Source organism: Papaver somniferum, chromosome 3 (genome assembly GCF_003573695.1).
Source record: "Papaver somniferum cultivar HN1 chromosome 3, ASM357369v1, whole genome shotgun sequence".
Classification (NCBI taxonomy): Eukaryota; Viridiplantae; Streptophyta; class Magnoliopsida; order Ranunculales; family Papaveraceae; genus Papaver; species Papaver somniferum.
In genome coordinates, this window is record NC_039360.1 from 1969007 (window position 1) to 2041095 (window position 72089).

Below are 72089 nucleotides of genomic sequence, written 5' to 3' on the forward strand. Positions count from 1 at the left end.
CGCGTATAATAAACCATATGTATTATTATTCACCACAATCATAACAAAAACCTTAGTCCCACCATGTGATGCTACCCTCCATTTCTAATCATGCCTAGCTTTCTCAATATTAAGATTTCCGTTTAACACGGATTGCAATAATAGTGGACAAGATATTGTATATGGTGGGTAGCTCCCTGATTCCTAATTCAGGGAACTGATAATCCTTTTGAACTGATAGGTCCTGCAAGACTGAGACTCACTCACGCGAATGCATGTGTATCAGTTCTGATGATGTTTTTAATTTCGTGTATTAAGAATTAATATTATAATGTGTATCCATACAAAAAGCTAGTTGTACCCTAGTTAGTAAGTTCGCGAATGATTCGCGAATTTTTCGTATCACGAATTTTACCGTCTTATTCGCGTACGTTTGCAATTCCGAACCCAAGTCGCGTATTATGTGGCATTCCCGGATTATTCGCGATCCGTTCACGAATTTTACGTGTTCCGAATGATACGTCCGCTTATTTCGCCATAAATTCTTTAGCTTTTACTTTTCAAAGACTCCACTTTTTGGGCTTTACTGCCTTCCGAGCATACACGACCGAATATTAGACGTGTTGTAAATTTTATGAAACAAAAACGACTGAAGAGATTTGAAGGTGAAGGTGAGAGAGATCTCAAACTCACTAACCAAGCATCTAAACCACCATATGACGTCCTCTTGGATAACTAATGTTGTATATATTATTGATATCATCATATTAAGTTTATTTTTTCTTTAAATAACTCACACATATGCATAAAAATTGGTCCATGACCTTATAAATACAAATTATTTGTTATATATAGATACCGAATTTTCAGAGCCGAACTCACATTTATAAATCGAATTATACACGTACGTATGCCGTTCCGAATTACTGACGAATCACGTCCCGTTGACCGAATTTTGGACCGAATCTGGATTTTACAAAACCGTATAATACTCGTACGTTTGCCGTTCCGTACGTTTACCGAATCCCGAATTGCTAACTAGGAGTTGTACCCTACGACTAAATCATCAAATGACAAAATATACCGGAATGATAGAAAGCAACATCATTGCTGATAGTCACTTGCTCACCGTTGCCAACATGATGTACAGTTAATCATTTATTTAATTATCTAGTTAGTCCACATTATTCCTGACATAGTTTCTCAATCTAGGTGTCATGTAAAGGTAAGCATCAATCATGACCCCTAGAATAACTTTACTTTCTTCTTAAATATATCACATTACTCTGGGCATTCAAAATTCGGGTTTGTTCTCTGTTGTTAAAATTGGATACATTTGTTGTAAAGATAACACTGTTGTTCTTTGTAAATGATGATGGCACTCATTTTACAACATTTCGTCTTTTTAAGGTGATTTGGGTCTTACATAGCACAACACTATGTATTGTCATTTCCGGCTGTTTTTTCTTGTGAATCCATCGACGACATCATGGCCAAATAGCTTTATGACTTGTTTTCCACGTCAAAAAATATACACCAAAACAGAATTTGTATGACTTGCAATATACGCCAAACACAACTAGTGTCTTCTCAAATAAATTACTGTGCATGTATATTGGACGATTACAATGTGATTAAGAACCCCCTGTGAAGTAAAAGAACAAGAACAGAATGAAAAGGGAAATCGAAATGTTTAGAACATTTTCATACGATAGACGACCTAAGTAATTAGCTTAGCTGTCAAGTTTGTGCGGGATGGAAGAAGAAATGGAGACGGAGTAGAAAAAAGGCATTAGACAAGTCATCCATTCCCAAAACCGTAGGATGTAAGGTAATTTTTTGAGCAAAACTCAATACCGTAAGATGTAAGATAATTTTTTGTCAAAAAAGGTAAAAAGAAAACCACTCCGTAATCTGAATAACGCATTATCGGTCTGTTTCTTTTCTCCGTCTCTCAGAAAAGAAGAAGATTCCAAAACCCTAACTCAAAAAAGAGGAAGAAGCAGAAGAGAGAACAAGTAGAAGGAGACGCAGTTAAAATAGATGATGATTTTCAGATATCTCTTCCGGATAAACTCATTCTGGAATTTCTATCAAGACTACCAGTCAAATCTCTGACGAAAGTAAGCTGCACCAGTAAGTATTTATACAATACCATCAACCTTCAAAACCAACAATTTACAAAATCCCACTTTATTAATTATTCCCAAAAAAAATCCCATCCTTGTGTTTTATACTCCCTCTTTTCTAAATAATAGGTTTGTTTAAGTATAAATTTGCATAAAAACCTGCCTATTTTTTAGAAACGGAGGGAGTACTAATTATGGTACTGGTAAAAACAACCATGTTGCTCAAAAGCTTGTTTCATACTAGAGATATTCTAGATGACAATAATGATAATTACGATATCGATTTGAGTCAAATACTGATACAGAAAGGGAGATGGGAACCATACTACAAAAGAGCTACTACGGATAATCCCTCCTCATGGTGTAGGAGGAGGAGGTTATAAGCTCATTTCTTCTGGGTATGGGTTTCATTCTATTAACAATGAGTTTAAACTGGTAATCATCGTTTTCATGTTTGAAACTAATTCTCCTAAGTGTTTGCTTTTTACTTTTGGGATCAAATCTTCTTGCACAGAAGTCAGGTCTCCAGATTCCGGATTATTACAAACATCTACTTCAGCCACATTTGCTTCCTATGGAGGAGCCGCAGCAGGAGGAGGAGGTGTGTTTTGGTGGACCACTGATCCGCACGTAATTCTCTTGTTTGAGCTCCATGAAGACAAGCCCGAATCCCAGTTGAACGCACGGCGGATACTCGAATGTTTGAGTATATAGGATTCTTAGTTGTTGCCATTCTTGAAATGAAATCTCCACCACTGGTGGGAATTAATACAACTACTTTGGAAAAGACTGTTGATCTTTCGTGCTGCTTTAACTTCGATGATGGTTGAAAGCTTCAAGAATATATGGTATGTGCAACAACCGAGAACAGTTAGGGGATTTTTCTATCAAAATTTTTTAATAAACCGAGATTTTCAAACTCCTTTAAAACCACTGCTCACATCACCTTTAATGGAATCCCGTGTTTCCTCCAAGGGGTGGGACCCACCAATTTTCTGTGTCCAGCGATTTTCATGTAGTTTATATTCTCGGTTCTTATAGGATCACCCTTTTTTTATTCGGATTAAGCTACAAAAACGCTTTACTGCCTTTGAATACCTGGCAGATATGAGAGCTGCCATCAGTGCTGGTCAGCAAGCCCTTTGAGGTATGTTTTAGTAATATAACAATAACAAGTGGTGATTTGTCTTAAGTGATGATAATCTGACTAAAGATGATAATCTGACTAAAGATGATATCATTGGTATCTAGTACTCTGAGAATTCTTCGGGTCATGCAACATTCCATGTGCAAAAAAACAAAACAAAGTTGGAGATGCAGGGTATCGCATGCAAAGCGAGCGCTCTGCCATTTGAGCTACATCCCCAATGTGAAGCTTTCTCAAAAGTCTGATTGTATATATCAGTCAATCGCAAATCCAATACAGGTAGTTTTTACAGAAAAGGTGATATGATTTTAATTTATGCCGATTCAAAATGCCTATTTAGGAAAGGGAGACCTATAAATATAATGCTAATATTCAACGGTTGAAATTTTAATTTACTGTGATGGCACAATAAGTTTAATACTTCCAACAAAAAAAGAACCATTTTTTGGACTACTCAAAAATGGTGGGGGACTTCTCTCCACTTTTTGGAGTGGATATTAGAAGTAAAAATGAGTCACCTCTTATCTAAGTTTTTATTTAATACCAAATTTACCCTCGATAATTAAATTAATTAGTGTAATGATTGATTACTGTTAGTACAATGATTAATTAGTGAGGTTAGGTTAATTAGTTGGTATTTTTAAAAGAATAATTTTGTGTGAAGAAGAGGGTTTTGGTTTTTTTTTTTTCTTTTGGTTTTTTTATAAGATGGTTGATTTTGAAACGAGGGTTTTGGGTACTTAGGTATACTTCAAATAGTTAATATTGCTCGAATTGGCAAAATCTTTCGGAAAAATGAAAAATTTATAAACTGATTTCGACCATGGAAATAGAGTTCGGTTAGGACATCTGAAGAACATGTAGCTGAACTCATCTGCAAGTGTAGTTCGGTTAATGGTTCTGAAAACACAGGTAGCCGAACTTAGCTTTAATGGAGTTTTTGCTTTCAGAGAAAAGTTCGGCTAGGAAAAAAATTTGCGACGTAACCGAACCAAATGTTCGGCTGGGAAGAAAAAAAATTTACGTTACCGAACTCAATATATAGGTTTTCAGAGAAAAGTTCGGTTAAGAGAAAAAAATTGCGACGTAACGGAACCAAATGTTTGGCTGGGAAGAAAAATTGACGTTACCGAATTCAATATATTTGTAAACAAGAGTTGTTCAGATTTTAGGGCCCCAACAACATATTTCGATGTAGCCATTTTTCTTCACCTGAACAACCTTGTTTACAAGGAAAAATAGAGTTCGGTTAAGAGAATTTTTTTTGCGAGCATACCGAAAAAATTATTTCAACAGTTCGGTTACCCAGTGAAATTATCGACAAAACCGAACTCATTCTTTCAAAGGAAAAATATAGTTCGGTTACGAGAAATTTTTTTGCGAGCATACCGGACTGTTCTTATTTTGTAAGTTCGATAAACAGATATTGGCCTAAGAGTTGCGAGCACACCGAACTGTTCTTATTTTGGAAGTTCGGTTACCAGTTCTAGGGTTATAAAAAAAATATGCTAACCGAAATATCTATTGTAACTGCTATTTTCAATGGGTTTTGATGATTTCTAATCGATTTGTTCAACAAATAACGAATTGAAAAGAATGGGTATGTTATAATTTTGATGATTACTTCTCATTTTTTCAACTAAAAACGAAGGACAAGTAATGGGTTTGTTATAATTTTGATTTTGATTTTGTTTCGCTAATGATTTAAATTAAGTTATATATAGAGGTGGCTGCGGTGGTGGTTCTAGGTGGGTGGTGGTGGTAGGTGGTGGTGAGCGGCGGTGGTGATGGGAGGAGGTGGTTATATACATATAGGTGGTGTTGATGGGAGGAGGTAAATATATATATATGTGAAGGGTAGGTTAGTCATTTCCACACTTTAGGACACCCCTTATAAGTTTAGGGTGGACATTTTATCACAAAGTAGTCCCTCACTTTTTTTGAGTAGTCTCCAAAAAATGTTTAACGGGTGTTGCCAGCTAAGCCCAACGCTAATTTTTCATTGTTGGGCCTGATAAGTGAAAAGTTCGCCGAGTCTCATCCATCATCAGTAGTACTATATGGTGATTCCGGTTAACAGATGAATCTATTCAGTAATAATATCACACGATGTCCCTGCAGATACAAGTGCGCGTACCAGTAAGCTGCGCGCGCAACAAATGGATCAAAATTGTAACAAGTAAAATAAAAATGGAATATATACACTTATAGGCCTGTTTTCAAATCTAGTCTTTTTTTTTTATTTCTCACAAATCTAAGCTAATCAAACCATCAATTTATTGTCAATTACTCGTGCAACAATATTTCATTGATGTGGTTAGATTACTAAAATGTCCTTCCGTACGTGTGTCAGTCACACGTGTGTGGATCCGAAAGCCAAATCTAGAACGCTGAAATCTCGATGACTATTAAACGGCCAGGATAGACGTACATTGTAGTTGTCGACACACGTGTCCTGCGCGGGAGAATGCATCTATCAGAAGAGAGAGATCGAGATTTCATTATCTTCCTTCTTCTTCTCTCCTGTTCTTTAGAGAGGGTTTTATTTTCAAATCAAGAGGGTTTCTATGGAATTTTGATTACCATGGATGAGGATTACAGTGAAGAGATGGGTTCTGTGAATCGAGATATCCGAGAAGAACAAATGGGATCTACTGCTATGATTGATAGAGAATTCGAGAGTTATTACAAATCAGAGGAGATGGGTTGGTGGTTGATGCTTAATGGAAATGGGTAATGTGCTGGTAGTTAGGTCAAGAAATTGGAGATTAAGGTTTGGTGAAATTGAATTCACAGAGAGGAGATGATTAACTGAAATTGAAGTTGAGGTTCGATTTGAAATGGTTTTAGGTTCACAAACGAGATGGTGTTGTTGTTGAGCAAAGAAGAAAGAGGAGAAGTTTCTGCTGCTGCAGGTGAAATTGGTGGAAGAAGGAGATGGATCTGGTGGCAGTGATGAGTATCTGAAACTGGTAGTGAGATGAGATTTGAGGTTGATGTTTCTAAGCAGAGAAGTGGTGTGACTGTGCATATGAGAAGAATTGGAGGCCCTTGTAACTACTTTGTCCAGGTTTCCGATCGGACCCAATTGCTTTCTCCTATCAGGTACTTATGAATTTCTCCCCAGACATTCTTAATAATTATAGTTTAACAAGAAGCAATTAGTTTTTAGCTTTGTTTACAGTGAATAGAGAAATTGAAGAAGAAATGTGAAGCCTCTAAATGACTACATGCATAAAACGAGAATAGCTGCATAGATGAACCTATCTTATATCCATTAGTATGACCTAGTGAGCTGTGTAAGGTCCAGCATGCTGGAAATGTTTCTGAGATAGTTAGAGGCATATGTTCGTGTAGTATTTTGATGCTGATGGACTATATGATTTTCTGCAGGGTAATGATGTCTCATTGAAGAAGGCACTTACTGCTGTTCAGATATGGTCATGGCTATGTAGCTTTAATCATTTACGCGTCTTGGTGTCCTTTCTCTAGAAGTACTAGGACAACTTTTTCTGCCTTGTCTTCCTTGTATCCCTCCATCCAGCATCTTGAATTGAAGAACTGAGATTGTTGCAATTGCTAAACTGCAATAGACTAAGACAGTGGTCACTAGTTAAGCAATGGCTAGGTGCAGCTGAGGAATCAAGGTTGTTGCAGGTGCAGTGGTAGTATAATTGCGGATTGAAGTTGAGAACAAATGCAAGATTTGTTGTATGTGCTGGTCCTGCAAGCAAGGAAGTAATGGAATGTATGAGTTGAGTGTTAGAACTGAGATTTGAGTTGTGGTCAGCTGAGACATGGTTTTGAAGCTGAGTTTACAAAGTAAGGGAATGTGCAAAATGGTTTGTGTGGAACTGCAGGTGGTCATTGCAGTAGAAGATGTTTGTGGTTGATCTTGGTGGTGATTTAAGACAGGAAAATTGGTGGTTATATGCCTTGGTCTGGGGTTGTTCTTGCCATGGATGTGCATAATGGTTTGAGTATGGGTTTGCGAAGAAGTTGAATTCAAAAGATGAGCTCAGGGAAAGATTGATGTTGGAGGAAATTCAAGGGTTTGAGTATTCTGTGATGCAGTGGGAGTTGGCTGAGAAAGGAGGAAATTGTGGACAGAATTGCAGGCATGAATTGTTGTGGTGATGTTATTGATATCAAACAGGTGTTGGTGGTGGTTGCAAACAGTTCTCATGGCTATGATCAGTGAAGATTGAGCTGTGCCACAGTTGCTGATGTGGATCTGGAATTGGTGACGTGTACAAAGTCCGCCTGGCATACCCGAGTCCACATGTACAGAGTCAACCCGTCTAGTTGGGTTCAAATTAGCAATTCAAAGGACTAATAAGTCTTTTTATTTCCGCTTAACGGTGCTAACTTTCCATCCATTAATTTTGGTCAAATAAGGCCTAATTTTGTAAACCATAAAAAAACAGGCCTAGATTTATAAAACACCCAATGAAAATTTACATTTGTGCTTCAGGCAATCACCAAAGTTTCTTTCAACTGTCCCTTCTCCTCTTCTACAATTTTCTGCTTCCCTGTTGTTGCAAGTTGTTGTTGGGGTTTTGTTCCATGAAGATTCCGGAACTTACCGGAACGTAACTTGGGTGTTTCCCAAGTTATGCGGTTTCCTAGTTTAGGATTTCCTAATTAAGGTGTGAGTCTATTTTTAGGAGCTCTAAGATTTGGGGGCAAGGATTTGTCTACTATATAAGACGGATTATATTGTGAGCAGAAATCCATTCTCTAGTAGAATCCTCTCTCAATAATGGGAGTGATTGAGTCACAACCGTTGTGTCCTACGATGGTTGGTGATGGTGTAAAATCAATGTGAGAAGAGAGACTTGTAGTGAGAATGGGTATGGGAGAAATCTAGGGTTTTTAGGGTTCGTATGGGAGAAGCTAGAATTTATGATGTTCTTCATGTTCTTGTCTAAAGTCGAAGCAACCATGGCGGTGGAGGTTTATGGAAGAAGAAGAACAAAGGAAGAGGTAAACTCTTTGTAATATGTCTTCTTGTTTCTAACGTTTAGCGCTAGTGGGTTATATAACTAGTTGATTATATGATGCGTGACGATGTAATAACTTGTTATGATAATGAAAATTCTCGGGGTGGTTATGGTCGTGGATGTAGCCTACATAGGTGAACCACATAATCTTTGTTTCGTGTGTGATTGTCTATTATTGTATAGATTTGTAAAAAGCCCAATGAAATTTACATTTGTGCTTCAGGCAATCAACAAATTTTCTTTCAACTGTCCCTTCTCCTCTTCTACAATTTTCTGCTTCCCTGTTGTTGCAATTTGTTTTTGGGGTTTTGTTCCGTGAAGATTCCGGAACTTACCGGAACGTAACTTGGGTGTTTCCCAAGTTATGTGGTTTCCTAATTTAGGATTTTCTAATTAAGGTGTGAGTCTATTTTTAGGAGTTCTAAGACTTGGGGAGCAAGGATTTGTCTACTATATAAGACGGCTTATATTGTGAGTAGAAATCCATTCTCTAGTAGAATCCTCTCTCAATAATGGGAGTGATTGAGTCACAACCGTTGTGTCCTACGATGGTTGGTGATGGGGTAAAATCAATGTGAGAAGAGAGACTTGTAGTGAGAATGGGTATGGGAGAAATATAGGGTTTATAGGGTTCGTATGGGAGAAGCTAGAATTCATGATGTTCTTCATGTTCTTGTCTAAAGTCGAAGCAACCATGGCGGTGGAGGTTTATGGAAGAAGAAGAACAAAGGAAGACGTAAACTCTTCGTACTATGTCTTGTTGTTTCTAACGTTTAGCGCTAGTGGGTTATATAACTAGTTGATTATATGATGCATGACGATGTAATAACTTGTTATGATAATGAAAATTCTCGGGATGGTTATGGTCGTGGATGTAGCCTACATAGGTGAACCACGTAATCTTTGTGTCGTGTGTGATTGTCTATTATCGTATTGATTATATATTCATGCTAGTATTATCTGATCATGCTAATCTAACGATGTAAGTAAAAGGAGTCGAGCTAGTTATCTAAAGAAAAGGGGTAGGCCGACGAAGGTACCAGCATCGATTTTCGATTTTGTCTGTTTTGTAAGTTCAATTTCCTTTTCTTTCAACATAAAATTGAATCTATAATCTAAAATTTCCAATTGTGGTGATGTTTTTTGTTTCGTGATTAAGCTATGGGTGGTGATGTTTTTGAGAACTTTTATTCGTTAAGATTAAGCTTTAATTTCGCTTCTACACCTAGTTTACTGTTTTAGACGCTGCAAGAAGATATAATTTGTACTCATTTTATTTTTTATTAAAATTAAACTTTAATTTTGTTTTTAATTAAACAAGTTGGATAGCCTGTAAACCCGAAAATTTTACCCGTTACGGGCGCGTGTTGAAGAAATGACCACCCGTGAAGAATATTGACCCGCAGATTTTGGCCCGTGTTAACCCGAACCCGTGTAATCCGTAACAAGCCAGCCCCGGCCCGCCCGTTTGCCAGCTCTACTCCAAATACAAATAGAAAGCAGAGCCAACAATTTTAAACATACAGAAACTCTTCAAAATCTTTCTGCATCAGGAAGAAACAAACAAAAGATAATGATCATTAAATTCTGAGTAGTAACTACTAATATTTGGGTCAGTTTTCATTGTTTAACATCTAATAACCACTCAAAGAAAAAGAAAATGTATCAGTACCATTTGCCCTCCAAATATATCAATCAATCACACCTACATTCTTAATCATATAAATTTCTCAAATCTTTCAAAAGCGATACACATATTGTACAAAATACATTCACGGGTTTAAAAATTAACAGAGAAAAATTGGGAAAACAATTAAATTGCATAATCGCGCTTTAGAGATAAGAATGAAAAATCTGTAAAAATTGAAACATTTAAAGAACCCCCAAACCATGTTCTTCCATAAATTGAAGAACCATAATTTCAAACACTACCTCAATAAAATCGACTTCAAATCTCTAAAAAGTAAACCTTGAATGATCGATTTATACGTCTTTACCTTCTTATCCTCAATTAAGGGTTTTATGCAATGGATTTTTAGGGTTTTTAATGTAGTTCCAATTTGTAACCATAATAAAAACCGTAAAAAGCCATCATAAATCTCTAACTGAAAATAACGTGGTCATTGCTCATCTTCAAATCCAATACAATCACCAAGCTGCTGGTGCAAACTGATTCAAAATCAAAGAAAACAGAACAAAATAAAAAAACATCTCACGACATGATTTCATAAGATGAAGATGATGATGATCCTAATGGCAATACTATGGACGATTTTGAGAGAAAGAATTAGAACGAGAAAGAGAGAGAGAGTGGTGAAGAGCAGGAGCCGAGGAGCCGCACGGTTTTGGTAAAGTGGTGAGGAGAAGAAAGGACATAGATGGGAAAGGTAAGGGTCCTAGTGAATCGAACGGTCAAGTATTAGTGAGAACCATCTAGAGACGTTCATTAATTATGGGCAGTTATGTAATTGTGCCCATCAAAATATACCGTCGTATGAGAAATTTACGCATTCAGCGAGATTTTACCAGTATGGTGGGTGGTTCCTGACGATTTTACTAACGGTTTGGGCATTATATTAATTTTGAAAAAAAAAGGATTACTTTCTTAATTGGCTTTCCTCAAATGAGTATTTTCTTAATATTCCCTTCTTTAAACCGACCCATATCCGTGAAGACAGATTTATAATCAAAGGACAAAAAACATATTATTTACATCGAAAGAGCCAATTACATTGTTTTAACTGTTATCGAACTAATACTTAAACTATTTTTTTTTATTTCCAATGAAATGAGGCATGAAATGGAGCACGAAATCAGGGATGCTGATATACCTTTGCCCCAGAGTTAGACATGGCTAGGCTATGAATGACGTCGCCTTTAGTGTCGTAGATGCAAAGAAACTTGGCGAGTGAACTAGGTGAAGCTTCTAGAGCTTCTATTTACGGCTACCTTGTTACGACTTCACTCCAATCACTAGCCCTGCCTTCGGCACCCCCTCATTGCATTTCTTACATTAAATTAAAACAACTTATTTTTGCTAAAATTCGGTAAAATGCGACGAATTATATATTGATGGGCCTGCAATTGAAGTTTCATTAATTTTTCCAATTGTTTGTTAGAGACACTGTCCGAATGACCATGCTTGAATCATGTAAAATGGAAATCATTCATTTGGAATGCTAGATAGTAAAAAATATCGTGAACAAAACAGATAACACATGAACATAATTTTATAATAAATAGAGGTGGATTTCAGTGTTCTGTAATCAGTATTCGCTTGCGTTCATTATTTTTGAGATATCGGAGAAAATTAAATCGATTTTTATTCGATATTGTATTTTATTCTGTCATGAATATATATTCGCTTGCCTTTACTATTCTTATCACGTGAGAGAAAATTGAATTAATTGAATTACATTCTGTCGGGATTCGTCCGGAAGGATCACAGGTTTGTAATAAAAGGGAAGGCTGCATGTTTTTTTGTTGGGAGTGGAGGTAAGTTAAAAGAGGCAGCCCTTTTAGGTCCGTAAATTTTTTACTATTTCTGGTCGTTGGCTGCCATTTCATATATAATAAAGTGACCACACCGTAAAAAAAAATCCTTTGGGCCGGACGAACTTAACAAAGGAGATCCAGATCCAGACCCATTTGACGAGCAAGAAATAAGTACTCGTATCTTCAGAATTGGAGCTGGTAAAACCAAACCCTGAATCCTCTTCTTTTTTGTATCAAATCAAACCCTAACCCTGTAAAGAGAAAACGAACGTGGAGGTGGAGATTTCTGATTAATCAGGCAAATCAATTATTTAAATGGCGAGAATCATCAAGAAAGCTGCATCTTCGCTAACCCCGGTACTACTAGCGTATCCGAGGACCGCTCATAGATCTTCTTCCATCTTCATCACCCCTCAATTGAAGAACAGCAGGAATACAATTAGCCGAAGTAGTAGTTTAATTTATAGACAAGATGTATTATTTCGGACTACAACTCGTCACTTCTCTTCTTCTATCGGTAAGAAGAGACCGCCTGAATCTGATAAAATCATATCTGCCGGTGAGGAAGCTGAAAAAGATCTTCTTAAAAAGGTACGTTTATTTTCATGAAATTCTATCTATCGAATTACATTATTGATATACTGTGGTCGTCAAATTGAAAGATTTTCCATTCTTTAGCCGGAAAGAGTGTGTCATTAACTGAATCAGATTTTATTTTATTTTTGACCTGCTGGAAGATCTAAGAATAGAAATCTTAGATCAAAAACGACCTCTGGGTAGTTGTCATATTGTCCTTAAACACTGATATAAAAAATGTCAGCTATAATCTGTGTAGCACAGACACTTCGATTTCGATATAGATACTTCTTATTTATTCACAATTAATTTGGGTTTAGCAACAATTTATTGTTAGGAAACTGCACAGTTAGATTGATCTTGATCATCCTTTGTCTTTTTCTTTGTCTTTTGCCTTTTTCGACCGATGGTGGTTGTCCTTGGTCCTTACACAAACAACTGCATCTTCTTTTTATAATATATAGGTTTTAGTAGGTAATATTGTTGATTTCATAACGTGTCTACATCCTGCTTTCTGGCCGACAATATGTCGCCTAGCCCTAGCTATTTCACTAGTTAAGGATCTTAGAAATACAACGCCACAAACTGCTCTGCAATAGTAGATATGCTGTATCAAGATTTTTATGATGACCGTGATGAAATGCGCTGTTTTTATATGTTTTGGTAGGTGGTGGAGACACCAATTGAATTCCCCTTTAAAATTGAAGATAAGCCAGGGGAGCAAACTGTAATATTGACTAGAGAATACATGGGTAATTATATCAAAGTATTTGTTCACATGCCTGATTTCTCTACTGATGTTAACAAGGAGGAAAACAGTGATGAATCAGATAACCAGAATGACCAAGACAAGGATAGTGTTAATGATCCGCAGTCCAGCATACGCTTAGTTGTAACTAATACGAATTACCTCGGGACTACTTTGGTGTATGGAGTCATTGCTTATCCAGATGGGTTTTCCATAGACAGTTTCTGTATCAAGTATGCATATGCTCCAGATGAAGAAAATATATATTACAAAGGACTTGATTATGCGTAAGTAGTTACTAGAATCGATTTCTATCAGTTGTTTCATTCCCTATATCTTGTAACATTGGTTTCTTATCGCGCACCTTTTTTTATGAAGGAAATTGGATAATGACTTGCAGAAAGAATATCAAAGACGTTTAAAGATCATAGGGATCACACCCGGCACCACTAACTTCTTACACGAGTACATGGCTAACAGAGACATGTACTCTTCAGATTCATCCAATTCTCCTCCTCCTACTACTACTACTACTACTACTACTATTGATCAGATTACTCCTGAATCCCTCTTAACAACGTTTTTGAATGATGAAGGGATTCCTGCGAACCCTGCAATTGGTAATATTGTTTAATGTTTCAATTTGTTGGACGAGCATATGTTTTGATTCTGTTTTGATTCTTACTGAATTTATTACGGTTTACACAGAACAATATCGACAAAGAGGACATCCACTTGTCAGGTATTATTATCAACTCATGGTAATCATCTTTTTTATTGATCATCACACATAAAAGCATCTCCAATGCTAGGGTCAAAAGAGTGTTACATGGTATGTGGTATAAGCTAGAAATATTAAAACACTAGTATAAAAAGAAAAACCTTTGTGGAGGTCTAATTTTATCTAATTTTTCATGTCATTAATATGTAGTATAAGCAAACTTAAAATAGAATTTGGCAAAAATGCATCTTCAAAGGTAACGCCAAGCACTATAGCTTAATTGTATGGTAGCCTGTTTCGCGTAGCTATAGCTTAATTATAGCGAAAGACATACTATGAACCATCGCTTAGCTTTAATGTGGCGAATTCGTTTTGCTTCGCTAAAGAGTGGAACAGATCTATTCCTCGTTTAAGCTAAGCAATGAGTCACAGAAACGGAGTTTCCGTTTAGAAAAATATGTATGGTCCTGGATGGATAATGCCTAAATGTTCGGGATTTCCTTATTTATCCGAAATATCGGATGTAAAAATCAGTATATGGAACCTGACTACCCGAGTTATCGTATTTACTTTTTGGACGAAAACTGAGTTTCTGTCTCAATAGGCTAAGCCAAGCCCCTCTCCTATAGTGAGGTGCAATGTCACTCTGATTTCTATATTTAAGCTACAGCCAAGCGAAATGTCCGACCATAGTGCTTTGCCTAAGGATGTATTTCCAAAATAATTTAGTCCAGATCATAGTCATGAAGGAAATCTTGATATTACTTTCTACTTAAATTTGTAGTAGAAATGTTTTATTTGCAACTCCCAAATATAGGATGTGCTGGGGAGTACTTTCTTGAAGTGAAAAAATCTTATCATTCCATGTTTTAAAAAAAGTACAAATTTAAATGATGCTCATTGCTCATGCTCTAATTGTTTATTGTTATTCATTAGTGTTTTTTTTGGTTTTTATTAACGGCAGTGCTGAGGAGATCCGCAATAGCGGAAAGCATCCCAAGGACTTCATTTGGATTCCGTATCCATATCATCGGTATTATTTACTACCTTGTTTTTATTGTGTTGTTTGTGTTTGTTATGTGAGTACAATCATTTTTCTAATTATGTGCACCCCTTGGACTTGTTAATTGTTATCCATGTGTGTTTAATTAATAAGAATGGGTATTGCTAGCTTGTGCATATAAGACGCAATGAATTCACAGCCCTATACCACATCACTATAAATGTGGGATTGGTTCTCATAGTTGTGTAGGAATAAAGACGAAAGCATAAAATGATATAGTTTATGACATTACAGTTGAAACTCCATTAATTAATACCCGATTATTTTATAACCTTTTCTGATCCCAACTAGGCTTACAAAAGCTAAATTGTAATTCCTTAAATTAATAATCTCGTTTAATTAATAATTTTTTCTGGTCCCAAAGGCATTGATTTATAGGTTTCAATTGTATTAAGATTTATTGCCGAGTCAAACTGTGCCTCATAAGAGTTAGTCTGAAGGTTTTGTGAATCATCCATAAGAGTGAGCCAGAAAATGTTGCAAACTTATGGTAGTTATTTTTATCAGTATTGCTGTTGTTGTTCTGAAGCAATTAAATTATGTTGTGCTTGTGCCAACAGTAGTGAGAAGCTATTGTGGATTGAAGTTCCTAGCAAAGGTCACTATGCTACTGAAAGGTACCATTATTATCACCATCGCTTTTTGTTCTTTTTATATCCTAGTTGGTCAGAGGACAAACTATCATACTTAAGGTTAGAAGTTCGAGTTTCTGCGCTGACCGTCTCCATAGAACAACCACATGCTATTTCAAAAAAAAAAAAAAAACATGCCAAACTAATAACTCCAACACATATACTCCCTCTATAACTCCACATGTGTAGTTTTTCTGCACCAAGATAAAGGAGGAGGGTTCGTGATTGGTCTGACAAGCCAACGGTAAAAACACCGCCATTTCCACATAAAAATAGCTCGTGATAGGCGTGGCGAGCCAACATAGACCGTAGACCAATAGAGGGTGAGAGCAGTACCAAGATAGATGAATGAGGTTTTCATGTACCTGGTTGAATACCAACTATTTCTATAGGAAAGAGCAAGAGCAGTACCAAGATGGGCGACTGCTTGGAAGTCGTCGTGTTTTCTTTCTAGCCTACCCCAACTTGTTTTGGACTAGAAGAAGAAAAAAACATACTCCCTCAGTCCCATAAAAATGTCGTCTTTTCCCTTTTTCGTTTATGCAAAAATGAAGGGGAAAAAAAGACTCAATTTTTATGGGATGGGTAGAGTATTACAGTCGTTCTCATGATATTATTTTGTGATTAGTTGTTCATTAATAAGAACTCAAGTTAACTAGTTTGGTCTTTGCTTATAATGGCAGTGAAATTGAAGAATACTGTATTGAAGCTTTCGGCGGGGAAGATTTCCTTGATGGGGAAGCTTACGAAGCGAATCCTTATAGATGTTTGCCTCGCAAAGCATTGGGGGACCCCCCTGTTATATCCGAAGAGATGGATAAGATATTGTATCCTGATTTGAAACATGCAAATGATCCTAAAAAAGGTTGTAATGTTGCCCTACGACCATACTTTGATGAGATGAATAAGATAAAGTATCATCCTGATCGAGATCCTGATGTTGTTATATTTGCATGTGATATAAATCGCGAAGTATATTAAGCATATTGTACATAAATTTGAGATTGGATCATCGTTTCTGCTCTTTTATTTTGTTCAAGATCTTGTTTCACTCTTATTTTATGTGTTTTACTGGAAGTTGGGTAAAAAAATATTAAACTATTAAGCAGCTGAAGAGATTGTCAAATTCATCTTCAATCCACCAGCTTGCTTAAGAGTCTCCCAAGTATCATGTTCAACACACCGGTCCGGTGATCATTTTATTCACTAGAGATGAAAGCAAATGGAATTTGTATATATTATCGGTTTTGATTGGGCTGTCTCCTTTTCTTCCTTTTGAGAGGTCAGGCCTAGCCCCATCTTTCTGTTTTATTTTCTCTAGTAAATAGCTTACTAGTATTATTCGGATTTGTAACATTTAAATTCGGTTAATTCGTGGTTCAATGGTAGTTAATGAACCCACAATTGGGGATATCAAAACTAATTAGGGGATATAGTTACATGACAAAATATGGATCCAAATATCAAATCAGGGTCACCCCTTATCTAATTAATTTTCTAATTCTTAATCTACCCCTCACTAATCAGGTTTAGTGGTTAATTAAAATTAGTAAAATGTCAAGTATTTGGGGGATATATTAGTGTGTATTTTTATTTGAATTTGTGTGAGTGAGGTGAGAGTAGGAGGGAAAAAAAATTTGGGGTGGAAATTATTCTTTTGAAAATGGAAGATGATTTTGAAGAGAGAATTGCAGTTGCTGAATCTTTAGCTCAACTACAACAACAATCATATCTTCAATCTTCGGTTAATGATAACAACTCACAATTGGAATTATATGATGAACCAACATCCTTGGATCATGATTTTCGTGAGCATGAAGTGTTTTTTGAAGAACCAATCCGAGAAAGTAAACAAGTTCAACATACAAGCATCCCCAACACACAGGTAATGCTGCAAAGTGGTCAAAAATTTGAATTTTTTATTGAAACCGCCATTTTTTCTCTGAAAAAGCTTGGTGCCGGCATAAGTATGAATACCACGCCGCCATCACAATAACCGGCACGGTATTCATATTATTTCTAAGCCGGCAGTAGATATCCCCCAGTTTTCAACAGTTGTCGGCGTGGTCTTCAACCAAAAAAACCATGTCGGCACGCAGTTAACTTTTTACCTACCACCGAATATTCCATGGAATATTCAAACCGGCATGGTTCTCTCCTAACTTACCATGCCGGTACTACAAGAAAAACATCCAGGAGTTACATAATTTTGAACTTAAATACCGACGTGGTTTATAAATTATCGAGCACGCCGGTACAGTATACCGGCGTAGTTTTTAAATTCTGGAAAAAGCCGGCACTAAATACCGGATTGAAACCTTACATATCGAGAATTCCGTCACTTGTTTCCGGCTTTGTGTGTTTTCGCGGAACCGACGTCGAGCATGCCGTAAATAGTACCCGGCATAGTAATTTAATTTTTTATTTAACTAATTAAATTTTCTTTTCATTTATTCCTTAGATTGTGACATACATGGATCCAATAAATTCCAAACCGCTTGGTCCGGATACGTCCGAATACTATAAAATGTCTCTGGTATGTTACCAAACAATACTTCTCACCTAGTTTTTAGAACTTTATGTGGGGATTGCTTGTAATGAACCTTATGATCTTCCATTGTTGTCCTTTTGTAGGGAATAAAATCTCCACAGGAAGCAATTGCTTGGGCTAAAGAGACTGCTCTTAAGAATATGTGTGTGTTGGTGAGGAATACCCAAGGTTCAAAAAGCCGTTTTGAGATGGTCTGCGAGAGAACTAGGAAATACAAGGAGAAGAATAGCCACAAGAGAAAGGACTATGTATATCCAAAGAACACTAACAGGGTATACAAGACTCTTACGAGGAAGGATAATTGCCCCTTAAAGCTTATATTCTATTTAAGAGAAAAAGAAAAGGAATGGGATTGTACGGTGTGGTTTGGCCGTCATAACCACCGGGATCCTAAAGATTTTGTTGGACACTCCCTGGTTGCGAAGCTAAAACCTTATGAATTTGAGGATGTAAAGATAATGACCAAAGCATGTATCAAACCAAGAGTGATTCTCAGAGGCTTCAAGGAAAAGGATGATCATAACGTTTCTTCTCTAAGTACAATTTATAGCGCACAAGCAACCATTAGAAGGTGATTAATGATTTTTTGTGGGTTGTAGTAATGAGGTTCAAACTCTCGGACTTGTGAAGATTAAATTTTTAGATTTGATACAAGTATATATACAAAAATATTAACAATGGGTGTGAGAGGTAACCAAGACATTAGATTCCACTATTATGCAAAACTGAATGATAAATATTTCAAAACTCTATTCAATTCTTAAGTCCTCTTTTATCTTTAATTCACTATCAATCATACAGATTCTCAAACATTATTTGTAAACCTTAAGCATAGATTATCAAGAGATTAAACCAAGCATAACCTATCAAACTGAATAACAAATAATTAAGACAATCATTCAAACAATTTAAAACTCTGCAAAAGCAGCGATTAGGTGAATTATATAATTAAATGAAATAATTACCCTTTTATGTTGCGTGAATAGCTTCCTCCATTGCCTTGGCTACGAGGGAATTAGCTCATCATAGTATAAATGCTCTCAAAATAATTTATTATGGCTCAAAAATGGTTTACAAATGATGAGAAGAATAGAAAATGGTGTAAACAGCTAATGTGCGACCCACAGGAAGCGTCACACAAGAACGATACATATGAAATGATGTAGTCTTTGGGAAACTACGACCCACACTCCACTGTCCCTGTCACTGTTGAAGAACGACAGTCTCTTACAGTCTATTGTTCTTCGTGTTCATCTTCATGCAGCAGCAGAAACAGAGTTTTGTTAAACTCTGATTTCGTCTTCTCTAGCTCTCCCTAGCTCCCAAAACTCTCGACACCTTTCCCAAACTGTTTTGCCTTGTATTTATAGTGAATTGGAGCCAAAAATCCGACCATTGATTGCATATATTCTCCATTTAATCCAAATATTCTCGGCTACCAATAATAACGAAAATTTCCATTTTTAATCCCATGTACGCGTTAACTTTGATCCTGTACGCTCCCAAATGTCTTCTCCACGCCTCAACACTCTTCCAACGCTAGTAGGACTCTTCCATGTACACAAGAACTCCATTTTTGCTCGTGTTACAGTGCACGTGCCCTTTTTTGGGCTCAAGGATCATCACGCGTTTTCCAGCCACTTCTGATCGAACCCACTGCCCATAATGTGTTCCTCATGCCATATCACATCTTCCTACCAAGTTTGAGCGATTGAATCTCCCTAAAACACCTTCATTTTGTTGATTGAAACTCTAACAGTTGAGAACTTCATTTCCCGCCAAAAAAAAGTTTTTGAATTTAAAGAGATGAAGTGCCCCTAATCGTCTGTGGAGTGTAAATAGCAAATGCCCAACTGAGGTCCCCGGCAACGGCGCCATTTTGTTGTAGTCTTAAAAGTGGTTGTAAAAGTTCGTTGCTCGGACTTGTAAAGATTTAAAAATAAAAATATATACACAATATTTGTCACAATGGGCGAGAGGTACTGGGACTAATGATTCGGCCAATTTTCATAACATAGGGCTCAATGATTTATTCTCAACAATAATCGCTCAAAACATAAATTATATGGACTCTTATTTTGCCAAAGTAGATTTTCAAAACATTGATTGTAAGTCCTAAGCATGATGTATCAAAACACCTAAGCCAAGCATACATCATCAAATTAAATAACAACCAATTAATTCAAATCATATTTCAATTTTAAATTAATGCAAAAGTCTTAAAAAGAATTAATGAAATTACCCCAAGTATGAAGTTTGGCCTCCTCTGTCGTCCCAGTGTTGGGTTTTAGCTCATCATAGTAAAAATGCTCTCAAAATAATTATTTATTGCTCAAAAAGTGGTTTACAAATGATGAAAAGGTGTAAAACAATTGAACAGAAAAATCGCAACAGAAATAATTGTTGCAAAGGCGTTGTTCAGCTGTTACAAGAAGAACGATAAATGATAACTGCTGTTGTACGACGAACTACGACCCACGAGTGTGCGTCTTAGACACTGTTGATAAATGACTGCTGCTGCGAGTCCGTTCTTCGTGTTCTTCATCTTCATCAATGGCAGCAGCAGCAGCAGAGAGAAATCATGGTTCTCGATTCTGCAGCGTTCCTTCTCTCCTCCCAACTCTCGACAACCTCTCTACTCAACCCAAGGGATCCTTTTATACCAAACAGGCGCGTTTAATCTCGCCATAACTCGAGATTATCTTCATTATTGCCGCTGTCCAAAAATAGGGAATAATTGCCAAAAATAGAAGATTCTTACGTACTCTTGCTTCCTGCACACTCCCAATTGCCTTCTCCACGCCTCAGCACTCGTCCAATGCTAGTAGAACTCCTCCATGCACGCTAAAACTCCAAATTTGCTTGCTTACAGTGCGTGTTGCTCTGTTTTGGGCTCGAGAATCAAATAGATATTTCCAGCCAATTCCGATCAAATTCGACACCCAAACTATCTTCCTTAGGCTAAATCACATCTTTCTGCCAAAATTCAGCCATTGAATCGACCTACCACTACTTCATTTCTTCGATCGAAAATTCTCCTGTGATGTGAACATTTTTCCCGCCAAAATCGATATTCAAATGAAAAGGAGGGGTGTCCCCTATCCTGAACTGGGGTGCGAATAGCAGCTTCCTTGGGGTGACCTGGGGGTGCCCCTTAGTAATTAGGTTACCCCTTATCCAAAAGCGAGAGTCCGAATAACACTTGTCCTCCGGGTGACAAAATCAACTTTTCGAGCCGATTTTTCCAAAAATGTTTATTTCCTAAAAATACATAAAAACACAATATTAGTACAAAAATCGAGTGCCAACAATATATAGTATTGAGATCAAATTAGACACAAAAATGTGTCTATCAGTTGCCCCTTAACCAAAACGAGAGTCTGAATAACAAATGTCCTCCGGGGATGCCCCGCATAATTTTTCGAGCAGATCTTTCCAAAAATGTTTATTTCCTAAAAATACATAAAAACACAATATTAGTACAAAAATAGAGTTCCAACAATACGGACACTGAGGACAAGTTAGACACAAAAATGTGTCTATCAAATACCCCCAAACTTATTATTTACTAGTCCTCGAGCAAATCTAATCTAAAATAAAATGACTACACTTAGCACGTGCAGTAAGCCGTTAAACCACTAGGTGGCCCTAGTGGCGGAGTGTTGTCTCCGGAGGGTTTACCAGAGGTGTACCCACAAAACCTTTACTCCAGATCCTAGCTATCTACAACGAACCTTGGAAGGCACTAAAGAATCTCTTTGGTTGGCTTACAATCACTGACTACAGGAGGAAGTACCCTGATGCGAAATTCCAATTGTTGTACACGAGTTTACACTCAAGCATACTAAAATTCATATAAAGTGACAGAGCTCTACTCAGATAGTTGCACTATGGGCATCATATTCGGAGTCAAACTAATCATATGGATAGAAAAAAGGAGATGGAAATAGAAAAATGTAGATGGTTTTGATGTTAACCAAATGATCGATGTTTCACATATCTGTCTGAAGGCCACTGCCAGAATGAACCTATCCTAATGGACTGCGATACCGGTCTGACTAATATCAACACAACTGGCATATACAAGGGAACCAGTAGTCGATAACTTAAATGTAGATCAACAAACTGGCAAATACAAGGGAACCAGTAGTTGACTACACAGAACAATAACCTTTTTTTTTAACTTAACGGCATGAATAGATCTTTTTGATTCAAGCGCATGCTTCTTGTCAGCATATTACACGATAGTTCCCACGGGTCCTGCATTCCACGCTTGCTTAGGCGACGGAAACAGGGAGCACACACGCATATTGTTATCCAAGTGTTAATACTTATTCTGATTGGTCTAACTGGTCCGTTCTTTTTTTTTTTTTAGTAACTCAGTCACTCTAATTCACCCTAGCAGTGGTAACAACTTGAATCGTGTGCCCCACCTAATCACTTAGAGAAACATAATTTAAAATGAAAAAAAAAATAAAAAATGAAAAGGACTCAACGAGATATGGTGCAACTATCATGTTATTTCTAACACCTGAGCTTTGTGCTTTTATGAATAGACTCTATAAATGTTTCCACCTAATTAGATTGGTTCCTCAACTCCTACAACCAAGATGCTTCCATCCACTTAGATTAGTTAGTGCCATCCTGAATACGTATAAATTTCTAGGCTCTGGAGTTTATTAATTATGCAAGTAAAAAGTTTCTCCCATACCCCCAAACTTAAATCTAACATTGTCCTAAATGTTCTAAAGATAAAATTAAAAGCATGAACAAGGAGAAACTGTTACCACTTGAAGCAAAAGAGATAAGGAAGGATACTACCGTGTCGCGAGAATATTGGGTTACCTCCCAAGAAGTGCTAAGTTTAAAGTCTTCAGCCAGACATCGGAAGGAATTAGTCACCTCATAGAATCATATAGTAGTAGCCGGAATAACTGTGGGTCATCTGGATCAAAAAGTGTTACCCACAAGAAGAGGAAACTTCAACAGACCAAAAAGATGCCGAACATACCCTTGTTTAAGACCACTACATCTAGTTGTGGCTCAGGTTCAGGTTCTATAACTGGGTCTAGATAACAGGTTTTCATCGGTTGGATTTCCTCAAAGCTAAGATCCGGTTCAGGTATTAGAGTCTGGAAAAACTCAACTAAGAACTTATAAGCACATAAAAACAACCTGAATAACTGGGGATCCTCTAAGTCAGACAGATTTGACTCATACAGCTGACCACAATGAAAGAGGTGGTCTTCCTTAAGAAAATGTGTCGACCCTAATATCCTACAGTGATTAGGTTTAGTCTCAAAACTTAATAACCGACACATATTAAAATCAAAAGTTCCCACAATTGGTTGAAAAGTTTTTGGTGGGAAAACAAAGTCAATCTTGGTATCATAGCCTGGGTTAACCACATCAACCAGAGGATGAGTTTCTAACAGCTGAGCTTCTTTATGGACATCATTAGGTTCGGAAAAACGTGTATGAAGATAATCTTGTAAGATGGTTGAGGCACAAATGTCAAGTCCTACAGGAGGGTACTTTCTAAGAGTTAAAGCACACGGAGAATGATAATCACCCCCAAACTTAGAGTTTTTTGTGTCTCTAGAAAGACTAGTCACAACTTCCCTAATTTCTAGGTCATCAGATTCCTGGAAATGGTCAATAGATTCTTCTAAGTTGGGTTCATCCTCACTCATTTCTACGAGTTTATCATCTTCTAAGACTAGTGTTTCTAAATCGCTAGATTCTAAAACAGTATTCTCAGGGTAAACTCTTTCCTCTAAACCATCATCACAATCATATAAAGGATTATCAGAGAAAGGCTCATAAACTAAGGTTTTAATCATAGTTACCTCCTCCGATTCACTGATAGGCACATCAAATAATGAATTATCCAACATACTGCAGGCTAAAGGATCATGAACTACATCGTCTAAAACGGTGGTATCTCTAGTCAAATCCACATCCTTTTGAATAGGTGAATAATTATTAAAATTATTTGGATTTGTATTAGAAACAACACTATCATTATAAATCTCAATCGGAGTAACAAATTCCTGATCACTATGCCTACATATTTCATGTTCTTCATCAATACTATCCTCATCATAATCATCACTATAATAACATGAAAATGATCGAACCTTATCAAAACAAGTAGTGTTACCAATTCTAACCTCGTCCTCTAAATTAGGCAAATATTCACTATTGATATCAAGGGTAGAATTAGAAACCCTATTTTGGAAATTTAGATTATTTCGAGCAGCATTAGCCAACTGTTCATTTTCTTCCTCTAGACGTGCCTGAATTTCACTGAGCATAACACTTATACGTTCACCACTCTCGTTTATCATCTCAGAATACCGTGTACACTCTTCTTTTGAACTATTTATTGCAACTAAACGTTTATACGTCCTTTCAATCCGTTGTTGGGTCTCTTCTAGAGATGGAACAGGTTCAGAAATATCATAATCAGGACTAGTTTCCAAAAAACGAGTAACCAGTACTACAGTGTTCCTGATTTTCTTGCTCGTAAGACCAATTCGCGTGTGGATAGTAATTGGGCTCACCATGGTATGAACCATAACCTTGAAAAGGTTGGCGTTCCCAACTACTATTCCCACCATGGTCATAAAAAGGATGATGTTCAAATTCAGGTCGATACTCATTGTATTGGCTTCTATCATACCAGTTCGACATTCTTAATTGCAAGGGAATTCTACACAACCACAAACAAGGCCGACTCGACTCTACCAAAACAAACCTAAAGATTTCTAGCAAACAAAAAGCATGATGGCTTCACTTAGATTGTTTTCTAGACCAGCTCCTATTCCTTCGAAAAGAAATTCGTTACAATTTGAGCACACCCCTATGGAATCAATCCGAGCTAATGTAAGTTGAATCGAGGCGAGGGAAGCTTAGTATAGCTTTGATACCCAAGGCCTCACCGCATTAGAAGGCGGCGCAGTCACGCATTCAACTCACAGAAACCATCATGAACTTTGAAGTGTGCTTAAAGAGCAACCAATATTTTTCGAACGAGTTTCCTATTAAGCTCGTTACCCTATCGGTCTCGTTCTATTCCAAATTTTAAAGCTTGGGTTCGCGTTAGGTTTCGTTTTTCTAAGGCGGGCAAGAAGCGAGCGGTGATGAAATCCGAACCCTTATCTTGTATTGGCCAGGCCTTACCCTTTACTAGGAATTTAAAAACAGTCCAAATTCGTCCTCAATCAATGAATCACCTTAAGGAATACATTAAACCCGCTGACAGGAGATTCGCGAGTGTTTCGATGGACTTACCTCTCAGACCAGACGGGGGATGAACCGTTGAAGTCGACTCGGGCCACGACTCATATGTCATGTACGAACCCGAGGGGCCGAGAGGATATAGTAATCGTCGTCCTTCCCTGCACACAGTTTATATAATTTTTTTTTTAATAATACCCTTCCGTAGGGTTAAAAAAGAATAAAGTCCAATTGTCCAGAATAAAGTCCAAATAAAAAGTCCAAAAATTATGAAAAATAAAGCCTATTTACAAATCCTAAAAAAAAATTATGTCTTTTTCTTTCTCTTCTCTTTTAGCTTTTAGCTTTAAGCTTTTTGTTCCCAAGTCCTTAGTATTCCACTTCGAACCTGTAAATCAAAGACACAAAAAGAAACGTAAAAAGGAACAAATAATAGTAAAAAAAAAACCTAAAAATTCTAGCTAAGCAGAAATCCGCGTCGGCGGCGCCAAAATGATTAATGATTTTTTGTGGGTTGTAGTAATGAGGTTCCAACTCTCGGACTTGTGAAAGTTAAATTTTTAGATTTGATAAAAATATATATACAAAAATATTAACAATGGGTGCGAGAGGTAACCAAGACACTAGATTCCACTATTATGCAAAATTGAATGATAAATATTTCAAAACTCTATTCAATTCTTAAGTCCTCTTTTATCTTTAATTCACTATCAATCATACAGATTCTCAAACATTATTTGTAAACCTTAAACATAGATTATCAAGAGATTAAACCAAGCATAACCTATCAAACTGAATAACAAATAATTAAGACAATCATTCAAACAATTTAAAACTCAGCAAAAGCAGCGATTAGGTGAATTATATAATTAAATGAAATAATTACCCTTTTATGTTGCGTGAATAGCTTCCTCCATTGCCTTGGCTACGAGGGAATTAGCTCATCATAGTATAAATGCTCTCAAAATAATTTATTATGGCTCAAAAATGGTTTACAAATGATGAGAAGAAGAGAAAATGGTGTAAACAGCTAATGTGCGACCCACAGGAAGGGTCACACAAGAACGATACATATGAAATGATGTAGTCTTTGGGAAACTACGACCCACACTCCACTGTCCCTGTCACTGTTGAAGAACGACAGTCTCTTACAGTCTATTGTTCTTCGTGTTCATCTTCATGCATCAGCAGAAACAGAGTTTTTTTAAACTCTGATTCCGTCTTCTCTAGCTCTCCCTATCCCCAAAACTCTCGACACCTTTCCCAAACTGTTTTTCCTTGTATTTATAGTGAATTGGAGCCAAAAATCCGACCATTGATTGCATATATTCTCCATTTAATCCAAATATTCTCGGCTGCCAATAATAACGGAAATTTCCATTTTTAATCCCATGTACGCGTTAACTTTGATCCTGCATGCTCCCAAATGTCACTCCACGCCTCAACACTCTTCCAACGCTAGTAGGACTCTTCCATGCACACAAGAACTCCGTTTTTGCTCGTGTTACAGTGCACGTGCTCTGTTTTGGGCTCAAGGATCATCACGCGTTTTCCAGCCACTTCTGATCGAACCCACTGCCCATAATGTGTTCCTCATGCTATATCACATCTTCCTACCAAGTTTGAGCGATTGAATCTCCCTAAAACACCTTCATTTTGTTGATTGAAACTCTAACAGTTGAGAACTTCATTTCCCGCCAATTTTTTTTTTTTAATTTAAAGAGATGAAGTGCCCCTAATCGTCTGTGGAGTGTAAATAGAAAATGCCCAACTGAGGTGCCCCTTAGTAATTGGGTTGCCCCTTAACCAAAATGAGAGTCCGAATAACAAATGTCCTCCGGGGATGCCTCGCATAATTTTTCGAGCAGATCTTTCCAAAAATGTTTATTTCCTAAAAATACATAAAAACACAATATTAGTACAAAAATAGAGTTCCAACAATACGGACATTGAGGACAAATTAGATACAAAAATGTGTCTATCAAAAGGGTGGAATGGGAAGGGAGGACCGTTATACAAGAATTTGAGAAGATAGTTTGGGATCACAACTACACGCGTATCATTAAAAGAGGACCGGACAACAAATCCATTCAAATATTCATTGCGCATCCTTTGTTTTCAAAATTGGCTCATACATGTGGTGGTGTTCTTATGATGGATTGTACCTACAAGACAAATAAATACAATATGTCGTTGTTCAACATCGTGGTGCAAACATCAGACAAGGTATCATTTACATTGGCTTGGTGTTTAATGGAAAGCGAGAGGGATTACAATTATCATTGGGCATTACGACAATTGAAATTATTGTTCCCGGGAAATCAATTTTCGAGGGTCATCATAACCGATCAAGATGACGCACTAATGAATGTTATATCCGATGTATTTTCGGACGCACAAAATTTCCTATGTACGTATCACATACGTCAAAATATGACAAAACATTGTCATGCTTTGTTTGAACCCTCTAAGGCGGATATTAAGAAGAGAATGGTTGCTCAACTAGAGGAAGACGTTCGCAAGAAGAAACTATAGCCCGAAGAAGAAGAAGATGAAAGAGGAAAGATTAAAGAGCGAGTGGACAAAGAACACGATGAAAATCATAAAAAGTGGTTGAAATTTCTAAAGGATTGGGAGAATGTTTATTGGTCTCTTACCGAGGATATATATGAAAAGAGATTGAACATGTTTATTGCAAAGTATAACGAAGTGTATCCAGTGCCGTCTCATATTGTCGGGATAAATTGTTGGATAAGTTCAAGAAAAATTTTTGCGTGCATGGACATATCAGTATAGACACCATTGGAACGAAGCAACTAATATAGCGGAGTCCGCTCATGGGAGATTTAAAGATCTCGTCCAGTCCGGCCAAGGAAACGTGGTTACGGTCACCGAGGCATTTGAACAATACTTTAAGGTTGATATCGATAGGATCAAGAAGGTTTTTGAGAAAACTCAATGGAAAGGATGACATCACATTTTCGATATGGTAAATTTCTTCAAAGAATAGAATTCAACGTCTCGCAATGAGAAATTAAACATATGATTAAACAAATGAAAATGGAGATAAAGTACGGCAAACCGGGTGATGTGTGTATTTGTCCCGACATGTCTTCGTTGGGCATTCCTTGTCGTCATATGCTTATGAAGTATGAAGAAGTGATACCTATTGAGGTTATTGATCAGTTTTGGAAGAAACTATCTTTCGACCCCCTCATACGGAAGCTCCCGGACAATCACCATGGAATACAAAGGAGGCAAAGGAATTGTATGAAGCTTACTCACGTGGAAACTCGGCTAGCCGAACTAAGGCTAATTACACGCCCATGGATATCACATAGTGAAGAGTCAAGAATGGGAGATCCTCCTGGTAGACCGCTAACTAAAACGACTAGGAGAAAACAAAGGAAAGAATTGAAATCAATGAGTCAACGTGAATGTGAAGACGAGGCAAGTAAAAAACGTGACCCAACCGGATGTGAGCTTTCGGAAGCAAGGTTCGCGGAAGCGCCGGTTCCGAAGAAAAGGGGTAGGCCTAGGAAGAAACCGCCATCAAGTCAACAAGAAAGGGGGAATTACGTATCCACACCACAAGTCGATGAAGTGCCGGTTCCAAAGAAAAGGGGTAGGGTGAAGAAGTTACCGCTATCAAGTCAAGAAAAAATGACGAATTCTGTATCAACACCACAAGCCGATGAAGTGTCGTTTGCAAAGAAAAGGGGTAGGCCAACGAAGGTACCAGCATCGATTTTCGATTTTGTCTGTTTTGTAAATTCAGTTTCCTTTTCTTTCAACATAAAATTGAATCTGTAATCTAAAATTTCTAATTGTGGTGATGTTTTTTGTTTCGTGATTAAGCTATGGGTGGTGATGTTTTTGAGAACTTTTATTCGTTAAGATTAAGCTTTAATTTCGCTTCTACATCTAGTTTACTGTTTTAGACGCTGCAAGAAGATATAATTTGTACTGATTTTATTTTTTATTAAAATTAAACTTTAATTTTGTTTTTAATTAAACAAGCTGGATAACCCGTAAACCCGAAAGTTTTATCCGTTACGGACCCGTGTTGAAGAAATGACCACCCGTGAAGAATATCGACCCGCAGATTTTGGCCCGTGTTAATCTGAACCCGTGTAATCCGTAACAAGGCATCCCAGGCCCGTCCGTTTGCTAGCTCTACTCCAAATACAAATAGAAAGCAGAGCCAAAAATTCTAAACATTCAAAAACTCTGCAAAATATTTCTACATCAGGAAGAAACAAATAAAAGATAATGATCATTAAATTCTGAATACTAACCACTAATATTTGGGTCAGTTTTCATTGTTTAACATCTAATAATCACTCAAAGAAAATGAAAATGTATCAATACAATTTGCCCTCCAAATATATCAATTAATCACACCTACATTCTTAATCATATAAATTTCTCAAATCTTTCAAAAGCGATACACATATTGTACAAAATACATTCACGGGTTTAAAAATTAACAGAGAAAAATTGGGAAAACAATTAAATTGCATAATTGCGCTTTAGAGATAAGAATGAAAAATTTGTAACAATTGAAACATTTAAAAAAAAACCCAAACCATGTTCTTCCATAAATTGAAGAACCATAATTTCAAACACTACCTCAATAAAATCGACTTCAAATCTCTAAAAAATAAACCTTGAATGATCGATTTATACGTCTTCACCTTCTTATCCTCAATTAAGGGTTTTATGCAATGGATTTTTAGGGTTTTTAATGTAGTTCCAATTTGTAACCATAATAAAAACCGTAAAAAGCCATCATAAATCTCTAACTGAAAATAACGTGGTCATTGCTCATCTTCAAACCCAATACAATCACCAAGCTGCTGGTGCAAACTGATCAAAATCAAAGAAAACAAAACAAAATAAAAAACATCTCACGACATGATTTCATAAGATGGAAATGATGATGATCCCAATGGCGATACTATGGACGATTTTGAGAGAAAGAATTAGAACGAGAAAGAGAGAGAGAGTGGTGAAGAGCAGGAGCCGAGGAGCCGTCGGTTTTGGTGAAGTGGTGAGGAGAAGAAATGACATAGATGGGAAAGGTAAGGGTCCTAGTGAATCGAACGGTCAAGTATTAGTGAGAACCATCTAGAGACGTTCATTAATTATGGGAAGATATGTAATTGTGCCCATCAAAATATACCGTCGTATGAGAAATTGACGCATTCAGCGAGATTTTACCAGTATGGTGGGTGGGTCCTGACGATTTTACTAACGGTTTGGGCATTATATTAATTTTGAAAAAAAAAGATTACTTTCTTAATTGGCTTTCCTCAAATGAGTATTTTCTTAATATTCCCTTCTTTAAACCGACCCATATCCGTGAAGACAGATTTATAATCAAAGGACAAAAAACATATTATTTACAACGCAAGAGCCAATTACATTGTTTTAACTGTTATCGAAATAATACTCAAACTAATTTTTTTTATTTCCAATGAAATGAGGCATGAAATGGAGCACGAAATCAGGGATGCCGATATACCTTTGCCCCAGATTTAGACATGGCTAGGCTATGAATGACGTCGCCTTTAGTGTCGTAGATGCAAAGAAACTTGGCGAGTGAACTAGGTGAAGCTTCTAGAGCTTCTATTTACGGCTACCTTGTTACGACTTCACTCCAATCACTAGCCCTGCCTTCGCCACCCCCTCATTGCATTTCTTATATTAAATTAAAACAACTCATTTTTACTAAAATCCGGTAAAATGCGACGAATTATATATTGATGGGCCTGCAATTGAAGTTTCATTAATTTTTCCAATTGTTTGTTAGAGACACTGTCCGAATGACCATGCTTGAATCATGTAAAATGGAAATCATTCATTTGGAATGCTAGATAGTAAAAAAAATCGTGAACAAAACAGATAACACACGAACATAATTTTATAATAAATAGAGGTGGATTTCAGTGTTCTGTAATGAGTATTCGCTTGCTTTCGCTATTTTTGAGATATCGGAGAAAATTAAATCGATTTTTATTCGATATTGTATTTTATTCTGTCATGAATATATATTCGCTTGCCTTTACTATTCTTATCACGTGAGAGAAAATTGAATTAATTTTCGCTCAATATTGAATTACATTCTGTCGGGGATTCGTCCGGAAGGATCACAGGTTTGTAATAAAAGGGAAGGCTGCATGTTTTTTGTTGGGAGTGGAGGTAAGTTAAAAGAGGGAGCCCTTTTAGGTCCGTAAATTTTTTACTGCTTTAATATATGTAGGATTGGAAAGGTAGTTTAGGTTTCTAGAAATTTCGCACAATTTGTCCCGCACGTGTACAGGACCTGGGCTTTAAAAATTTGGTCCATTTTCATGTTTTCTCTTAATCATTTGGGCCGGACGAACTTAACAAAGGAGATCCAGATCCAGACCCATTTGACGAGCAAGAAATAAATACTCGTATCTTCAGAATTGGAGCTGGTAAAACCAAACCCTGAATCCTCTTCTTTTTTGTATCAAATCAATCCCTAACCCTGTAAAGAGAAAACGAACGTGGAGGTGGAGATTTCTGATTAATCAGGCAAATCAATTATTTAAATGGCGAGAATCATCAAGAAAGCTGCATCTTCGCTAACCCCGGTACTACTAGCGTATCCGAGGACCGCTCATAGATCTTCTTCCATCTTCATCACCCCTCAATTGAAGAACAGCAGGAATACAATTAGCCGAAGTAGTAGTTTAATTTATAGACAAGATGTATTATTTCGGACTACAACTCGTCACTTCTCTTCTTCTATCGGTAAGAAGAGACCGCCTGAATCTGATAAAATCATATCTGCCGGTGAGGAAGCTGAAAAAGATCTTCTTAAAAAGGTACGTTTATTTTCATGAAATTCTATCTATCGAATTACATTATTGATGTACTGTGGTCGTCAAATTGAAAGATTTTCCATTCTTTAGCCGGAAAGAGTGTGTCATTAACTGAATCAGATTTTCCATTCTTAGATCAAAAACGCCCTCTGGGTAGTTGTCATATTGTCCTTAAACACTGATATAAAAAATGTCAGCTACAATGTAGCACAGACACTTCGATTTCGATATAGATACTTATTTATTCACAATTAATTTGGGTTTAGCAACAATTTATTGTTAGGAAACTGCACAGTTAGATTGATCTTGATCATCCTTTGTCTTTTTCTTTGTCTTTTGCCTTTTTCGACCGATGGTGGTTGTCCTTGGTCCTTACACAAACAACTGCATCTTCTTTTTATAATATATAGGTTTTAGTAGGAAATATTGTTGATTTCATAACGTGTCTACATCCTGCTTTCTGGCCGACAATATGTCGCCTAGCCCTAGCTATTTCACTAGTTAAGGATATTAGAAAGACAACACCACAAACTGCTTTGCAATAGTAGATATGCTGTATCAAGATTTTTATGATGACCGTGATGAAATGCGCTGTTTTTATATGTTTTGGTAGGTGGTGGAGTGATGCAGCATCTTGATACCTTTCCTAATTTTGGTCTTTTTAGATTTCCTTTTTCTTTTATAATTCCTTTTCTTAGATGTTTGATTTTTAGGAAAGATAGGTTCATATAAATAAGGGATTGTAAGATAGTTTTATTCATTCAGTTTTAAGAAATAATACACTAGAGTTTTCTCTAAAGCCTTGCATTGATTTGATTCTGTCATCAATTCAAGAGCCTTGCATCGAATTTGATTGAACTCTTCGATTCAAGAAGTCAGGTCTCTAGAAATTTAACCTAAATTTCTAGATTGAGCTGAATCACCGTTGATACGCTGCGCCAGGTTGGTATCAGAGACAGGCTACGTTCTTTGTCTGTCACTACAATGGTGAGACCTCGTCGAACACCAGTTCGTACTGCAGCAGAAATCAATCGTGACGCCATTACTGAGCTACAAGCCCAGATGGCTTCCATCACAACTGCCCTCCAAACCCTTCTGGTTCAACAACCAGCACCAGCCGTACGCGAGCATGTTGCTCACGTTAACAGTACCAGAGACGATGTTGATGACGAAGAAAACCCGTTTGCAGACGACGTTAATCCCTTTGCTCCTCTACACACCAACCGTACTCTAGCACCAGATAACGTACCAAACGCAGCAGCTCATATTCATTGGGAATCGGGTTTCAAAACCGAGATACCAGAGTTTCATGGAAATTCTTCAGCTGAAGAACTGCTCGATTGGATAGTCACGGTAGAAGAAATCCTAGAATTCAAACGAGTTCCAATGGATCAATGTGTTCCTGTCTTAACAATGCGTTTTCGTGGCAGAGCAGCTGCCTGGTGGACACAATTGAAGACAACTCGTGCACGTCTTGGAAAACCAAAGATTATGTCATGGGATAAACTTTCATCAAAACTTAAGAAAACATTCTTGCCTTACAATTATGACCAGCTAATGTTTCAGCGTCTCCATACCATCCGTCAGGGAAATCGATCTGTGGCTGACTACTCTACTGAATTTTTTTTACTTCTCAATCGAGTTGATATACAAGACTCTGAGCGTCAACTGGTGGCACGGTTTACAGCAGGATTACGACAACAGATCCAACACACAATCAATCTCTTCCATCCATCAACACTGTCAGAAGCACATCAGCAAGCTTTGACTATTGAGGCGCAAACTAAATTATCCTTCTCATCATGGTCTACTGTTAGTTCTTCTCGACCAAATCAGACTCCGACTGCGACAGATGACGCTATATCTGTCAAAGCAGACACACCCATTGTTCCAGCTCTTGACACTCGACAAACTCGACCAAACTCAATTCGTTGCTTTTCTTGTGGAGATTTAGGTCATCGACAGTCTTCCTGCCCCACTAGAAACAGAAGAGGCCTCCTCCTTGACACTGCTGGTAATGACGTTGAAGTAATTTACGATGAGGAAACTACAGAGCCACAGGATGAAGTAGAGGTTCTTAAAGCAGATAGCGGACCAGCATTAATGTTGCGACGTGTGTGTTTAGCTCCGCGTGGAACAGATATCAACCCTCAACGACATAATCTTTTTCACTCAAAGTGTACTATTGGAGGCAAGGTGTGTAACTTCATAATTGATTCTGTTAGTAGTGAAAACGTCATTGCTGAGGAGGTTGTAACCAAACTTCAATTATCAACAGAACTACATCCTAACCCCTACAAGTTGGCATGGTTGGATCGGAATACTGATGTACTCATAACTCGACGAGCATTGATTTCTTTTTCGGTGGGAGATTCGTATAAGGATCAAATTCATTGTGATATTGCTCCAATGGATGCTTGCCATCTACTTTTAGGACGTCCTTGGTTATCTGATCTTCGAGTACAACATGATGGCTATCGTAATACCTACAGTTTTCGTTACAATAATCGCAATTTCACTCTACAACCGTCTTTGCCCGAGAAACAACATACACCATCAGCTCCAGTCCTTTTCTTGCAGCAAAAAGCTTTTGAAGAAACACTTCGCGAAGAAAGATATGTTCTAATATTGATCAATTCGGTTGTCAGAAAGTCTTTGCCGTCACCTCCAGAACATTTTCAAAGACTATTGGAAGAGTTTCAGGATGTTTTTCCTAATGAGTTACCACCCGGCCTTCCTCCACTCAGAGATATTCAACACCATATTGATCTAATTCCAGATGCTGTTCTTCCTAATAGAGCTCATTATCGTATGAGTCCGAGTGAGCATGAAGAACTTAGACGACAGGTTGAGGAACTTGTATTGAAGGGATATTTACGTGAAAGCTTGAGTCCGTGTGCAGTCCCAGCTTTGCTTATACCAAAGAAGGATGGATCTTGGAGGATGTGTGTCGACAGCCGTGCTATAAATAAAATTACAGTACGCTATAGATTTCCCATTCCCCGTCTCGACGATCTATTAGATCAAATTGGAGCTGCAACGATTTTCTCTAAACTGGATCTTCGAAGTGGTTATCATCAGATACGGATCCGCCCAGGAGATGAATGGAAGACGGCTTTTAAAACTCGCGAAGGACTTTTTGAATGGCTTGTCATGCCCTTTGGCTTGTCCAATGCACCAAGCACTTTCATGCGTGTTATGAATCAATCTCTTCGGCCCTTCATAGGTAAGTTTGTAGTTGTTTATTTTGATGATATTCTCATATTTAGTAAGTCCTTCACTGAACATCTTGCACACTTAAGAGAAGTACTTCTTGTTCTCCGTCGAGATCGACTATTTGCCACACAAAAAAAGTGTGAGTTTGGCTCTCCTGAGGTTCACTTCCTTGGATACATCGTCTCAGCACAAGGTCTAGCCGTCGATCCGAGCAAGGTAGAAGCAATAAAATCTTGGCCTACTCCTACTACTTTATCTGAAACTCGAAGTTTTCATGGTCTAGCATCTTTTTATCGAAGATTTGTGCCGCAATTTAGCAGTTTGATGGCACCTATCACTGATTGTATTCGTCATGATAGTGTCTTCACTTGGACTGCCGAAGCAACTACAGCTTTTGAGATCATTAAGACGAAATTGTTATCAGCACCTATTCTAGCTCTTCCAGATTTTACTCAAGTTTTTGAACTTCATAGTGATGCTTCTAAGTTGGGCATTGGTGCTGTCTTGAGCCAACGCAACAAACCTATTGCCTTCTTCAGTGAAAAACTGGCTGGAGCTCGTCTACGTTATAGTACTTACGATGTGGAATTTTATGCAGTGGTTCAAGCAATCAAACACTGGAGACATTATCTTTTCCATAAAGAATTTGTTCTTTACACAGATCATGATGCTTTAAAACACCTGAACAGTCAAGATAAAATCTCAGCTCGTCACGCATCATGGATATCTTACTTGCAACAATTTACGTTTGTTATCAAACACACGTCAGGTGTTTCTAATCGAGTTGCTGATGCCCTGAGTCGTCGCCATTCTTTGCTGAGCGTTCTTCATGTATCAGTTCCGGGATTTTCCACCTTTGCTGATTTGTATGAGTCTGATGACTTCTTTGGTCGAGTTCTTCTTGACGTACAGAATGGTCTTTCTCGAGATTTCACTATGCACGATGGCTTTCTTTTTCGAGACAGTCGTCTTTGCATTCCAGACTGCAGCCTCCGTCTTAAACTTGTTGCTGAAACACATAATGAAGGACACATTGGTCGCGACCGGACGTTGTATTTACTTTCTCAGTCTTATTTTTGGCCTGCATTGAGACGTGATGTTGAGCGTTTTGTCGAACGTTGCACAGTGTGTCAGACATCAAAAGGTCATTCCACGAATGCCGGTCTATACCTTCCTCTCCCTATTCCAACACAACCATGGACGGACATCAGTATGGACTTTGTGATGGGTCTTCCTCGTACACAAAAGGGTTTCGATTCAATCTTTGTCATTGTTGATCGTTTCTCCAAGATGGTGCACTTCATTCCATGTAAAAAGACTTCAGATGCAGTCCAAGTCGCAACACTTTTTTTCGAGAGGTTTACAGACTCCATGGATTGCCAACTTCCATCGTTTCTGATCGGGATTCTCGATTCTTAGGACATTTTTGGAGGTCTTTATGGAAATTACTAGGAACCAGCCTTGACATGAGTTCCGCTTATCATCCTCAAACGGACGGTCAAACAGAAGTGACCAATAGATCTTTGGGGAATTTGCTTCGCTGCCTTGTGGGAGATTCTATTAAAACTTGGGACTCAAAGCTTCCTCAAGCAGAGTTTGCTCATAATCATTCACTTAATAGAAGTTCAGGGTTCAGTCCATTTCAGGTCGTTTATGGTCTTCTCCCTCGTGGTCCTTTGGATTTATCTACTCTTCCAGACCGTACACGTCTTCATGGTGTAGCTGATGATTTTGTAGACAACATTCATACGATTCATACGAAGGTTATTACCAATCTCGAGTCATCCTCCTCAAAGTACAAAGCTGCGTCTGATTCTCGTCGCCGTCGTGTTCTCTTCGAAGTAGGTGATCAAGTTTGGGTATTTCTCACTAAAGATCGAATGCCGGCTCATGCTTATAATAAACTCAAGGCAAAGAAAATAGGTCCTGTCACAGTTGTGGAACGAATTAATGACAATGCTTATCGCCTACAACTTCCAGCAAACATCAACACTTCGGATGTCTTCAATGTTCGTTATTTATCACGTTTTGTTCCACCAGACCCAGTTCCAGATTCGTGGTCGAATCCTTCTTCCCCGGCGGGACCTGATGCAGCATCTTGATACCTTTCCTAATTTTGGTCTTTTTAGATTTCCTTTTTCTTTTATAATTCCTTTTCTTAGATGTTTGATTTTTAGGAAAGATAGGTTCATATAAATAAGGGATTGTAAGATAGTTTTATTCATTCAGTTTTAAGAAATAATACACTAGAGTTTTCTCTAAAGCCTTGCATTGATTTGATTCTGTCATCAATTCAAGAGCCTTGCATCGAATTTGATTGAACTCTTCGATTCAAGAAGTCAGGTCTCTAGAAATTTAACCTAAATTTCTAGATTGAGCTGAATCACCGTTGATACGCTGCGCCATGGAGACACCAAGTGAATTCCCCTTTAAAATTGAAGATAAGCCAGGGGAGCAAACTGTAATATTGACTAGAGAATACATGGGTAATTATATCAAAGTTATTGTTCACATGCCTGATTTCTCTACTGATGTTAACAAGGAGGAAAACAGTGATGAATCAGATAACCAGAATGACCAAGACAAGGATAGTGTTAATGATCCGCAGTCCAGCATACGCTTAGTTGTAACTAATACGAATTCCTCGGGACTACTTTGGTGTATGGAGTCATTGCTTATCCAGATGGGTTTTCCATAGACAGTTTCTGTATCAAGTATGCATATGCTCCAGATGAAGAAAATATATATTACAAAGGACTTGATTATGCGTAAGTAGTTACTAGAATCGATTTCTATCAGTTGTTTCATTCCCTATATCTTGTAACATTGGTTTCTTATCGCGCACCTTTTTTTATGAAGGAAATTGGATAATGACTTGCAGAAAGAATATCAAAGACGTTTAAAGATCATAGGGATCACACCCAGCACCACTAACTTCTTACACGAGTACATGGCTAACAGAGACATGTACTCTTCAGATTCATCCAATTCTCCTCCTCCTCCTACTACTACTACTACTACTATTGATCAGATTACTCCTGAATCCCTCTTAACAACGTTTTTGAATGATGAAGGGATTCCTGCGGACCCTGCAATTGGTAATATTGTTTAATGTTTCAATTTGTTGGACGAGCATATGTTTTGATTCTGTTTTGATTCTTACTGAATTTATTACGGTTTACACAGAACAATATCGACGAAGAGGACATCCACTTGTCAGGTATTATTATCAACTCATGGTAATCATCTTTTTTATTGATCATCACACATAAAAGCATCTCCAATGCTAGGGTCAAAAGAGTGTTACATGGTATGTGGTATAAGCTAGAAATATTAAAACACTAGTATAAAAAGAAAAACCTTTGTGGAGGTCTAATTTTATCTAATTTTTCATGTCATTAACATGTAGTATAAGCAAACTTAAAATAGAATTTGGCAAAAATGCATCTTCAAAGGTAACGCCAAGCACTATAGCTTAATTGTATAGTAGCCTGTTTCGCGTAGCTATAGCTTAATTATAGCGAAAGACATACTATGAACCATCGATTAGCTTTAGTGTGGCGAATTCGTTTTGCTTCGCTAAAGAGTGGAACAGATCTATTCCTCATTTAAGCTAAGCAATGAGTCACAGAAACGGAGTTTCCGTTTAGAAAAATATGTATGGTCTTGGATGGATAATGCCTAAATGTTCGGGATTTCCTTATTTATCCGAAATATCGGATGTAAAAATCAGTATATGGAACCTGACTACCCGAGTTATCGTATTTACTTTTTGGACGAAAACTGAGTTTCTGTCTCAATAGGCTAGGCCAAGCCCCTCTCCTGTAGTGAGGTGCAATGTCACTCTGATTTCTATATTTAAGCTACAGCCAAGCGAAATGTCCGACCATAGTGCTTTGCCTAAGGATGTATTTCCAAAATAATTTAGTCCAGATCATAGTCATGAAGGAAATCTTGATATTACTTTCTACTTAAATTTGTAGTAGAAATGTTTTATTTGCAACTCTCAAATATAGGATGTGCTGGGGAGTACTTTCTTGAGGTGAAAAAATCTTATCATTCCATGTTTTAAAAAAAGTACAAATTTAAATGATGCTCATTGCTCATGCTCTAATTGTTTATTGTTATTCATTAGTGTTTTTTTTTGGTTTTTATTAACGGCAGTGCTGAGGAGATCCGCAATAGCGGAAAGCATCCCAAGGACTTCATTTGGATTCCGTATCCATATCATCGGTATTATTTACTACCTTGTTTTTATTGTGTTGTTTGTGTTTGTTATGTGAGTACAATCATTTTTCTAATTATGTGCACCCCTTGGACTTGTTAATTGTTATCCGTGTGTGTTTAATTAATAAGAATGGGTATTGCTAGCTTGTGCATATAAGACGCAATGAATTCACAGCCCTATACCACATCACCATAAATGTGGGATTGGTTCTCATAGTTGTGTAGGAATAAAGACGAAAGCATAAAATGATATAGTTTATGACATTACAGTTGAAACTCCATTAATTAATACCCGATTATTTTATAACCTTTTCTGATCCCAACTAGGCTTACAAAAGCTAAATTCTAATTCGTTAAATTAATAATCTCGTTTCATTAATAATTTTTTCTGGTCCCAAAGGCATTGATTTATAGAGTTTCAATTGTATTAAGATTTATTGCCGAGTCAAACTGTGCCTCATAAGAGTTAGTCTGAAGGTTTTGTGAATTATCCATAAGAGTGAGCCGGAAAATGTTGCAAACTTATGGTAGTTATTTTTATCAGTATTGTTGTTGTTGTTCTGAAGCAATTAAATTATCTTGTGCTTGTGCCAACAGTAGTGAGAAGCTATTGTGGATTGAAGTTCCTAGCAAGGGTCACTATGCTACTGAAAGGTACCATTATTATCACCATCGCTTTTTGTTCTTTTTATATCCTAGTTGGTCAGAGGACAAACTATCATACTTAAGGTTAGAAGTTCGAGTTTCTGCGCTGACCGTCTCCATAGAACAACCACATGCTATTTCAAAAAAAAAAAAAAACATGCCAAACTAATAACTCCAACACATATACTCCCTCTATAACTCCACATGTGTAGTTTTTCTGCACCAAGATAAAGGAGGAGGGTTCGTGATTGGTCTGACAAGCCAACGGTAAAAAACACCGCCATTTCCACATAAAAATAGCTCGTGATAGGCGTGGCGAGCCAACATAGACCGTAGACCAATAGAGGGTGAGAGCAGTACCAAGATAGATGAATGAGGTTTTCATGTACCTGGTTGAATACCAACTATTTCTATAGGAAAGAGCAAGAGAAGTACCAAGATGGGCGACTGCTTGGAAGTCGTCGTGTTTTCTTTCTAGCCTACCCCAACTTGTTTTGGACTAGAAGAAGAAAAAAACATACTCCCTCATTCCCATAAAAATGTCGTCTTTTCCCTTTTTCGTTTATGCAAAAATGAAGGGGGAAAAAAAGACTCAATTTTTATGGGATGGATAGAGTATTACAGTCGTTCTCATGAGATTATTTTGTGATTAGTTGTTCATTAATAAGAACTCAAGTTAACTAGTTTGGTCTTTACTTATAATGGCAGTGAAATTGAAGAATACTGTATTGAAGATTTCGGCGGGGAAGATTTCCTTGATGGGGAAGCTTACGAAGCGAATCCTTATAGATGTTTGCCTCGCAAAGCATTGGGGGACCCCCCTGTTATATCCGAAGAGATGGATAAGATATTGTATCCTGATTTGAAACATGCAAATGATCCTGAAAAAGGTTGTAATGTTCCCCTACGACAATACTTTGATGAGATGAATAAGATAAAGTATCATCCTGATCGAGATCCTGATGTTGTTATATTTGCATGTGATATAAATCGCGAAGTATATTAAGCATATTGTACATAAATTTGAGATTGGATCATCGTTTCTGCTCTTTTATTTTGTTCAAGATCTTGTTTCACTCTTATTTTATTTGTTTTACTGGAAGTTGGGTAAAAAAATATTAAACTATTAAGCAGCTGAAGAGATTGTCAAATTCGTCTTCAATCCACCAGCTTGCTTAAGAGTCTCCCAAGTATCATGTTCAACACACCGGTCCGGTGATCATTTTATTCACTATAGATGAAAGCAAATGGAATTTGTATATATTATCGGTTTTGATTTGGCTCTCATTTTCTTCCTTTTGAGAGGTCAGGCCTAGCCCCATCTTTCTGTTTTATTTTCTCTAGTAAATAGCTTATTCGGATTTGTAACATTTAAATTCGGTTAATTGGTGATTCAACGGTAGTTACTAATATGAGTTCAGCATTGAAAATTGGGTACATATTAAATTGTAAAAAAAATACCTTATGTTACAAGTTTTGGGTAATATCATTATTTTATAATATAAATGAATATATATTTTTTAGATTCGATACATTTTCATCCAAGGAATTACCAATAGGTACTATTATAAGTGATACTAGTTAGTGGCAGGTCCACCCACTAAAGCCCAGTAACTAGAGGTCCATAATAAAAAGAAAACACAAAAATGGACCCAATTTTTTAATCCCAGGTCCTGTACACGTGCGGGACAATTCATGTGAAATTTTCAAATACCTAAACTACCCTTCCAATCCTACATATATTTAAGCAGCTTATTTCAAAGTTTCTAAAAAAAAAATTCTAGCGAATTCACATCCGATTTCTGCTCCCTTTCTTCTTCTCGCTTTCGGACTAGGGTTTCTGAAGATTTCTTTAGTGATTTTAACAGGTATGTTGCTTAATCTTTTCTATTTTCTTCTTTCTGCTACAGTTTCGTGGAGATCGGTTGTGTTCTTTTTGTTTTTTATGAATCTTGTTCGTATTTATTCAGTTATTTGGTTAGATTGTTAAGTTTTTAGCTTATTTTAGCTTTCGATTTGATTATATTTCTGTTTTCTTTTCAAAATCAGGTTTGTTTTCACTTTCAGATCGTATTATCCAGCAGTACATATATGACATACTCATTGTTTATGCTCTTGGATTCTGTTTCTTGCATAGATATTTCACTTTTTTTAGTTTGACCCATCAGTACGTATGTGAAATACCGTATTACGTGCTTCGATTCTGCTGTTTCTCCTAGATTCTTAATTATTCTTTGTCATGTAGTTTATTTTGTAGTTCATGAATCTGCAGTACATATATGGCATACTCATAGAAACTGCTCTTAGAATCTGTTTCTTGCATAGATCTCTCACTTTTTTTAGTTTAACCCATCAGTACGTATGTGAAATACTGTATTTTAATACTGTTACATCTTTGTGACATTTGCAGGTTCAAAACATGTCTGATGCAGAGTGTTCCAATCCAAATACCTACTGCTATGCATACATTTATTATAATCATCATCATTTTGCTCACCTGGTTACTTTTAAGTCTAGTATTGATGACCTGAAATTTCTTATTTGTGAAAACTGGAGAACCTTCAACCCTTCTGAGATTATCATCACTTATGTTGAGAATGGTGTCAAAGTGCCTGTGATTGCTGACTTTCAACTTCATGGTCTCGCTACCTTGCATTTTTCAAAGAAATCGGCGTTCTTTGAGCTGCATGTGGATTTTCTTTCTGCTGGTGGATGTAGTTCCTCAACATTCAGCGACGTCGACAACAATTCAGAACTGATTAGGGCAGATAGAGATAGTTATGAAACTGATGGAAAAGAAATTGTTAAACCTCTTCTGTCTGATGGGTGGGAGAATGTTTTCGATGATCCGAACAAGCTTTTTCGTGGTGGTGTTGATGCTGTTCGGTTGGCCTGTCAAAAGTATTGTTTGAAGACTGGGTATCGCGTAACAAAGGTGAAGAATGATCGTGAAAGGTTCACAATGAAATGCAGTAAAGTTCCATGCACTTGGATGATCCATGCAGTTGCTATTGATTCTACTTGCGATGTTTTTAGGATAAAAAAGTATGTTGGGAGGCACACTTGTGGAGCTGGTGTGAAGTTGAGAAGTCCTAAAGTATCGAAGAAGCTGGTACACAACCTTATTCATGATCGTGTGATGCACAACCCACTTATCAAGCCTCGCGAAATTGAAGATTATATAAAAGTTGGTGCTGGTGTTAATATCAAATATCACCATGCATATCATGGTTTGGAACGGTCACACCATGAAATTTTTGGGAATGATGTAAAGTCTTACTCTGATCTGGTTTGGTGGGTGAATTCATTGAAAGAAACAAATCCTGGCTCTTATGTGGATTTTCAGCTTAACGATGCAACTCAGACATTTGAAAGGTTATTCATTGCAATAGGCGCTTGTATTGAAGGTTATAGACTTTGTCGACCAATGATTTTTGTTGATGCAACTTTTCTGACCGGGAGATTTAGAGGTACCCTTATGGCTGCTACTTGTATGAATGGGAATCAAGGCAAGTGCTCTTTGTTACGTTTTAATTGTTATTGTTTACAAGTTATTCACTGCTTTTAATCGTTGGAACTTTTTGAGTATACCATTTATGTACTGAAAATTTATTGTGTCTAACACACACTAATTCATATATGTAAGTATAAGACCTTTTTTTGAGTACAATATGTCTATTATGTACTGGAAATTCTTAGTCTATTTTCCAGTACATAATATATGTTACATCTATTAATATAGCAACATATTTAGTGACAATATATAATTTATGTACTGTTTGTTTTTTTCAGGTTTTTATCCGCTAGCCTTTGCATTGGTCCCAGGAGAGGATGTTGACAATTAGGATTGGTTTATGTGCAATCTTAGCAGCATTGTTGATGACCGTCCTATCACCTTTATGTCTGATCGTCATGAAGGATTGTTGAGGGCTATTCCTAAACACTTTCCTACTTCCCATCATGGCTATTGTTACTACCACTTGCAAGGAAACTTACCAATCAGGAAATCGGACGAGAAGTACAAAGAAGTTATGGCTTGTTTCAAAAAAGCAACTTATGCTCTCACACCAGCAAGATATGAAGAAGCACTAATGGAAATGGAGTTAATGGGAAGGCATGGGGTTGCTGAGTATTGCCGCAATAAGCCTAGGGAACATTTGTCCAGCGCGTTCTTCCCTGGATGTAGATTTGGTCAGACTACATCAAGCGTTGCTGAGTCCTTCAATAATTGGATTCGGAAAGACAAGAGGTTGCCTGCCTGCTCCCTCGTTGACATGATCAGGTTTGTGTGTGTGTTTTTTTGTTGTTGTTTTCTTTGTTTTTGGTTCATTTTTTTTGTTCAAAATTTATTATAGGTGTTCTTTTTGTTCCGTTCATAGGTTACGCGTTATGGAGTTGATGAATGAACGTCGCGAAATGAGTCTTTTGATGGACCCAGAGAAGCTCACTCCTACTTACGAGGCGTTACTTAAAGAACATACTCAAATTGGTAGAGTTTGGAATGTTACTCAGTCATCTGCGTATGAGTATGAGATTCATTCGCCTAGGTTAGCTTTATCCCATAAAACAACTATTATTGTACTATAGCATACATGTAGGAGTGAATCATATGTTTTTTTTTGTATTTGTTTGCAGTGCTGCATATATGTACTGCTTTTAAGTTATTTGTGCTGAAAAGATTTTTACGCATCTGCAGGTCTCACACTGTTGATCTGCTGAACAAGACTTGCACCTGCCAAAGATGGCGTGTTTATGGTTTTCCATGCTCTCATGCTATAGCAGCTATTTCTGCCAACGGTGATCGATACGTAGATTATATCGAAGACTACTTCAAAGTTACAAATTTTCAGCAGCTGTATTCAATTGCTATCAGACCAATCCCCAACTACAACAGGCCAGAGCAGTATCTTCCAGAGGATACTATTTTTCCACCCCATCCACGAGTTCCACCAGGTAGGCCGAAGGGAAATCGTATCAAGAATGCATGGGAAAAATCTAGGAAGTCCGTCCGTTGTTCCAACTGCAAGAAGAAAACTCACCACAACAAGGCAACGTGCACTGTCATTCCTTCAAACCCATGAGTTTTAGATTTTCAGTTCTCCCTTATTAGTTCTATTGGTCACAATGAAGATTCTGTTTTGCGCATCATTTTAAACACTTTTGTTCGCTTTTTTTAGAGTGCTGAAATTATGTACTGTTTGATATCTTTCTGGGACAAGGTACTTTGTGCTCATTTAAGACTCTTTTAATGGTACTTTGTACTGCATTATCCACTTTCAATATTATTGGTTTTTCAGGTTGATTTCCAAGTTTGTTCAAGACTTTCTGCGCACAACTATTATGTACCGTGTGTTCAATTAAGACACACCAAACAAAGAGACCAGCTCTGAGATTCATGTTCTCTCCCATCATGATTAACAAATTTAGAGAGTCATATTCTTCAGTTGAATCTAATACCTGGTCTATGTTACATAAGACACACCAAAACACTTCATACTATGGACTTTTACCATCCAACATGTCAACATTTTTATAAAGCCAAACAACTGTACATAGATTAAACACAAACACCATAATTTCGAGAACAATTGTTATCAAAATAAATAACAATAATTACTAAACTTTGATATTGTCTAAAACAAACTAGCAAACTCTGAATATGTTCTCTATGATAACTTCTACTATGCAGTCCTAATTCATATCAGCACTGTCTTAAAAACCTTTTGGAGCATGAATATTCCAGCTCTCCTCAGGAGGAGATGTTGCTGATAGTATGTTGCATGCTAAAGAGATCCTCTTCTTATGTATTTTGTCCTTTAGTTCTTCTGGGTCTCCCAAGATCATTCGCACTCCATCAATTACTTCCTCCTTTGCAACTTTCTTCATGATGTGCATGATATATATTGCACAATCTGGATAGTCTCCCTGTTGAGGTGTTGGGTAACTAATCATCTTTACTCTGTGTACAAGTGGAAGGCGCAGGCTCGACAAGCGTTCATTAATTGCTAACAAGCAGTATTCTGCCATAAGATTAGCATTATCGAGACACTCGTTTTTGGATACAACTTCCCAAGTGTTGTAGTGGAAGAATTCGCCTTTCTCGCATTCATACACAAGAAGCATCCAATGCACGTTTTGGTGTGACATTGGAATAATAATCTTCCTGGTTCCTTCCTCCATATTCCTGATGGGTAAGAAGACAGCAGTGTTTGCTGCTACTTGATGTACTGGGTCACTTAAATAAAACTGAAAAGGTAGAAAAAAAAGAATTAAATTTATCAGTGTAGTAAATATGTACTGAAAATTATAGTGTAAAACACATATATGAAAGCATAATATTTGTTACAACATTAAAAAAAAATTGTTTCGTTTTAGTTTCACAGATATGCTATTCAAATTCTCAATATATAAAACAAATAAGCATGAATTCGGATTCAATGTAAAACAGTATCATAGATATGCACTGCACTTTACAAAGACATGATGCATGTTGTTTATCGAGATAAATTGGAAAACATACCCAGCCTGTTGGATCAATGTGTAATACTGGAATGTACTTTCTCTGTCCATTCACCGGTTGCTCATTATGATATGCTTTTTTCAATTGGTATTGCCAGTAATTTATAAGATCTCCCTCTAAAGCCCTGTTATGTAGCAGATCTTCAAATGTCTCTGCAGATAATATGTGATGACCAATCACAGCAGGAGCTTTCCAAGCACTGTTGCTGCAAATTCAAATAATCCAAATCAATTATAAGTTTGATTCTAAACTAAGTACATAAAGTTTTGTTAAAATGAAAGGGACCTATCCAAGAGAGACTCACATTGAGGTAGCTTTGTCAAAAAAAGTAGAGAGAAGCGCTCTTTGTTGTGAACTCAAATCCTTATAGAACGGAGATTTCCTTAGGCTCAACAACTTGCGTGCATTCTTCACTTTTTTAATAAGTTCTTGCAGATTTGGATCACCTTTAGCTTTTCTCTTTCTCACATTCTCGCCATCCTTTTTCTGAACTTTCTCTGTTGGGCAATCTTTTTCAACTGGGTTTTCAGTTCTGGACTTTGTTTTTTGCCTTTTAGGTCCCGACAGTCCTTTGCCACTAGCAAACTCAGGATCAACTCTTTTCTGCGGGTGGCTCCGAGTTACTGGCTTCTGAGGGGTGTATGTGATTTTTGGAGTAAGTTTCTTCTCCTTGGCTGAGATAGTCGGCTTTTTCTTCTCCTTGTCCATGACTGATGTAGTCGACTTCGCTATTGGTTTGACTTCATTACTCTTTGGAGCCAGCCTATCTTCGAGTCTCTTGGCAAGTGTTACGTCATCTTCCTCTGATGTTTGACTAACTCCAGGTTCGTTATCCTTCAATATACCATAAACGTAAAAAAAACAAATGAGAGACTAAAAAAGCAAAAAAAAAAATGAACAGAATAGAACATATGTACTGTCGGATTCTTTTCAGTACAGAAGTTATGTACTTTTAGTTTCACTGAGTACATAACATATGTATTGTTGGGTTTTCCCATGTTACTGAACATATGTAACATAAGTGGTCCATTAAGTACTGATAAAGTTGTTACTTTTCACTTTTTTGGTAATTATAATTTCCTTATGTAGCTCAGAAAGAAGTTGGAGAGTCTCAGCATATGCATTAGCCTTTTCGGCCCTCATATTCTTCTTCAGTCGAGCTTCCTCTGCCTTTTCAGCATCTAAAACTGGATACTTCTGTTTGAGAATCGACAGCATTAGTACATATGCTAAAAGCATCATTAAAAACAAAACATAAATTCATTAAACAGAAGTAGATTTAGGTACTTACAAGACTCTCTAATTGTTTAGTAGGATGTTGCTTTCTGTCATTCTTCATTTTCTTCTTCCTTTCTACTTCATTGAATGGAATGGGATCCCAAGGTTTCCTTGTTCCCTGCATTTGAAACAAATCAGACTACGAACTATTTGACCAAAAATTGATATACGTACTGCTGGTTATATGTATCAGAAGGATATATGTACTAGGTTTATAACATGTTCATACTTCTTGTTCAGGTTGCTGAAGATCAACTTTCAAACGAGCTTGTTCAGCTGCAGCTAAAACAATTGCAGAGGCTTCATTAAGTGTAGGTGCAGTATCGATTTGAGCTTGATCTGATGCTCCTCTAGCAACTGGAGCTTCATTATGCGCAGGCGCAGCTGCAAGATGGATTTGAGGTGGATCAGGTGCACCTAGATCAATTGCAGGCTGCTGCACCTCTTCTCCATTTTGATCACTTGGTCCTAAACCCAAGTCAAAAGTTGGTCTTGATACTTGTGATGGAGGATCCAGATCTTTAGCATAAAATTTGTCGAAGATTTGAGAAGATTCCATTTTTTCCAAGCTTGGTAAACTACCAGTCGACGGGTACTCCAGACTAAGAATTCCTAAGGATGGATAAGGATCTCCCATAATTTCAGCTTGTAGATATTTTGAGTACTCATCAGTATAAATACCCTTCCCATGGATGTCCAGGTCAATCAGTTTCTCCATCGGCACGGTATGCAGTTCTTTGAGTCTCGGAAGCTCACAAACCAAAGGCATAAACTGCATATTTGGAAACATTTCTTCAAGCGATGCACCCTACATAAATGCAATGCCAAACCGTATTATTTTATAGGATGACAAAGTATAAAATTGAACTAACTAGTGTAACGTTCAATTTGCTCACCTGTCTATCTCTAAGAGAACCAATTTCCACTTCAATATTACCCAGAACTTGTGTCGCTGCTGTTTGTTGGAGTTCAGCCTTTTCAGTATGTTATTCAACATAAGGTGATATGTTTTTAATCAGTATTGCAGATATGTACTTGTATGTTTTTTCAGTATAGTAGATATGTACTGACAAGTTTTAGTTTTTTACAAACTAAACTAATACTAGAAAGAATATAACTTACCTGTGATGGTTCTGGCATACTCTTTTCCTCTTGCAGCTCTTTCACCTTTCGCTCCAAATCATATCTAGCCCAAATTTTAAACTGTGAAACTTCAATATCGAACTGTGTGGGATTTTCTTCAGAGCCCCCCATAACAGGCATTGTTGGAGTAGAATTTCCCTGTTCATTCCACTTTTGTTGGGTATCATCTGGAATTTCCTGTTCAGCCTCTGTTACCAAGGGAGTAGTTGCTGATGGAACGGTGTCATCCAAATCATCATGCCCTTCTTCAGAGCTACTGCTAGATTCTTCTTCTCCCGAGTTTGGTTGTGGAGGTGGGTAAGCTCTGTGATATATATTATTCAAAAGATCTTCTAGGATACTCACATCAATGGGGAGGCCGTCCTCTTTCCTACTCTGTAACTCACACCATTTTTCTGCAATTGTCAGCCTCAAATCTTCATTCTTTACTTCCAAATCCTCGAACTTTTCTTGCCAATCTACTGTCAATGGCACGTCTTCAACTGAAAGCCTTTGAGCAATTTCATTCAACATTTCTTTTTCATACATAGTATATTCATCCTTAAATTCTTTAGAGAACTGGAAAAGTACATATAACACACACATATAACCAGTTTTAGTATCAGTATAACATATATGTACTCAAATAAATATTGCATATGACACACACACAATCATTTTGGTCAATCAGAAAACTGCTTTTCTGATAGTGTCCTACCTAAAACAAATCATTGAAGTATAATTATTTATGAAAACATAAATAATTATACTTAAATTCATCAACTTTAATCAGTTTTTTAGATATGTACTGGTGCATCATTGTTTCCTAAACCAAAACTACAAGAAGCATAATGAAATAAAACTTATCCTAGTAATATGTATTGTTTTTCTTAGGGACTTACTGTGTATTGCGAAGCCTCCATATCCTTTAGAAACTCAACAGATATTTCTTTGATGTTCCACCTTGCCGCTCTTGGAAGGTATCGATCATCTGGTAACGTCACTGGTTTCACCAAGTGAGTATGCTCCGCATACAACAACTATGACAAAAATAACATCAATAGAATCAAATACAGAAACTTAAATGACAGTAGAGTAAATATGTACTTGGAAAAAAAAGCTTGTACTAGATGATCGATACCAACAAATAGACGACACAACCAGTGTCCTCGGGAGTGTTGTAGTTCTGATTGATTTTCTTCTCTAAGAAACTATGTATCAGGTCAGGCCAAGATACATTCTTTGACTTCTCAAGATCATCAACTAAACCAAAGTACTTTTCTTTGAGTTTATGAGCATCTTTTGTTGTAAAAAACAAAGTAATACACATAAACAGGCATAATAGCTTAACCATATCTTCAATTGTTTGTTCAGTTTCTACTCTTGGTATCCTGTACTCCATATCTTCAGCATCTTCACTATCGGGTACTTGTTCATCATTGTCATCATCACTGTCTTCGCCACCTTCAGATTCAGAATTCTTGATTCCAGTACGCTTGAGCAGTTTCAAGATGGCATCTTGTAGCATTGGTCTTGTAACCGTGTTGCTATCACCAAAGTGTCTAATGTAGAATGGTTTCTGCCTCCATCCACCACCTCCCATCAAAAAGGTGTCATCAGTTCTTCTTCCTGCCATTCTTGGCATTCCAAACATTACACCCATTTTTTCTGGTGTCGACGTGATAATGTGTGTTTCACCTCTTCTAACAAACTCAAATGTGAGCTCATTCTTGACTCGACCCCTTTTGTAACACTTCAAGTACTTTTTCATTGCACCTTCCAACTTTTCCCAATGACTTTCTAAGTACTTAGTGTGCCAGAACATCAAAAACATCTGTCCATAAGAAGATTCGGCTATCTTTTCCAATGTGGCTTCACTCAAAGTATATTTACTCGCCTTCATTCTGGCAACCAGGCTATGTAATGCTGTGAAACCAGACCTATACAACTTCCTAACAGATTTTTGCACAACCTTACCTGCAAAATTTAATTGGTTTTATTTCAGTATAACATTTATGGACTACACATTCATCATCTCAGAAACACAATCAATCACTATTGGCCTTATGTACTTCATATCCAAAGATCATTATCACATAAACAAAGAAACAAATGAATTTAGAGTACATAAACACTACAATGTCTCAGTTTTTTAGTTATGCACTGCCAATTATGTGCCAGAAACAATGTTACCCATTCTCTACTGGACTTATGTACTGCCAAAAAACAACCTAATTAAGAAAAAACCTCAGTATTTGATATATGTACTGGTGGCTCTATGTATCAGAAATAAAATGAAACACATTGCATATCACTTTTGATTCTTATTCTACAGTTTTATAGTTATGTACTGCCAATTCTAAGTGCTAGAAACACAAAGTAGAAGTTGCATGTAAACTCTGATAGGTTTTCATAAAATTTTAATCAGTACTTCAAATATGTACTGGTGGATCTATGTCCCAGAAACACAAAAAATATACTGAAAGTGTTAGAAATAGTACCTTTTTTCTGAATTGGTGCGTTGTTACTCGGTCTTCGTTTTCTTTTTAGTACATATGGAGATTCATCGTCCGATGAACTTTTTGAAGTTTTTTTCTTTGATTTCGGTGATTTTCGTCTTGAAATTCCTGATTCTTCTTCTGATGACCTAAGAGCAGTACTATCATCTCTTATTATTTCTTCTTCTCTGATTGTTCTTTTGATTTTTCTTGTAACCATTATTAGGTTTTTAGATTTTTCTCTGAATCGGACGTTGTTTTCAAAGGGAAATCGTATGATTGAGAATGAACTTTGAGATCTGTTTTGTTAGAATATGGATATATCAAAATGATTGAGATTCTCTTTGAATTTTCTCTGTGAAGATTTCAGTTTCTCTGTGTAACGTTATAAACATTAATGATTTTTCTGACCGTTTGAGCGGTTTTGTACGGGAATAGATAGTGGGTGCATTCTTCACACGTGGTAACTACTATGGTAAGCTCGTCATTTTGCTCTTTTCAAAATATTATGGACCTAGTGATAAGTTTAAAACCCGATTGGACCCTACTATAACTAAATATATGGGCCTAGGACCAAACAACAAATTTTCCTTTCATCAAAGAGAATTAATAATGCGAGTTTACATTTTTTTTGGCAAAACAGGTTTTTAAAGAAAAAAGGTGGGTTGGGTCTCATAGACCCGAAATCCGCCTATAAATCGGGAAGCTAAGAAAATACACGAATTCAGTTCGATATTCTGGTTAGAAGGCCGAATAATCACAAATTGCTAACTAGGTCCTGAGTTCCCAAAGAAAAAAGTGAGATTTTTCTTTTCTACTTTTGTCCAATGTATGTACGTGGAAATAAACGTCTAAATCCACCTAAAATATAGGTTCATTTTCCTAAAGTTTTTCTCGAAACCCGACTTGTTAAATCAATATGAAGATGCCAAGCTATGTAACCATTTTTAGCTCTCATAGAAATTTAAAATTATTAAAAATAAACTTTACATTTTACATAAAAAACGATCACAAATAAGAATTATTTGATATGCCAGAGATGAGCCTGTTCACAAACAGCTCCTTTCCACACTACTCCAGATTGATGATGAAACCAAGATGCTTTGTTGGTCCGATGGGGATGGAGGAAAATCGTCTTTGGAAGGTCCTTACACGGTGGTCTTGCTGTAATAGTCTTTGGAAGGTCCTTACTCGTCAAGGTGATTACGGTCTTGCTGTAAAGATGTTAAGACTTAAATTTGGCTGATAGCTTGTACAATATGATTACCTCGCATTAGCAGTTGCATCACGCACAATCGTTAGCTTCTTTGGGAATCATTAGATAATGCATCCTTTTTCCCCCAACAACTCGGCATTCTTAGCAAGAGGATCACCACCCATTCCCTGGCAAATGTTTGACGCAGAAGCATCGGCCTCCATAGAATGTTGAAATTCTGTTTAATGTTTCACCTCATATGGTCAATATGGCGGCTCAGTTTGCAATGTTCAAGAGACATAATTCGCTGGAGTAGGTAACAATGAAGAAGAAGAGGGATCTTGGACAAACCGGACGGTTGGCCAATATCCAAGTCTCTATTGCAGATAGCGGCTGATGAGACTATCCTGGCAGATTGTGGATCAATATTCGATAAAGAGCCCAGAGGTTTGGATGTGGTAGAGACAACCGAGAATCCAGGTACAGTAGATATTCAACTATTAATACGGGATGGTTTATCGGGCAAGGCGCCAGTTATGGGAGAACTGAATGGAAGAGAGGCACCTTCATCAGCAAGAAAAGAAATCTCCAATGCCAAGTGATATGCTGCAAGGACCCAAACTGGAGAACACGTTTCAGCTCATCGCCATTTGTGCCCTTTAGAAATCATACACTATTTAGAGTGAATAAAAGCTAATATATTTAAGAAAATCAAAAAGCATCATCCTAGAGGCATGAACGGGAAAATTGTCAAAGAAAAATTTCGGCTCCATTATTTCAAAAAAAAAAAAAAAATCTATCATTAATCCTGATCAAAGGTATAGGCACTTTAGATGTGCTATGTTCAAGTTATGGATTGCATACTAGAAAATAGATTGAATTTTAAAACTTACAATAGCTCAGGGCACCCTTGAAAGAACATAAGTGTCTTCACCAATTTCTTTCCTCCCATCCATGTGCATGTGCATCACAGATTGAACAGAAAAAGTCGCCATGCTTGAGCCTGTTACACTCATCATCACTCAATTCAGCATTGGCCAAGTAACAGCCAAGGAGTGCCCGGATTTACAAAATACCGCCCTGAAATTAGAAACTTGATTGAAACCCAGAAAGACGGGAAATAGTTTCAGCTTGTAAAATCAAATAACCGGATAATACTATATAAATATTAAACACAATATCGGAAAAACGTATCATAATCACAGCTGTCTAAATAAAACCAATTATCACAAAACCCTAGCTTCTAAATATTATCATCATTACTCCAATTACTCAGAAATTAGGAAAGATTGAGAATGTAACTCAAAAAAGAAAGCTGATCTGAAACATTTCCGAAACCCTAAATTCCCAATTACTATCAATCACACAGAAACTGGAGAATTGATCAGAGAAAATATTGGGATATGGGATTGTTTCAACAGGTTTCGGTCAAATTAGGGTTTCGAAGAATTACTTTTTCTGCATCATCTCTAGATTCAGCGACGAAATTAGGGTTTTCTTCTTCTTCTCCGAGGTCTGAATCAAGAAGATACTTTTCATCATCAATTTCATCTTCTTCAAATCCTGCTTTAAGTAGGTACTGTTCTTCAAGAATTTCATCTACTACTGCTGATTCAGGAGGACCAAGAACATGTTTTTCGTCGATTCAAATATCATTTTCATCTTCTTCAAATCCTTCATCAAGAAGGTACTGTTTTTCAACAATTTCATCCGCCACTCCTCATTCCGGAGGACCAAGAACATGTTTTTCATCGATTCAAATATCAATTTTATCTTCTTCGCTACAAAGCACATCTTTTTCTTCTTCTGCTTCTTCGCCCGGGGTGAGTGTTTTCGAAGACTCCAAATTTCCCCTAGTTGTTGAAGTCGACGATATTGTTAGTGAGCTGTATCTCAATCGATGGAGTAAGCCCATTAGGGTGCTTACTGGGTCTACACCGGTCTTTGGAGAGATTTTTCGCAACACCAAATATGCCATTCCCAACTCGATTCTCACATGGCCGTGCTATTGGATTCCCCCTCCCGTAACAGAAAGGAACAAGAAGTATATTGTCAAGCATTGGCCATCTAAGAAGGGCTGGCACAGATTGGTTTCGGATGCATCGCTTGTGACAAAGAAAACTGCGTATGCATCTCCCAGGGCAGGCTGTGGCTTCATGGTGAGGAATTGTTCAATGCAACCTGTGTGCACTGGCGAGTGGATGGTGACGGATGACCCTCGAGAAGATATCCAGTTTTACGAGATGTTATCATTGGTTAAGGCGGTTAAATCCATCGGTTCAGGTTGGTTTCCGTCAGAGATTTCTACTGATAACATTTTCGCCATGCAAATACTGAATGATGATAGATTAGAACCTTACATAAATGATTTGGAAGGATTGATCAACACCGGTCTTTATAAAGAAAAATACTTGATTTTATATCAGAAGATAATGCAACTGCTTCAGGCAAAAATTATTCATTCCAATGGACAATGGGGATGGAAAGATATAGAATTTAAACCTCTGCCTAGAGAGGCCAATTTTACATCTGATTTTCTGGCAAACACTGTCAAGGTACCAGGGCTCTGTATGATCACCACACCCTCAGAAAACTGCCAAACCATCGAGCCCGAGTACCTTCATCCCTTGCTCAACTATATTCAGGCTATTGACATCTGTTATGGTTTCGTCAAGTTACATCATGCCGCTTTACAGAAGCGTGCTCTCTTTGCCAGGAAGTTGAAGTTAGGATTATTGAAATCGCACGAGGTTCCTCCTGATTATGAATGATGCCTCTACCATCTGCGTAGCCATGGAAAGCAGAGAATTGCATGAGTTCCAGCTGGACACTAGTGTTTCTAGTAGTTATCTACTTCCTTTTCTACATGTACAGTGTTCTACATATATTCTTACAATTTTTACTATGATCGTTATAATGTAGAATGTAAGAATTTCTAGGCTTCAAACACTGAATTTCAACAAGAATCAAGTCAATCGAAATAAAGTTCATAGGTAAGCATGTTGTATTTGAGTTACCTGATACCCGATAGACCCCCACAATCTTCTGGATAAATGACACTAAGTCTAGACACGCCCTGGCATTCCAATTCATAAAATGATGAGACATAAACAGGATTATAATCATTGAGGGGCTCAAGCTTTGAAGTGTCGCTCTCTGAAGAACTCTTGTTGTAAGAGCGGTAGAGGTTCAGGAAGGGCATCCCAGTCCATCCTGTGTTGTTGTCTGAGTTATCTGCGACTTTCACGGGCAATACGGGATGATGAGATTCGGTGACCTGATACCCAGGTCTTCGAAGCGCTTTTAACCTCATTATATTAATTCCGCCTTTGGTCAATGAATCTGCTGCCAATCAGTATGTGCAGAACCATTTACTTCCAGTATCGTACTCCCTGGCATGTTTTCACCAGTCCATGCTGCATCGCGGCTCGCTATAATCGGAAACTGACCTTCTGAGATTGCCCTCCCCACATGTATCTTAGTTTCTAAAGGATCAGCTGGGGCATTTAAACTTAAGCTTGATAAAAGATGTGGCCCTGTGGTGTTATGATTTGGAAGGAATCCACCTGCTCACCAGTTCCTTCCAGATAATTTTTATCACATCTTGCATCTGTAAGTGTGGAGTCAAAACTGGGAGAATCTTTACCACCTTGCTTGGAAGTTGAGTTTGTTGACACAAGCTTCTCTGTAGTATTTACAGACTCCTCCGTACGCTTTTGTATAAAGCTGTTGAGCCCTTCCTGGAGGCTGCTGCTATCTGATTTTGCTGTACGTTTCAGTTGGTGGTCCCACACATATGAATGGCAATCGATTAATTCAAGTATACCCGTCGTTATCTCCCCTTTCCTTACCCTCTATTTAGAACTTTCTGGAGAGATTCCCGTGTCATTGCAAAAACAGAATGTTCAGTGAATGAAACAAAAAGATAGGAAAGAGAATATTCACGGTCTAAATAATTCTATGTCAATCAGGCCAGAAAAATACAGTGGGTAACGAGAGAAAGGTCACATTTTTTCCATGTTTAGCAATAAATCACTTTTACTTCAGCAAGAAATCGAACTCCAACATGACCTGAGAAATAAGAAAAACTATCATACCTCAAATTCTACCTTCTCCTTCTGAAGCAACTTTTCAAGATATCCAATGTAACGTCTTGATTATGCCACCTTTACTGATAACGTCTTGATTATCCAAATTCCTATTCTTTTTATTGGAATCTGCGGGAGAGCATTAAGTACTTCAGTAAATAGAAGTTCTGCCCTGTCGACCACCTGTCACAGACAGCATCCAGAGAGTACCTACTTCAGCAACAAGAATTTGAAGTATAAGCATGGAACCTCAGTTCTAGGCACTTTAGATGTGTTACGCTCAAGGTATGGATTGCACTGAAATCTACAAGACTCGGACAATATTCCGACAAACTAAGAAAAGTGAACTGAAATGAGTTACAAAACTTACAGTGCAACCCAATGGCTTGGGGCACCCTTCAAATAACATAACTGTCTTCACCATTTTCTTTCCTCCCTGCCCAGCACTCCCATGTGCTTCAAGGAACTTCTCCACGTGAAATGCTTCACCATAACCCGGTTTTTGAGACGAAAGATGATGAATGGAAGGAACTATTTGTGCACCTGTGCACCGTGCTATATGCTCTAACAGAGGCCTCTTGATATTGAGAACGAGAGATGTGTCTTTTTCAAAGAGGTATTCTTGAGCGAAACGTGAAACTGAATTTTCTACCAATAAGACATTGGGATGATGAGCAACTATCTTTGCTACTGCCACCTTCAAATGATCCGTTTCCTACATAAACAAAAAGTGAGAAAATACGATAAAAAATTCAAGGAAAAAAAAAACTGTTCATATCTATGAAATATTGATCTAAACATGTGTCTCGTTATCTAAACTCAACACAGGCATGAAGTGTTTGACACAATATATGCAGATACTGAATACCCATATGACTAATCCATGAATAGTTTTGTTTAATTTTAATTTTATCTTTTACATATACTGTTACATCATCTGGATTATATTAAGATCAATCAAAACAAAACCTAACTGAAAGAAAAAGATAACTAATAATACAAAATCATTTTAGAAGGTGTATTAAAGATCTTTATATTATCCCATACATAAGTTAAACTGATGAAGGATAGCAAAATGTAAACGGTAACAACCTGCTGAAATAAAGTACCAAAAGTTGATGTAGACACCTGCTGATACACGAAATCTCCGCCAAGGATAAGAAAACGGGGCTTCTCAATTTTTGAAATCATCCGGTGGTTGGAAACTTTTTCTTACAAACAGCTCCTTTAGCAACAATCCTAGAAGAAAGAAAGTAAAAGGTAATTTCAGTATCAGACATTAGAACTGCAACAGAAAATAAAACAGAAGTGCTGCTCATTGTTATTTGTGTATATCATCATATGGAACTTTTAGAAGACAGCTGCACATATGCCCATATGATATCATCCACGATCAGTGGTGGATCCAGGATTGAAGCTACAAAAGGATCCCCCAAAAAAAAGTCTCACTGGGTGGAGGCAAAAAAAGAGCAAATCTAGGGGGATTTTGATTGATAACATCTACGACCTTTAGGAGCTATTTGGCGAGTAGGCTTAAAAGAAAGTTCTATGGGGATGCTAGGATAAATGATTGCAATTTGACCTACGGTTATATTCATATATTATACAATTTCATCTAAAAATCACGGAAACTTTTTAAAATCAATATAGTAAAACATGGTATGAAGAAGAGTACACTGACCTGTTGTTGTTTCCAGTGTGGAATAAGTTCATCAAGTGCTCTTGGTTCAAAAACATTCCCAGAGAAGATAAAATGTGCACCTTTTTCACAAATAGGCTAACTATTTTATTCCCTGATCCATTAGTACGTAAAACTAGACATCACTGTGTTGATTTCCAGTTTGACACTGCCATGTGGGTGGGACTCCACTACGAAGTGACATCAACACTCCAGATATCAGCTTCTGCTCCGTAATGCCGTCAAAATTCTTAAGGAGCCACATAATATGCACTACCATCAATTCAAAGTCTTTAAATACTTCCCCTGCACCAAATTTTATGATCATCAAAGTTAGTATCGCCAGTGACGGACCTAGAGTTGTGGAATATTTTATTCCGTAATACCAATTGCCATTCTTAAGCTCGCTACAGAATTCAAATAAAAACTAACATATTCAAGAAATTCAAAAAGCATCATCCTAGAGGCATGGACGTGAAAACTGATGCACACGCCAAAGACAAATTCAAAAAAACAAAAAATAAAAAAAATCTATCGTTAATCCTGATCAAAGGTACATATACCCTATCAAAGATTCCAATGGATGGGTATAGGCACTTTATATGTGTTATGCTCAATGTATGGATTGCATTGAAGTCTATAAGACCCAGACAATATTCCGATAAATTAAGAAAACTGAACTGCAATGAGTTATAAGAAAACTGCATATGCCCACATGATATCATCCAAATTTTACTCTATTAGGCAATGTTACCAAGATTAGTGGTGGAGCGAGGGTTGAAGCTACAAAAGGACCCCAAAAAATAAGATAAGTCACACTGCTAGGGAAGAAAAAGGGGAAATCTAGGGGATTTGTAATAATAACATGTACAACCTTTAGGAGCTTTGGCGGGTAGGCTTAAAACACAATTCCATGGAGATCCTAGGATAAATGATTGTAATTTGACCTAAGGTGTGAAGAAGAGTAGACTGACCTGTTGGTTTCTAGTCAGTTTGGCATCAAATGTCTAATGTGAATTCACTACAAGTGTCTGAAATGTAGACTAAATCTCATTTACTTAACAGATCTCCTGTAAAACAGTTTTGCATAAATTATACAAATCTAGGCCGTCTGGGTGTTATTCTAGCACAAACCAAGCAACAAAACTTAAATTACAATACAAAGAAAACTCATTTTTCAATACTAGAAGCTCAGTTGTTTAGATTAAAAAACTAATCGTTGTTTTTCACGCATTCTACACGATTCAGATCAAGTACATAAGCTCATCGACTAATGATAAAATTGCATCACAAAACTCTACCAGAAACATCAACACCAAAATTCACATCAAAAATAACCACAAATTGAATCATACCTAAAACTGAGAAACTAAAATCTCATAGCAGTAACCATCTTCTGTCTACGTAAATCAGCAGCAGAATAATAATAATAATATCCTTTAGCTATAAATCCTCCTATCAAGCATCACCAATTTCATTACAGTCGCAGGATCTTCTTCGTAAACACAGATCTAAATTCAATTGCATTCTTCCTATGTCCAATCAAATGATCTGCACTTGTTGTAACTTAAGATCCAGTGCTCCTTCCCTTGCATTTCAGTTAGTTTCCGATTTCAGACGGCGGCGGTGGGAAAAACCTGAGGAAGAGAAGAGGATAAGTCAACAGCAGAAAGAGAGTAAAGTAGCCGTAGATGTAAACGATGGCAGATGAAGTGAAATTACCCAATTACCCCTTAGAAGGCAGCAGCACTTTGATGAATAAACCCTAGTTAGTAAGTTCGCGAATTTTACCGTTTTATTCGCGTACGTTTGCAACTCCGAACCCAAGACGCGTATTATGTGTCATTCCCGAATTATTCGTGAGTTCACGAACTTTACGTATTCCGAATGATACGTCCGCTTAATTCGCCAAAAATTCTTTACCTTTTATGTTTTCAAAGGCCCTATTTTTTTGGGCTTTACTGCCTCTCAAGCATACACGGCCCAATATTAGACGTTGTTGTAATTTTTATGAAACAAAAATGACAGAAGAGATTTGAAGGTGAAGGTGAGAGAGATCTAAACCACTATACCACGTCCTCTTTGATGACTAATGTTGTATATATTATTAATATCATCATATTAAGTTTATTTTTTCTTTAAATAACTCACATGTATGCATAAAAATTAGTCTATGACCTTATAAATATTAATTATTTATTATATATAGATACCGAATTTTCAGATCGGAACTCACATTTATAAATCGAATTATACACGTACGTATGCCGTTCCGAATTACTGACGAATCACGTTCCGTTGACCGAATTTTGGGCCGAATTTGGGTTTTACAAAACCGTATAATACTCGTACGTTTGCTGTTCCGTACGTTTGCCGAATCCCGAATTGTTAACTAGGCTTTGATCCGTCTCTTTGAGGGCTTTGTGAGCGAGGAGGTCGTGGCTCTAAGTTTCAGTTCATTTTAGGTACAACACTTGTTGAACTCCGCGGTTTCCATAGAATAACATTGTAGATGGGGAAAAACGATTTGCTGGTTTTTAAGGAAGTGAAGAGATCACCGTACGGAAGAGACTCTTCAATCGAGCAAACTGCTTAACCTCACACAGATGCACTGTAAAGGGAGTGCTTGAATTCGAGAGATCAATCTGTAGGACTCCGGCCTAAACGAAGACAATGGCCGTTCCAGAGTCAATTCGGTCACAAGAGAGGATGGGTCGATTTGTAGGAGGGAAGCTGAGAAATATATGAGATCAATGTTGATCAAGGATTGTTGATGTGTTGTGTATTCCGCGTTAAGAAAATAAGATGAGTTCTGATTGATTGAATTTTCTCTGTTGAAAGTGATTGCTCAAACGATGAGAATTCTTGTGTGATGAGAATTCTTTGTTTAGACGAGCGTTCTTGTTCTTTCTTGTTGTTTTTTCAACCATGGATTCAGAGACTCGTTTATATTGCAGGAATTGTAGACACATTGATCCCAGTAAGTCGTGACGGTTGCTGGAGTGGGAAAGTGGAAAATCGTGTTAAAACCAGTTATTCATCATGCGGGGACTTGGTTGATTATCCACCGACTACTTTGCTGACTCATTTAACCGCTTGCACGACTTAATCACATTCTCAAATCAAAACCATAATTAATATCCCCCATGTGACACGATTGATGTCTCGTGATTGTGGAGTCTGTATGACAGACGTATTATTTAGTCAGTCAGTTGTTGACTTGATCAGACGATGAGTCTTGATATTGTTGAGTCGAACATGATTGACGAATACTCTATGATTCATAAATTGAGCATGTCTGTTGAGACAGATGCATAATTCTCGAATACATATTGATAATTGAACCAATATTCCTAGTCCGAGTAAATATTGTTCGTTTGATGAATTACTGCATATTGATAGTCGAACCAATATTCACCGTTTGAGCAAACATTGCTCGTTCGATGAATCACTGAATAGTGATAGTTGAATTTATATTCAGTGTTTGAGCAAGTATTGATCGTTTCATGAATTATTGGTAACGCGACCAAATAAAATATTAATTAAAATATTGGTAGATGGACCGAATATTACATAATTAATTAGAATGTTGATGGCTGGATCAACATAAAATTATTAGTGTTTAGACTTGCTAAGAATTACGATTCGCAGAGCATTCAGTTCGAAACCCTAATTTTGATCGATTGATGATCAATTGATGATTCACTGAAAATTAATCACTGAGTGAGGAAGGGATCGGCTACATGGGATGATGGTCGACCATGTAGCTCCCTAGTGATCGAGCGAGCATGCACCAAGGTCTTTTGTTGACCAGTTGGTGAAAGGATGATTAAATGCTGGTTTAATCATCGATTGAAAATATTGCTCGTCTGAGCATTAGGAAATAAATCCTAATTATGGAGATATGAGGGACTGATCAAGAGGGCATGAAACCGGTCCTTGGTGGTTGTGGGACCAGTTAGTGATCGTTTGAAGAAATTCCAAGTTGGTTGGAAAGAGTTTGAACCCAATATGAATTGTTGAAAGCTAATTAGGTCAAGATTATGAATATATGTGGGATCGGCTTCTTGCAATCCAAAGGGCCGACCCTGGTCGGTCAGGGTGGCATGCACGTGTCATCATAGTGTCCGCGTCTCAGTCCTGAGAGCTTTGGTATTTTCTGATATGCGTTTGAGCAAGATTTTGAATTTTCAGAAGAGTTTGATCTTGACTGAAATTCTCGATTTTCATCGAATGAGCAAGTAGAACTTTGCTCGTGCGATGAATATTTTTGAGAGTATTAAAATAATGATATTTTAATATTATAAGTGAGTTGCTTGGTCGGTCATGTGACCACTTGACCCTTTGGCTTTTCATCGTTTGAGCAATATTTGAGAAAATATGGAAAACTATGGTTGTTGCTCAAACGGAGAAGTTTCATGAGATGAAAATAATAATAATTAAAAAAAGGAATCGTAAGGTGTGGGACCGGCCACGGCTAGGGCATGCCAGGCCGGCTAGTAGGCCCGGTCCCGTGACAGCTTTTCTTATTTTAAATTTGGAACTCTATTATTGGGGCTTCAACCCAATAGGATTTTGGAGGATTAATATGATATGTGTAGTCAAGACGTGGATAGAGGGACCTAAGGTATAGGAAAAAGTCAAAAATACCCTTATCTAAATTTCACTATTCATCAAAAAAAATCTAAATCTATAATCTTCTCCTTCTCCTTCTACTTCTCTTCTTATTGACGAATCAAGATGAAGATGATGATCATGATTTCATTATGATGAAGATGAAGATCATAAAAAAAATTATTATCTTCTCCGCATCCTTCTTTTCTCATTCATAAATCATGATGAAGGTGATGATCATAATTTCATCATGATGAGGATGATGATCATAAAGAAAACCCAAAACTATTATCTTCTCCTTCTCCTTCATAGATCATGATAAAGATGATGATCATCATAAAAAGAAAAAACTAAGAAAACCCACCATTTATTTTTGCTTTTGAATGGTTTAAAAATTTGATTCGATGAATTTCGGATTAAAAAAACAGTTTATGACGGAGTTTACGGTTGGGAGTTCTTAGATTCTCAATCGTGAATCAAAATTACGGATTGTTTTCCTCACCGAAAAAAATTATGGCTAGTTAGAAAAAAAAACAGAGGCCTAATTTCGGCCAAGTTTTCCTAGCCGAAACTACATTGGTTTTCCCAACTGACATTGTTTTTCTGATTTTTTTTGGTTACCAGAACCAGTTACCGCTGGGTTTTTCCATCCGTAAGTGATGTTACGGCTGGGAAAACCTAGCCGTAACTGGTTCCGAAAACAAACAAAAAATCAGAAAAACAATTCCAGATAGGGAGTTCTTTATTTCCCCGTCATGAATAACAAATACGGCTTGGAAACCATCACTTCCCAGCCGTTTTTGCATTCTACGATTGGGTCGATAAATTATCCCAGCCGTAACAAATCAAAAAACCCATAATTTTTCCCTAATTTTTTACGGATTTGAATCTATCAAATTGTTATTGGGAGTTTAGTATAACGTTTTCTTGAGTATTTTGATGAAGTGTTTGATCATTTTTTCTTCAAAATTTTTCAAAAAAGGTTCATCAAAATCATCCTTCTCCATCAAAATCAAGGAAGAAAACAAAATAAAGATTTTTTGATTTTCAATAGATTGATCATTAGATTAGTCTAACCCAATCACTAATAATAATTAGGTTAGTTAAATATCATAATTAACACTAATTCACGAAAGAGTAAATTAGACATTAGGAAATATAATATGATAGGAATAACTTCATTTACTATTTCGTGACCTTGTGAAGCCCCAAAATTCCCACCCCTTTCGCAGCCCCAATGATAGGTTCTAAATTTGTCCTCCGAGTTCATCTCGCCAGTCAATTGGTGTACCAGCCACTTTACCAAAAATCAACTTTCTATAGCAAAGCATTTTTAACATGAAACAAATATGACAAATTAAATGTAAGCATTTTTTACATTATACAAATATAACAAATTACATATGAGTGCCTTCAAGTGAATTGTGTGCTAGAAACATTGTCTGAATGACCATGCATGGATCATGTGAAGCGGAAATCATTCATTTTCGACGTTGGATAGAATATCGCGAACAAAACGGATAACACATGAACATGACTAATAAATAGAGGTGAATTTTGGTATGCTATGGATATTCACTTGCTTTCACTATTCTTGAGATGTCCGCTTGCTTTTACTGTTCTTGAGATGCCGGAGAGAATTGAATCAGTCTTCACTGTAAAGGGGAAGCAAACAAAATAGATAGCACATGAGCATGAACGTAACCCATAATAAATATAGGTAAATTTCAGCGTTATGCCGTGGGTATTCGTTTGCTTTCACTATTCTTGAGATGTTGGAGAATTGAATCAATCTTCCCTCGATATCGATATTGAATCAATCATCAAGTTCTATGATGGAACAAGGATTTTGCAACGCCAATTACAAAAGTTAATATTGCTTGCCAAAAATTGTAAATTAGGAATTTGGAATTCCTAAATGATGTCTCTCTAGTAATGGGAATATTTGTATATTCTCTAATAATGAGAATATTATAACAAATTCCTAAGTTATTAAACTCCCTATCTGTTTATTCTTTGCGTTGTAATACTGTATCGGTATTTGTAAGATTTGTAATTATGGTGTTTAAGATACATTGTTGCACTATATGATCATGTCTTGCGTTTATGTGTTTAAGATACATTGTTGCACTAACTGCCCGTGTACCATTATAACATATTCCTAGTCTAGTAATTAGATTATGCACTAACTGCCCGTGTACCATTATAACATATTCCTAGTCTAGTAATTAGATTATGCACTAACTGCCCGTGTACCATTATAACAAATTCCTAGTCCAGTAAGTAGCTGTAAATAAAAATCCTAGTTAGGCATTGGCTCAAGTTTTCCATTCCACACAGTCTTTAAAAGTTTTCCATTCTCAAGTTTTCCCTTTGAGAAATAATTTTTATTTTTTGTGAACTCGCATTATTGAAGCTCTTTGGGCTAGAGTTCTCAAATCCCAAATATTTCCCTAGTTCGTGGTGAGGGTAGGCTTAGTGGCCTAGTGGCATCCGTCATAACAATATTAAAAGATATGGAATCTATAGGAGCTCTGATACGATTATATATAAAGCCAATGTATATAGTGAATTTTGAAGGCAAAGTTCAGTTTAAGGAGGATGGAACGATAAGATCATGTCAACGTTGTCGAGCCGGTATGTCGCTTAAGCATATTTGGCCTACGTGACCAATTATATGGGGCAAGCCTCTTAAAATTATGGAAGCCACCTTGGATAGTCATTGCGGAACATCACAAAAAGAGATTTACATGGATGTTTTTAGTATTTAATTATTTAATTTATTGTGAGTTTTTAATTGGGAAAATTAGGTATTTTATTTGAGTTAGAATTTGTTATAGGAATATTTTTTTTTTATTTTCCAAGTAATGTAGCCTATAAATAGACCTTATCAGTTTATTAATAATAACAAGAAAAATATTAAGCAATTTGCTACCCTTTGGTTTATTGGTTCTTCGAATCATGGCCTTTTGAGCTTGAATCTACTGGCCGTTGGTAAGAAACAAATCATTTCTTATCAAGCTCGCAGTTATTTGGAAACAAACTATTGGGTTCCAGGGGAACTGTAAGGATTCGCAAGCTTGTCAATGCTATTAGACCGGTCAAGAGACGATTTAGCCGCTATTGACTCCATTAACACGAATATAAATTTTAATTAGTTAAAATTAATCCAACTATAGTCTATATGAATCTAGTACCATTGGATATTGATGTGATTTTCAATTGAGTTGTAGTAAAAAGTTCGTCCAAGACTTGTGAAAGCAGATTTTTTAGACTTAAATTTTATAAAAGAAAATAATAAACTCAAATAAAAAGCATTGTGAGAATTATGGAGAGACTGGGGTTAGGATTCCACCATTGGTCGATATTAGTGATTTTATAAAACAATAATTACGCAACTCAACATTCAATTTGATTCTAATAGTATTGCCTAGACATGTAGACTTTTAAAAGAATAGATGTTAATCCAAGCATAAAATATCAAAACTCTAAAGAAAGCATATTCTATCAAGAGAAAATACACCTAACTAATCAAAATCATATAATCCAATTTTAGTTCAATGCAAAAATCATAATAGAATTGCTATAATTAATTAAAATAAAGATATATCACTTTTACCGAAACAACAGCTTCCTCCATTGCCCCAAAGATGGGTTTAGCTCATCATCATGTTGGAAACACGCTCAAAAGTTGATTTTATTGCTCAAAGTGTTTACAAAGATGAAAATGAGAGAAATGATTAAAACCGGGTTTGTGACAGTTATAATTGTTACAAACCGAGCTGTTACAAAGAACGATAGCAATGAACTACCACTGTCACTATTTATTTACGACTGCCTAGAAGGTGTCGTTGTTGCTATAGAAAAATAAGACTGTCTTCTGAAGTCCATTGTTCTTCGTGTTCTTCAATGGCAGCAACAACAGCAGGTTTCTCTGCAACTTCAATTTTTCGACTCTGTGATGTTCTAAACTATCCCAAACTCTCCATCCCCCTTCTCTGAAACACCAGCACCTTTTATATAGCCAGTAGCACCAAGAAATCTCTCTATAATTCAAGATAATTCTCTCTTAACTCGGCCTTGATGAAAAATATTTTGGGAATATTTTCTTCCCTGATTTAGCTTCTCACGCTGTTTCCCCACGCCAAATTGCTCTCAAGGCATCCAGTGATTGTCCAGAAGTTTTCTAACATGCAGCAGCCACGCGAAAATCTCTTGGTCACTCAATCAGGACTCGGAATGGAAAACCAACCCGTGATGCACTGATTTCATATCCTGAGTTATCTATCCAAATTTGATCGAAACAAACACCCATACCAACTTTGTTATGACAAATCACATCTACCCATGAAGTTTCAGTGATTGAATCACACAAAAACTCCTCCAAAATCCGATCGAAAAATCTCCCAGGTGACTGCACAAACTTCCCGCCAAAACTGAAATTTCAAATGAAGAGGAAGGGTGCCCCTTATCAGAGTGCTTGGGTGCCGATAGTAATTAGTGTACCCCTTATCAAATGAGGTACCCCTTATCCAAAATTTGGAGTCCGAATAGCACGTGTCCTCCGGTGCCAAAATCAACTTTTCCAGCCAAATTTTCCAAAAATGTTTATTTCCCAAAATGCCTACAAACACATAAAATTCCAAAATTAGTACAAAATCGAGTGCCAACAATATATAGTATTGAGATCAAATTAGACACAAAAATGTGTCTATCAAATATCCCCAAACTTATTATTTGCTAGTCCTCGAGCAAATCAAATCTAGAAAATAAAAACCAAACTCACTAGGTGGCCCTAGTGATCGAGTTATAGTCTCGGGAGGGTTTACCAGAGGTGTACCCACAAAACCTTTACTCCAGACCCTAGCTATCTACGCAGAACCTTGTAAGGCACTAAAGAATCTCCTTGGTTGGCATACTCTCATTGACTACAAGAGGAAGTACCCTGATGTGAAATTCCAATTGTTGTACACGAGTTTGCACTCAAGCATACTAAAATTCATATATAAGTCACATAGCTCTACTCAGATAGTTTTTGTACATCATAACCGGAGTCAACCAATTACATGGAAAGATTAAGAATATGGATAAAGAGAAAAAATAGATGGTTTAAAGTGAATGGTGTTTCCCATATCTGTCTGAAGGCCTCTGCCAACATGAACCTATCCTAATGGACTGAGATAACGGTCTGACTAATATCAACACAACTGGCATATACAATGGGACCAGTGGTCGATAAACCTAACTCTAGGTCAACACAACTGGCATATACAAGGGCATCGGTGGTCGACTTTATTGAATTTATTCCGGTTGGTCTGATGGTCTGGTTTCATTTTTTTTGTGTGTGTATATCTCAGTCACTCTATTTCACCCTCGCAATGGTAACAACTTGAATCGTATGCCCCACCAAATCACTTAAAAAAATAAAAACAGAAGATTATGATTCAACGAGATATGGCGAAACTACCGTTTTTTTTTAATTCTAACACCTGAGCTCTGTGCTTTTATGAATAGACTCTTTATAAGTTTCCATCTAATCAGATTGGTTCCTCAACTCCTACAACCAAGATGTTCCCATCCACTTAGATTGGTTAGTGCCAACCTTAATAAGAATAAATTTCTAGGCTCTGGAGTTTATTTATTGCAAAAAGCTAACCAAAAAGTTTCTTCCCCACCCCCAAACTTAAATCTAGCATTGTCCTCAATGTTCTAAAGATGAAATTAAAAGCATGAACAAGAAGAAACTGTTACCACTTGATGGATGGAAAAAAAATAAGGAAGGATATTACCGTAAGTATGAGCGCGGGTGCCTCCCAGGAAATGCTAAATTTAAAGTCTCTAGATAGACATCAAATATCTCAAAAAGGATTGTCACCTTCCAAAGTCATATATCAATAATCGAAACAATTATGGGTCCATAAGACCAAATAGAGCTGACACCAGCATGAGACAACTGCACTGGTTCAGAAAAATGAAAAGAAGGAGCACGTCCTCATCTAAGGTTTCTGTCAAGACAACTGGGTTTATCTGCGGCGCGTAATTGAACTTCATATGTGTGTCTCGATAAATAGATTCATCCGAAAAACGGGTCTCTAATACATGGGTTACCTCCTGGACAGTATCAGGAGGATCGAGTCGCGGAGTCTGAATAGACTCAAGTAATATCTCAGACACATAAGGCTCGAGTCCCAAGTTAGGGACTCTAGTTAGTGATACGTGAAAATCACAAAAACCATCATTACCCCCAAACTTAGGGTTTTCATTATTCACAGACAAACCTCTAACTATTGCTTGAATTTCCGGATCTTCAGAGTCCTTAATATATTCAAGAGATTCTTCTAGTTCTCTACCCCCAAACTTAGGGTCATCATTACTTTCAGACAGACCTAAAACTATTGCCTGAATTTCTGGGTCCATAGAATCTTTAAAATACTCAAGAGCTTCTTCTAAAGATTGATCACACATCTAATCTAAGAGAATGGTTTCCTCAAAATCATCTAGAGAATCTACCAGTAAAGTGTCAAGCCAATTATCCTGAACTAAAGTGTTAATCATATTCACTTCTTCTAAATCATCGTTCTCAGAAGGTTGTCTAGTAACATTAAAGATATTTAGTTCAGTGGTCATATTACCAAAGGATATGTCCATAAGCCCAGTCATACAGTTAATGACAGCGTTAGCTGTGCTAAAAATGGGAGACCTAAAATCACTGGGATTTGAGCACTTGGGTCCTGAACATGCTGGGTGTCTAGAACAACGAAATACACCGGATAAATAAACTTATCAACCTCAATCAAAACATCCTCTATGACATCATGAGGGACTTTGACAGACCTATCAGCTAATTGTAGTGTCATTTTAGTCGGTTTTAACTTACCAAGACCTAGCTGGGTGTATACATGATACGGGAGTAAGTTAACACTAGCTCCTAAGTCAAGTAAAGCTTTATCGACCATGTGATTACCAATCACACAAGATATGGTGGGGCATCCAGGGTCCTTATACTTAGGGGGTGTTTGGTTCAGAAGAATGAAACTTACTTGACCAGCTAAAAAGGCTTATTTTGGACATTAAGCTTACGCTTTCGTGTACAAAGATCTTTAAGGAACTTGGCATAAGCAGGCATCTGCCTAATTGCTTCTAACAATGGAATGTTAATGTTCACCTGCTTAAATGTTTCCATTATCTGGTTGAAAGTCGACTCCTTCTTTGTTGGGGCTAACAACTGTGGGAATGGGACTCTGGGAACAAAGCCGGGCTCAGCAGGACCCTCATTGGTCTCTTTGGAGACTCTATCAGTCTCCTCATTTTCGGTCTCAGGAGGGTGAACTATAGTATGTTCACTATCAGGCATGTCAACCTTATTGTCAACTTTCTTTCCACTCCTAAGGGTTGTAATAGAATTCACATGATTGTATGATTTCTCTCCTTTAGGATTAGGATCAGTATGACTAGGGAACCTTCCATATTCTCTCTCAGTGAGAAACTTATCTACTTGGCTGACTTGAAGTTCTAATTTAGCAAGAGAGTGGGAATTATTCTTAAAATTCTGCTTGGTTTCCTCTTGAAGATTAACTTGGCTCTTTACTAACATTTCTTGGCTTTGTGATAGCATATCCTGGCTCTTTTTTAGTATACTAAGAGATTCCTCTAAGCTAGTCATTCTATTCTCAGAAGGGTTCTGGAACTGGGATTGCCCTGAAGAATTCTTATTATAACCAAAACCTGGGGGAAGCTGAGAATTACTAGATTGACCTGGATTCTGGCCCTTAGACCAAGAAAAATTAGGATGGTTTCTCCAACCAGGGTTGTAGGTCTCTGAGTATGGGTCAAACTTCTGATGGTTCTCAAACCTAGCATTGTTATAGACAGCATGGGCTTGTTCTTCACTAACTTGACCATCCCAAAACGAGCTATTGGGTTCTACTCCACAACTAGAGACTTGAGAGGCTCTAATCCTATCATCAGTTTCAACAAGAGACCTATGTTTAGGCTGATTCAATTCCAAAGCTTCTAACCTTCTAGATAAAGCAACAAACTTAGCATCTGACCCGAAGCTTGTATCTACCACATTGGTGCTACTTCTATTGACCAAGAGTCATTTAGGGGGTTCAACACAAGACTCCCACTGTTGGAATTTCTCAGCAACAACTCCTAAGAAGGTAAAGGCATCCTCAACACTTTTACTAGTGAACTCACCAGCGCACATAGACTCGACCATGGCTTTGGTCGAATAGTCTAAACCATCATAAATAATTTCTACTAGTTTCATCTTATCAAATCCATGGTGAGGGCACTGGGATAGGAGATCATTAAATTTCTCTAAAAACCTATAAAGAGACTCTCCCTCTTGTTGCACACTGGAACTAATTTTCTGCCTAACAGCTGCAGTTTTATGCTTAGGGTAGAATTTCATATAGAAAGCAGCAACAAGTTCCTGCCATGTTTCAATGGATTCAGATGGTAGGTTGTTCAGCCAGGTCTTAGCTTTATCTCTTAAGGAAAATGGAAAAATCTTAAGTTTCAAAACTTCATCAGTAAGGACGTTTATTCTAATTGTCCCACAAATTTCCTCAAAGTCCCTAATATGAAAATAAGGGTTCTCATCATCCTTTCCCAAGAATATAGGGATCATCTGAAGAATACTAGGTTTTATCTCGAAATTAGCCGTAGTGGCTGGAAATTTAATGCACGAAGCTCGGTTGGTCCTAGTTGGGAACAAGTAATCTTTCAAAGTTGCCATCGCTGGCACAACTGAAGTACTAGGGGTACTTTTCTCACGAAGAGACAGATTCTCAAAACTGAAGTTTCTAAAAACAGAGTACTCAAAAGAAGAGTCTTCGAGCTCCCTGTCTTCACAAGAAGAAC

General features: G+C 37.2%; 3 protein-coding genes and 1 long non-coding RNA gene across 5 annotated transcripts; all 4 read left to right on the plus strand.

Annotated features, from left to right (window-relative positions):
* The first annotated feature begins 5793 nt into the window (after window positions 1–5793).
* Window positions 5794–7733, plus strand: LOC113355128. The gene is made up of 2 exons (XR_003362133.1): window positions 5794–6360; window positions 6649–7733. It is a non-coding gene; the product is annotated as an uncharacterized LOC113355128 (long non-coding RNA).
* Window positions 7734–11956: 4223 nt separating this feature from the next.
* LOC113355129 lies at window positions 11957–16570 on the plus strand. Of its 2 annotated transcripts, none has more exons than XM_026597906.1 (7): window positions 11957–12344; window positions 12997–13364; window positions 13456–13697; window positions 13786–13819; window positions 14763–14831; window positions 15422–15478; window positions 16177–16570. In XM_026597906.1, exons 1-7 carry the CDS (start codon window positions 12069–12071, stop codon window positions 16472–16474), a joined length of 1344 nt encoding a protein of 447 aa, XP_026453691.1. In that variant the 5' UTR covers window positions 11957–12068; the 3' UTR covers window positions 16475–16570. The 2 variants fall into 2 exon arrangements, with proteins under 2 accessions (XP_026453691.1, XP_026453692.1); XM_026597907.1 differs by having other exon boundaries at window positions 13138–13364.
* A 15202-nt stretch (window positions 16571–31772) lies between these two features.
* Window positions 31773–38124, plus strand: LOC113355131. Its single transcript, XM_026597909.1, has 2 exons — window positions 31773–32143; window positions 37899–38124. The coding sequence occupies exons 1-2, from the start codon at window positions 31868–31870 to the stop codon at window positions 38052–38054; spliced, it is 432 nt and encodes a 143-aa protein (XP_026453694.1). The 5' UTR covers window positions 31773–31867; the 3' UTR covers window positions 38055–38124.
* Window positions 38004–41310, plus strand: LOC113355130. Its single transcript, XM_026597908.1, has 6 exons — window positions 38004–38124; window positions 38216–38454; window positions 38543–38576; window positions 39521–39589; window positions 40181–40237; window positions 40937–41310. Exons 2-6 carry the CDS (start codon window positions 38307–38309, stop codon window positions 41232–41234), a joined length of 606 nt encoding a protein of 201 aa, XP_026453693.1. The 5' UTR covers window positions 38004–38124; window positions 38216–38306; the 3' UTR covers window positions 41235–41310.
* Window positions 41311–72089: the final 30779 nt, after the last annotated feature.

Bases quoted from the DNA above. Each gene is read 5' to 3' on its own strand.
- LOC113355129 (XM_026597906.1), top strand. From the start codon at position 12,069: ATGGCGAGAATCATCAAGAAAGCTGCATCTTCGCTAACCCCGGTACTA. The intron at 14,832-15,421 runs GTATTATTTACT...TTGTGCCAACAG, and splicing joins ATTCCGTATCCATATCATCG to TAGTGAGAAGCTATTGTGGA. The intron at 15,479-16,176 runs GTACCATTATTA...TTATAATGGCAG, and splicing joins GGTCACTATGCTACTGAAAG to TGAAATTGAAGAATACTGTA.
- LOC113355130 (XM_026597908.1), top strand. From the start codon at position 38,307: ATGGCTAACAGAGACATGTACTCTTCAGATTCATCCAATTCTCCTCCT. The intron at 38,455-38,542 runs GTAATATTGTTT...CGGTTTACACAG, and splicing joins TCCTGCGGACCCTGCAATTG to AACAATATCGACGAAGAGGA. The intron at 38,577-39,520 runs GTATTATTATCA...TATTAACGGCAG, and splicing joins AGAGGACATCCACTTGTCAG to TGCTGAGGAGATCCGCAATA.
- LOC113355131 (XM_026597909.1), top strand. From the start codon at position 31,868: ATGGCGAGAATCATCAAGAAAGCTGCATCTTCGCTAACCCCGGTACTA. The intron at 32,144-37,898 runs GTACGTTTATTT...GATGTTAACAAG, and splicing joins AAAAAGATCTTCTTAAAAAG to GAGGAAAACAGTGATGAATC.